Source organism: Hyalella azteca, unplaced genomic scaffold, assembly GCF_000764305.2.
Source record: "Hyalella azteca isolate HAZT.00-mixed unplaced genomic scaffold, Hazt_2.0.2 contig2590, whole genome shotgun sequence".
NCBI lineage: Eukaryota > Metazoa > Arthropoda > Malacostraca > Amphipoda > Hyalellidae > Hyalella > Hyalella azteca.
Window position 1 is genome coordinate 82 of NW_025932859.1, and position 72,089 is coordinate 72,170.

The window sequence follows — 72,089 nt, forward strand, 5'->3', positions numbered from 1 at the left end:
CGCGCATAATGATTAACTTATGTTAATGTATCGCTTCCACAAAGAGAATGCCTAATGTGAATTTTACATATTTTGCTCTCTTTTTTGTAAAAGGAATATTTATGCAAATTATAATATAATAATATAAATAAATAGAAATAGTTTGTGATGATCTTGTAAGTAGTTCGGTGAAATATGGTAGGCTATAACAAACTTGGAACACACGCTACAACACTCTCAATATGATCCTGCGTTAAGAAGCATCACAACGGCAACAAATAAGTTGAATTAGTTATGGATTAAATTTGATTTATCAGTGTGATAAATCAATCTTTCGAATCAGTTGCCCACAGCTCAAATTTCCCTTTTAAAAGTTTTTTGAGGCTTAATTACTTCCAAGGCTCTACTGAACATGTGCATTGTCTAGAGTCTTGATGTCTTATTCAATTAAATAAGATGAGAGAACAGCCATGTTTAATTCATAGGAAAATGAATTAAAGCAATAGATACAAAGTAACGTCGACATTTGATTTGACGTAACTTCCACCAAAACAGAAGAGAACCTAATGATTTCGCGCTTAAATGAATATAATCTGTTACGGTACGTGAAACGAATAGATAAAATGAATATATATATTAGGTGAAAAGAATATATATGATGAATATAATCTGGTAGGTGAAACGAATACCTATATATATACAATGAATAAATATAGATGGTAGGTGAAACGACCGTACTCGGCCACCGCTCAACGGCCGCTGCAGCGCGTCTATCAGTCAGCATTAAGTCAATTCAAGCAATTTCACCAAGTTCTTAGAAGGCGTAATTAACACACGCAATTCTGCTATTACTTCCACATTGCCTGCATCAACCCCAATAAAATCTATGCATGAAAATACAACAAAATCGAGCATTTGTTACAATGCTGAATTTTATTACGAGTAAAACTTTACTGACTTGCAACACCATCAATAAAATCTATGCATGAAAATACAGAGAATGGAGAATTTGCTTCAATACTGAATCTTATCATAAGTAAAACTTTACTGACTTGAGACATCTTTTTCAGATAAATAATTAAAAAATCAGACATCGAATCCCGATATCCAATATTTTCTTTGGTGATAAACAAAGGGCTAAATCAGAAATTAACTGTATTGACAACCGAAGCCAGAACTTTTAGAGGCCAAGGCTAGGAGACATCATTGAAAAAATATAACTCAGTACTCACTGCAGTGAGTGACAGAGAGCGCATTTTCTCGTCGACGAAAACGTGTTAAGTCACAGACGGACGGACAGACAGACAGACATGGCGAGCACAATAGTGCATTTTTCCATAAATGAGAAAATGCGCTAAAAAGAGACCTGGTTTTCTGAAGATTCCAACACATAACATTGAAACATTCAGCATGCAACGGAACGAACTCATCGCAGCTGAAACCCAGCGAACCGCAACACAAACCGAACCCCAAACCCCGAAGTATCAAGAGGTCACTGGGCCAAAGCATATTAGGTCGTTCTTATTTAGTTTATTAGAATGATAGAATGGGAATGATAACTTGGATAACTTTGCTTCTCCAAGATAATCTAGTCGATTTAAAGAGTAAAAATTAGCAGTAAAATAACAGAGCAACGATGCGGAGATACGAAGATTTGAATGTTTGTTCAAAAGACATTACAAGTCTCAAAATTTCTCGATCCAAAGTGTCGTATTTTTTTGCACCAGTAAATCACGAAATGTTTGTTTAATTCATAATTCCTACTGTTTTTAAAATGCTCGTCGAAACTGAACAACAAAATTAAAATACAAGAACATTAGTAAATATTGTGCTACACTCGGCATACTAACCCGAGAATGCCAAAAAATAATTAAGAATAGGCTCAACCACAAAAGCAAAATGCACGCAACATTCAAGTTTTGGATGAAACGGCAATCGTGGACCCGGGACTTACGCTCCTCGCAGTTCAATGACGTACGAGTATGTAACCGAATTCTAGAATCTGGCCTGAGAATGTGGTCGTCCGCTAAGATGTGCAAATCAGTCTGTGCCCTCGGTAGGACTGTAGCAGTGGTTCCCCAAGTGGGCAATATCGCTCCCCCTCGGGGCGGTAGAAAGATCTTTGGGGGCCTCTGGAAAGATCTGTGTTTAACCTTTCTCTTTCAAAATTTTAGCATACTAAATATCAAGAAAGAGGCGTTTGTTTTTATATGTGTGTGTTTGCAGGGGGGCGCTAGAGATTCACTGGGGAGCCAAGGGGGGCGCCAGCCTGTAAAAGTTTGGGAACCACTGGACTATAGAAACCATGCATCGGCACTTCTTACAGAGGCTTAGGTCTATAAAAAAAACTTCTGCACCGTAACAGAGAGCCCGCTACTCGTGCCACAACAAGTTCTCGGGCAAAATTTTCATCCATTAATTTTTTAATCGAACAGTCTTAGGGATACAGGAAGGTTCTTTTTCTTCCAAGAAGCTGTTACATAATTTTCTTGTCCATATATTTTCGATAATTTCAAGGAACGAAAACTTGAGACATGAAACATGTCCTGAAGACTTGGTCAGGTGAGACAAGTCCCAGGCGGCGCACCGACAAAATTGCCCAAGAGTTTGTTTACATTCGTCAGCCAATCTCTGACGGCGTTTAAAGATAAACCCACCAATCACAGACGAGAAATCGGCTGTTCCGTGCACTTTGGCAGTTATGTGAACTTAAGCGAGTTTTGATTGTACGGCCTCAGATCTCGAAGTCAATTATACCCGAGATACTGGTGACACGACAAACATGCGCTCGCTTTTAACATACGTTGTCCGTACACTGGGTATCAACATTGAACATCCGTTCCTTCCAACCGATTTTATTTATGAACGTTTTTCCAACGCATGGCACTATACTAACATTGAACACCAATCACAAGATTCACTGACGGTTATTATTTAGGAAGAACGGACACATGTTCTCCAACGCTCGGAAGTTTAAGAACATTGAACGCTTATGAACATTGAACATCAAACACGTTCAGCCACACTCGGGTCTTATTTATGAACAATGAACGGCCTTTTCCGTAACTTTGAGAAGCTGGCATGCCCGTCCGTGCCGGCAGACTAAAAGTTCCACATGCAAGTTCCACATTGCATGTGGAACTTGCCCATGTGGGCCGTGATAAGTTGCTAGAATTGATAGGACGTCTTGTCTGGCACCCTTCTCGTTATCAAATTGTTCAAGATGTCTGTAGCACTTGTCATAGTTGCCAAATTTTAGTTGCCAACTTAGTTGGCAACTATTTCATAGTTGCCAACTTAGTCGTGGAAAACATTAGAACAATTGTTTTCCACGACTTCCAGAAAATTGTGTTGCGTGTTCCTATGTATTCATTATGTGATTTAACTGAAATCAGAGAAATGATCTTGATAGAAGATTGCATGCATCGTGACAACGTTGATTGAATCGCTCATCAACGCTGGTGCATTTTTAGTTCCCGGAACTCAAATCCAACGCATGAACAAACGTGTTAAACAACCTGCGTCGATAGGTTTCAGAGCAGCTAAAAGGAAAGACGTGAACTTTTCATTAATAATTTCAAATATAAGTTTTAAAACTCGTCGGGTGAACAAAAGAACAATTTATCTGTCTCCATACGATAATTGTCGCTAGTTTCTGATGCTGTTTTGAAACTTGACTACCGGTACGGTTGTCGTTACTCTACGTCACTATGATAACTTGAGCGAAAATGAATGTTTTGCGAGCACGGACGGGCAATGAGACACAGATAACGATACAGAGGCAGCGATACGAGACAAATGCCCACACAGAGACAGCGATAGGACTCATGTTTACATCTGGCCAGCGGAGCCAAAGAGATCGTGTTGCGCGGCGGCTGTTGCAGAGCTCGCAGAGACGCTCGAGTCGTGATGCTGTGCGAGATGATTGTGGTGATGGTGGTGGTGGTGCTGCAGTGCTGCTGATGCTAAAGTACCGTGCGAAGAACAGGGTGAAGGTGATGTCCTTCCACCACCACCACCACCGTCACCACTACTATTAGTATCAACACCAGCACATTGTAGCGACGTATGAAGTGAGTGGTGGTGGTGGTGATGGTGGTGGGGAGGAGTAGTAGAGATGCGAGGGGAAGAGAGGGAAGGAAGAGGATGAAGGAGATGAGGGGACTGTGGGGGCGGGAGATGCAGGGCGTGGACGTACTCATCATAAGAGTGAGGGACGGTGGTGGCCGTGATGATGGTGGACGGCACGCCAGCGCCGTCCAGCTCGCTGCCCGCGTCAGCCTCCGACACTGGAAAATAGTACAGAGTTACCACTCATGGAAATACCGAGACTTGGTCCAAGAAATGATGCACATTTTACCCGAGGGGGGAAGGTTATTAGTGTATTAACCACAACTAGCAAAACTTTGTCCAAAGAACGATGCACATTTCGCCCGTGTGGGCAAGGTTATTAGTGTATTACCCACAACGAGCAAAACTTTGTCCAAAGAACGATGCACATTTTGCCCGTGTGGGGAAGATTATTAATGCATTACCCACAACGAGCAGAACTTCGTCCAAAGAACGAAGTATATTTTTTACCATGTGTGGGTACCAGCTATTTTTTTACCAGCTTGGCTCGGCAAAACGGTTTATCAAGTTCGCTCTCCGCTCGTGCTGTGGGTAAAGCAAAGTTACTATCTAAATGAATTGACAATTTGTTTTCCTAAGTATATAACTAAACATTTCATGAAAAGACGGAAGAAAGTTTTCAAGAAGATAAAAAATACATTTTCCATAAAAACATAGTAAAAAGATTAAGTAGAGAGATTTTATTTTTTACTAAAAAAATTGTACATTACATAAAATCCAGCAATAACATTGAAGATTGAAGTGACCGTGGCAATGTTTTACTTACAGGTCAACGATTTCACATGTAAAATAAAACTTACTTCAGAGATCCTTGTACCTAACACTCAAGAGGAGGAGAGTTGACTGGCATCACAAGAACTACATTCAACACCAAAATATTTGGAATACCTATAATATTTACTTACCATCACGCAAGCATAACGTTGGAAAAATTCATGCGAAATTGAATTAGCAGTCAATGCGAGAGAAAAATCCTTGAAAAACAAGAGAGTCGTCGTGGTAGATTTCTAAGAATTTTTTTCTAATTGGTTGATAAGGCATTATGCATATTGAAGGGTTTCATCAGATGTGCACGAAGCATGAATCAACACGAGGGCGCAAATAAATGTGATAGTAAGACAAAATGCGGAAGTAATAAGCTGGCGATGGACCAGGGATAGAGGAAGGAACAGGTATGGGAAGCAGTGCAATACAGCACGAAGTATTGAGGGAGGGAGAGAAGGAAGGGAGAGAAAGAAGGGAGAGAAGGAAGGGAGAGAAGGAAGGGAGAGAAAGAAGGGAGAGAAGGAAGGGAGAGAAGGAAGGGAGAGAAGGAAGGGAGAGAAGGAAGGGAGAGAAGGAAGGGAGAGAAGGAAGGGAGAGAANCACAACAAGGAGGGAGCAACACAACAAGGAGGGAGCAATAGAGCGGAGTATGCAATAACAGAATTAGGGAGGCCAATGCGAAAGGAAAGAGGCCAAAGTGAAAGGGAAGAGGTCAAAGCGAAGGAGGGAGGCCAAGGGAAGGGAAGGAGGCCAAAGCGAAGAGAAGAAGCCAAAATGAAGGGAAAGAGGCCAGCGCGAAGGGAAAGAGGCCAAAGCGAAGGGAGAGAGGCCAAAGCGAAGGGAAAGAGGCCAAAATGAAGGGAAAGAGGCCTAGGCCTGAACGAAGGGAAAGAGGCCAGCGCGAAGAAAAGAAGCCAAAATGAAGGGAAAGAGGCCAAAGCGAAGGGAAAGAGGCCAAAGCGAAAGGAAAGAGGCCAAAGCGAAAGGAAAGAGGCTAAAGCGAAGTGATTGAGGCCAAAGGAAGAGAGGGAGGCCACAGCACAGGGGCAGATATTCAGGGTTGACCCGGCAACGCAGGGGGCAAAGAAGCTTTTCAATAGCGCCAATTGAGTGAGCATCGACAAACAGGCTCTTATGTTAAACAACAAACACCCATGCAAGGGAATAAAAAATCTACGGCGTAATGATTCATGATCGCCTCAGCAGCTGCACCAAACACATGCACGTCTCACGCTCCTAAACTAACGCGCTATATCAAAGAGATCCCAAGGAGAGATCTGCAGAATGCACGAGTATATAAATAAGCTCACGACGTGGGACTCAGAACTGTGTAATATCATNAAAGTGTGCAGCTGAGCACGCAAGCTTACAGTTTAAAAGGTTATTCATTTAATTGCAGGAAAATGAATTGTAACATAAAATGTGTAATTGTAACACAGGAATACAAACAAAAATCAAATTCTATAATAAAATAGTACGAAATTACTTATTAATTCAAAAATAAAAATGTAAAAAGTATATAAAAATAAAAAATCTCAATTGTAAAATTTTCATGTCGAGAATTCCAAGTCCCATATCCAAGTAACCTTCTATTTCGATTCGAATCTTTCAGTTCACTGGCATTGCAATAAGTAATGCAACAAGTAAATATGTATAATATATCTCACTGCTTATATAACATATATAACAGGATTAATACAGCTCGAATCAGGCATCCCGTAATAGACTTCTTACATGCCGTAGATGAATACTATAGTAACTTAAATATTTGGATGTTATTCCGTAGACTTAGCGTACTTCAATTTGCGATTTTACCGTATTTAGTCCTCAACAAATAAAAGCACGCAATACCTGCATAAAATGTTTCAGATAAGTATACTTTAGAAAAAAAATTCTGGCGGAGAGCTTGGCGCAGTATAAGTAAGAAGGCGTATAGTCGTATACGAATAGACTATTTACCGGGCCACTTGTCGAGCCACTCGTCCATGTTACCGACGTCAGAACGCGGCTCAAGAGGAGGGATGATGCCCATACTGAGGTACGGGAAGGAGCTCAGTTGCGGCGACTGATCACAACTCTCGAGGTGTTCGCGCGCAGGATTTGAGGGCGGCGAGATGGTGGCAGAGTTCGTGGGGCTTTGGAAGGGAGATGCCGAGTAGTGCGATGACTGCGGGGACAAGTGAGGTTGGTAATCCATGGTACTAGAGGGGGAAGGCTGGAGGGGATGCAGACACGCAGGTGAGTTGTGTTGGACGAGGCAAGGTATTGAGGGGAGTTGTTCTCCCTGGCGGGGATAGGCGCCGAAGTCGTTGGGGCTGACATAAGCTGTAACGCAGTGATGCGTGTTATGAGGGTTAGCCATGGAACAACAGTAAGGGTCATACGAGATGCAGCTGGGCGCCTGAACAACGTCCAAGGAACCAGCACTAATATCTGAGGTGAACCCAAAAGACAAGTTCTCTCGTGGTGAATGTTTCGCAAGTTTTACAAGAGTGGGAGAGTTTTCGTCGGTCAAAGGAAAAGGCTCGTGTTTCTCCACAGAAAGATCTGCGTTGATGATCTCACAGGTAATTTCACTCATGGCGACCTGTTTTGACCCGAGAGCAACGACGTCGCTACAAGAGTTTAGGCTTGCGCAGTCACGTCTGGGACACGAGTTGCTTCTGGCAACCTCGTCCTTTGGACGCACTGAAGGCAACTGGAACAACGTGGCTCGTACACCGCATGTTTTCGACATCACGTGAGCGGAACCGTAATGCGCCACAGTTATCTACTGGCACTCAACTTCAATAAACATATCCGAGATCATTAGTAATATAAAAGAACTTGCGTCTCGTTTGTTACACTCAACAAGTATAATATTTCGCTTCTTTATTGCAGTATACCTGCCGCAAATTCTATCATTATTTCACAAATTGAATATTTTTTACATACATTTCTCATTTGTCACAAATATATGGTTGTAAATTTTATCTCACAAGAAGCGTTTGAGCACGGCTGGAATGCATGTCTACTATCACTTGTTCATCTCTCACTAAAATCGTTAGTACAATTCATTGGAATATTTCAAATATCTGTAAAGAGAAATAATTGAGAGCCGAGATCTGCAAGGAAGTAACACTAATGGCTCAATCAACACTGTGTCAAATTTGATTCAATGAAGCCAAACTAAAGGCACATCATTATCGAGGATAGAAAATAGGTTCAAAAATATCAGCCGGAATCCACTTTTGATATATGTAAACAAAATAGTGAGATGACTACTTATGGTATCTAAAACAGGAATTGGGGACATAGTCGTAGAAATAGAATGACAGCAAAAAGAAAAAATCATGGCTCAATTTTTAGAATTATGCTTCAAAATAAATGCAAATTGAATGCGACCGACAAGTAACCGCATTGCTGGTAGGACCTGTTGCGCCTCTAAGCCTAAACTCTCTCTCTCGAGGGATGTGCGCAGGAACAAATGTCAAGAGGGTGTTTTGACGAGGCATCCTCTACTCTAGCGAACTATGGATCAAATAAAAGACGCCCTGGCACCACAACACTTGACACCGGGTGCTGCTCTAGAGGCCCTTGATCCTCCCCCTCCGAAAGACTCTCGGTGGTAACCTAAAACGCCGCGTGGCCGAACGAGACCGTAAGTGCGGCACAGATACTGTCATATCATCGCCACTTGCGTTCAACCTTAAAATTTACGTCAAAAATTAGGCTAGCACGTGACAAGATGACTATACGCAATGAATTTAGCAGGAGAATTATGATAACTAATAAAACAGATTAAATGAGACCTTTGACAGGATGTTATTTCCTACATTGCTCTGAACACGCACTTGTGTGCAATAGAATAAAGCGAACTGCATGCTTCGAGACTCGTCAAGAGTTGCTTTCAGCCTACAAAATAAGTATATGTTCTTAATGGAACGTCAGAGTGTGACTATGACAGGTGAACGCAACACATCTTTTTCAGTAAAAGTGTGAACAAAGGAGGTCACAGGTATTTTTATTGGAGGGACTTCATACTATAATGTGGTCCTGCTTTAAAACATGAGCAAGTGGCAACGTAGAGAATTCTACGGATTGTTATCATTATATCCACAAAGACGCCGCTGATCACTTGTTCTAATTTGACAAGGATTTTTTAACTATCGACCATGCGCCACAAGTCTTGCGTTGTTGGTTATGGCAGTGCAAATGAATGATAATGTATGATGCACCATAACCACGGCATGATACTATTAAATTACGCAATAGAAGTGTGATGTCCGTGCCGCTCACAAGGTATACGGAGCTTACGCTGTAGAGCCTTCATGTCACAGCAAGTTGGCACAACGTATTAGGTCAAATAAGTACGTTGGACTTCGTCCATTCTGATGGGATACACAATTATGCCATTGAAGTCCTCGTATTAGTACATTATGCCATCGAAGTCTTTGATAATATTACCAACGAAGTATTAGTACATTATGCTATTGAAGGCTCTCATAATAAAGACATGGAAGTATTAGTACAAAATGCTATGGAAGGTTTAGAGCATTCGTGACACGTAAGACCAATTCGAGTTACTCTGTTGCTGGGTGTCGAGGTCGACAGTCGCTACTGACCTTGAGGAGTTCTAACGAATCATGGCCAATAGCAGAGCACAAACCTAGCATATTATAGGCTTAATTGGACTGTGGCGCCATCACGCATTCAGTATCAACAGACACTCACGCGCTTATTAATTCCGGATGAAAGGAGAGCTTCAGGGGCGAACAAGCAGCGGGTCCAAAAGTGGCCGGTCAAAAATGTCGCGATTTAATTAGAAACAAAACACAAAAGGAGCAACCTCATAGAGAAATCGACGTCGCCGGTGGCGGGGGGGGGGGAAATATAGGAAAAGCTTTTCTTTAATATCTTGTAGAGAGTTAAGTCTATAACTATAAAATAATAATTAAAATGGAGGTTGGAATATAAAGATAGAAGCCAGAAATAGTCGATACATATCTCAATCTTTTTGACAACGAGTTACAGCAGAAGCATAATGTAGATAAGCACTAATCAGAGAACTTCAAAACCATGTTAGTGAATAGATTCTACTACCTATGTCTGGCAGGTTAATTCAAAGTTTGGACTAGGCATTTACTAACCAACGTAGGCACCAAAATACTATATAGAAATTTCGAAAAGAATGAAATATTTTTATACATATCCATACCGTCTTGGCTAAAATAGAAAAACTTTCACAAGTATAGAAGAATAGATCGAGGAATGGCGGAGAAGACCCTATACATCTAACTTGGTTTCGATGAACAATATTCAAGTTTCGATGAACAATGAACAATATTACGAGAATACTACATGAATGAGAGTTAGGAAAATATGCACTGAAGAAAATTTCCAGGGGCCATACTTTCAAAACTCGTTAAGTGAACGTAAGTACTTACGCTCTATTTTCTTGTCTATGATTGGTGGATTTTGCTTGAAAGGCCGTCAATGATCGGCGGATGAACTTACGATCTCTTAACTTTTTTTGAAAGTATAGGCCCTGGTAAAGTGTGTCGATGAGTAGCGCTGTTGACCGCTTTAAGAGCCACCTTCCCTCTTCCTCCCCACGACGCAGGCGTGGGGAGGGAGGGGTCCTCGAGAGGGGTCCTATGTCCTCGACACCTCCCCTTCCTCCCCACGACGCAGGCGTGGGTGAGGACACAGGAAACAGATCAGCCTGGATTTGGGGAGGCTCGCGTGAAGAATTTGTGGCCCTCCTTTCGCGCAACCCCAAAAATCGAAAGAGAAATGACACGTAATCTTTTTCAAGAACCTGCATATTCGAGGAAGCCATGCACATGTCGGTGGAATTACCGGTTTTAGGTGCGTTGCGCGCTCGCCAAACTAAAAGTTTTTCTCAAATTTGAGAATTTGGCTAATTTCAGGCAAATAAAAAGCAAAAGAGTAAAACATATAACTCAGTACTCATTGCAGTGAGTGACAGAGAGCGCATTTTCTCGTCGACGAAAACGTAAAGTCACGAGCGGACAGACGGACAGACGGACATAGCGAGCACAATAGTGCATTTTTTCCATAAATGAGAAAATGCGCTAAAAATACTGAAAAAGTGTGGAAACGATAGCTTTCGTTTATTAAAGGCTTAATTAATTCCACATAGCAACCAATTGACAACATTTGAATCTCCGAAAAGTTGGCAGCACAAACCAAACACCGGAATCGACTTTTCTCAAGAACTTTTATCCTTTCTTTCTTTCAGCGATCGTTCCTAACCCGGTTTATTCAGTGGCCTGGAATTTCAGAACGAATCCGATGTGTGAACGACTGAACGATAAGTGTAAGTTGATTGCGCGAGTTCAATTAGAATGCAGTCAATGCACCCCATCGAATTGGTAGCCAGATTGCTGCTCACCGCAAATGCGGAAGCCAAGAAGGATGCAACATCAACTGGAAGAAAAACTATATTAGAGGTAATTTTAGAGCGAAACCTTCGTTTCATTTATCTCGATGGGTTTGCTAATTTACAATGAATGTATATTCACATCCGGTAAGAACCGTCGGCATAGAAAAATGGGAGGAGGGAGAAGGGAAATAAACTAGAGAAAAGATTAGATCAGTACTCACTGCAGTGAGTGACAGAGAGCGCAATTTCTCGTCCGTCCGTAACGTTAAGTCACGGACGGACGGACGGACAGACATAACGAGTTCTATAGCGTCTTTTTTCCATGAATGAGAAAATGCGCTAAAAATGGAGATTGCTGGTTCATGTTGAGATAACTAGTGATGACAAATAAGAATATGAGTGCAGGGTGGCAACAAAAAGAAGGCGAAGACAGGTTCGACGGCAGGAAGGGTCAGAGCAAGGCAGGTTTAGCGAAGGTTTATCGGCTCTGTGGGCTGTGATTTGGAGGTCGCTCAGGGGATCACACGAGCGTCACTGAGTGTTGTTGTCACCAACACCTCCACCCCTGGGTATCTTAGAATACGTAACTAGACTGAAAAAAACATGATCGACCACAAACAGAAAAAATTTAGGCGAGCGCAAAATCTTAACGACGAGTCTATTAGCACTTATTAATAATGAATGCGAATACGAGATTTACGAGCCATGGTAAGACAATTAGCGGTGGATTGATTTCAGTTCATGGTGAAAATTTTTTTCCTGGTGGATGGGTGCACGTGTACCTACAATGACACACGACTTGATTATACAGTTTTCATTTCACACATTAAGCAAAATATAAAACAATCATGCGGGCCACATATAAATCTGTGATGGCCGATTAAACGTTGCTTGCGGAAACAAAAATCAAAATCCAAGAAATCGCATATGCACGAGTGCATTTTACTAATTTTTAAACGATTTTTGATCGTTTTTCAGAATTTCTCTTGAAAAAAAAAAAACTTTTGTGTGACCAGAGTTGATTTCGTAATAAAATTCATAGACGACTTCTTTTCTTTCATATTTCAAACTTTCTGAGCATTCATCAACGCTCCAATTCATCCCTTCCACTCACATTTCGCGTTGCATGCAGACGGCTAAAACTGCAAGTCAAAATTTCCAAGAATGAAATAACTTAAGGAAAAATTATGGCTCTTAAACATTTCTTACGAGTTGCAATGACAACGACGATTGCAAATGACGGCGCATAGCGCGCTGTAAATAAAATACTTCACACAACACACTAAGAATAACACCGAAAAATTAACGATTTTTAAAGCTGTACCATAAATCGTCATTGTCCAAACATGTTTTTATCTGATGATGCAGATTAGAAGTGAACAAGGTCACGAGTAAAGCACCTCAGGTAAATGCAAATCCCATAGCTATAACCTGGTTGTAATTTCACGCTCGTTTTACAGTTGAATTCGAAATTGTCCACAACGTTGCAACGTGTAATAAAATAAAAAAAACAAGCATGCAAACTTATTACCTATTCCTGAAAAGCTACCATTTCATCTTGTGAACGAGCCTCGCTACTATACACGATAATGACAACCTCCAAATGCATATCATGTTTATCCCTCTACTGCAACACATTATGTAGCAACGGTCATTTCTTATGCAAATGCGCACTCGAAATACTCGTCACCGCACAGACAACGAAGTCAGAAGACAATCCCGTAATGCAGCAAAACTGTCCAGCCAAGAAGCACAGCTTTTGTCGCCCGCGACCCTTTTACGCTAGACTGCCTCGATGATCACAGCCGCCTGTTCTTCGCACCTGCAGCCCGGTAATGCAAAATTCGCATTGCGTTCAGCCCATGTATTCGTAGAGAAATTATAACGTCGGTATCAATTTTCTGATGATATGTACCAGATGTAAGGAAATTGACTTGACGTACCAGATGCAACGACGAAATTGCTTATCGCACCTGGTTCGGTAAAGCTGAGTACGCACTGCGTTCACCCGATGTTATATTAAGTGAAATTCTCTAATTCTTTAGATGATCTGAACCGATGAAACTAAATTGACGTCGCTAATAATAGCGAATTATTGAAGCTTAATATCCTTCCTAATGGCATTTGGACCACGTCATCTTCAGAAAGGTAGGAAGAGCTCTTCGTATTCATTTCGTCTACTGAAATTTCGACAAGATTTGAATTCGCTCTATAGTTTTGCACCTCTTAAATGTCTCTTACATTCACCAAGATCATGCGAAAATGTTCCATCCTTCAACATGGTTAGTAAATGAATTTACTTGCTTCGCTGCTCCGTTTCAAGAGAGTTGGCACTCCAGTTAACAATTTTTCATCAAAAAGTATTTATTTAATGGCAGAATAACAGTTTAGTTTGAACTATAGGAGTATTGTACAGTTAAACGCGTGAAATGAATATAAGATTCAGAGCATTTAGTAAGACTACGAGCGAGGCAAAAATCCAAGTAAGGTGAAGCTGAGGCCTCAAAAAATATAAATCAACATAGCAGAGCTTGTTAATCTGATCCGAAAAATGAAACTTTCATTTCACGTGGCAAGAGGGAACAAAAAATGGCCATATGACATCTTAAAATAAGTGAGAACCTGGGGCCATACTTTCAAAACTGGCTAAGTGAACGTAAGTACTTACGCTCTGTTTTCTTGTCTATGATTGTTGGAATTTACTTCAAAGGCCGTCAATGATTAGCTAATGAATTTACGATCTCTTAACTTTTTTGAAAGTATGGCCCCTGGGCCACAAAATAAATAAGGTGGTCCACTGTTATATCAATTCCTCGCAGACTTAACCCCACGCTGAAAACTTTACTACCGTCACCATACTGCTACTAATAACTCAAGCTATAGCTGCTGATGCTAAAACGTTTACAAGCCGCATTAATAGTCAAGCCTTAACAATGCAGGACTGATATTTTGGACTAGCAAGGAACTGCGACATTTACAAGGGTCGTTATATATATCTGTGTGTCAAACGAACACGGTTTAAATGATACATATAAATTTTCTACTAATGTTCCCTCCATGCATGGAGGGAACGAACTTTTAAGGAACATGTTTAAGCAACGAACTTGGTTACTTTTACTGTTGAGTTCGAAATGTGTTTTGTTGTGTCATGCAACAATAATAAATTGTCACTAAAATGCAAATCTTTCTTTAATTTCTTCCCAAGCGAAAAATCGTGACGTCATATGAAGTAAAGTGTGGAAAGTGAGACATTCTCACGAGTGCCCATTTTCGTTTGATTAGAAACATTTAATCATTATTTAGATTATTAGAATATATTATTCGATTACAAACATTTAGTACAAAGTAACTAAAATTGATTGGTAGACATCTTGCCACTTATTTCTCGGTTGACTAAGTACGAAATCTCGAGAACAGTTCATTTGGGCATTATTTTGTTCATGGTACCAAAATTATTAATTATTATTAGTCTCCCTTTTCTGCTGCGTTGTTGCTGAATTACGTTGCTGGCAAGGCACGTAAACTGTTGAAGTAAACCTAACCTAACCTTTATTAATACAAACAGTGAATGTTGCGGCTCCATTGCAGAATACGAACATGACCGCGGGAGAAATACTGTGCGAAAAAACATCACGGGCACTGATATTCAATTCTATCCCTTGTTAAGCATATAAGCCATTATAATGTTGAAAATTGTTATTTCATAATTACTCAATTAAGAGTTAAGTGGAAAAAAAGAATGCTATCGCTTTAATCATGACATGATTGATAGAAGAGACCATAGACGCGCTACAGACTTGATCACATGCCTGTTAGTGACCATAAATCTCAAGATACTTGGCTAATAAAGTCACATTAATCGCAGCAAGGAGAGCATAATAACAGGTACACTTATAATTATACATTTAATTAATTAAAATTCAATCATGTAAGTAAGTTAAGCACATAATTAAGTACATAATTATGAGCTGCTATACTGTTTGTAAATTTAATTCAATAATTTCAGAACAACCGGCAGTTGTCACAAGACAAAGTCAGCCATCATACGCGTCGCCCTGGGGTCAGGAACGCGTGTCTGGTATCCTGGATACTAATGCATCATAACACGAGCTTGTATTCATTCGTTTTATATCTATTGTGATGAAGATTGAGGCACGCCATACAAGCTTTTAGCGCATTTTCTCATTTGTGGAAAAAATGCACTATTGTGCTCGTCATGTCCGTCCGTCTGTCCGTCCGTGACCTCATGTTTTCGTCGACGAGAAAATGCGCTCTCTGTCACTCACTGCAGTGAGTACTGAGTTACATTTCTTTTGAATAAGATCAATATATTATTTGCATTAGTTCTCAATGGTAGCTTGAGAGCTATTGGTGTAGTCGTCGCCGCTGAATGTTAATATGGAGAACATTACATAGGTTATATAGGTGCAATGACAATTACTTCACTGCAAGTCAAATAGTCTAAAAGAAATTACACATTTCTAGCGATCAAATGTTTTATTTACAATGCAAGGAAATCACAGATTAAGATTTTAAAAATATAATAGCAGATAAAATACTATATACAATACAGCTGCATTGGTAATTTTTTTTCAAAGTAATAATCACTGTTTTCGGGAATGCAGATGATTCTGCTCCTGAATATGCTAGTCATGCGCCTGGCACATATATAAGTTCGTCGTAGCGACCCGTCGGTGAGAGTGACTCAGGAGAATAGCGACATGAAAATGTCTCATTGCTCAAACATGACTTCCGACACCGCGACAGTTGTCATCAAAGACGNTAGGCCGTAGGCCTGTCGCCGATTCTTAACATCGCAGAACATTCACAGTTTGTTGCGGGCTTGAACTCGCAACTCACTGCTTCGATTTTGCTGTGCTTAACCGCCCGGCCTCCTTGCCGATTCTGACCAGAAACTGGCGCACAGAGCTGGAATCGAACCCGCACCTCTCTGCGCCAATCCTGGTACTCTGAACTGTAACCACTGGGCCACCCTGCGAGCTACCAGTGAAAATTTACAGGCGCGTCAGCTTCTGATTTGGAGTACCAGAAGCTGGGGCGACTCTAAATTTTGTTAGGGAATTCAAATGCAGCCAAGAGTGCTCCAGACACCCTGCATGTTGTCATGCTGTTTCATGACTCATCTCGCATGTTGTCATGCAGTTTCATGACTCATCTCGCATGTTGTCATGCAGTTTCATGACTCATCTCGCATGTTGTCATGCAGTTTCGTCTCACATGTTGTCATAACATATCTCGGCGGTCTTCGATCTTCCTACACTTCAGATCTTTGATATTTTTATAACAAAACTAATATTCTACGTTGGGAAAAGTTAGAGTTGCACAAATTAGGAAACGATTTGAAACTGAACAGTGTGAACCCGAGGCTAAGTACGTATAGAGTACAGTATGCACTAGTCTAACGGCGATGTGGTGCATAACATACAAAATTGTGTCAGTTCTATACTTGGGAACTACCTACTACATATGATCAAACCATCATGTAGCACGCAGCTGCATGATCAAACCATCATGTAGCACGCAGTTAAGTAAGTAATAATGATAAGGACAGTTGCATGATCAAACCATCATGTAGCACGCAGCTGCATGATCAAACCATCATGTAGCACGCAGTTGCATGATCAAACCATCATGTAGCACGCAGCTGCATGATCAAACCATCATGTAAGTCACCACTATCATGTATGTTATCTGGCGCTCAAATGAGCCGCTACAGAAGACGTGTTGTTGAGCAACGCTTTGTCCAGCCTCGCATTATTCTCTTTTGGCCTGACATAATTATCCGGCATCACAGCGATGGTCCTCTGTAATAATGAACCAATAAGTGTGGTCCATCATAAAGCTGATAATTACCTTTAATTAATTAATTAATTATTAACTCGTGAGTCGGAGAATAGTCATCCACGGGGTAGGAGAGAGAATGCACTCGGAGAAATAAGTGAGTCATTGTCTAAACAGCGATGCACTTTTTGCTCCTATATGGGTCATCCTGACACAGTTTGGTCTGGCAAAAAGCGTAATCCGATGTGAGGACGTGCTTTTGGGCCATACTTTCAAAATTCGCTAAGTGAACGTAAGTACTTACGCTCTATTTTCTTGTCTATGATTGGTGGATTTTGCTTGAAAGGCCGTCCATGATTGGCTGATGAACTTACGATCTCTTAACTTTTTTTGAAAGTATAGGCCCTGGTTAAGAAATTGTGTAATTATTTGGACAATATGAGCCATACATTTCCCTGCCTTCCCAATGATTTGCTAATTAATAGTTAACAGATATAGATTATTATTTTGTCAACAATATTAATAGTTAACAAATACACATTATTATTTTGTTTCCTATATTAATACTTAACAGATATAGATTATTATTCTGTCAACTATAATAATAGATAAAATACATAGATTGTTCTCGTTACTTATGAGGTGGTAAATTCTCAGTAAGAAATGATATGCTTGAGATTTAATCAACAGAAATTGCTATTATATTCATCAACAGTATGAGTTGGAGACAATAACGAGAACGAGGAAGAAGTTAAGTGACATGTGAATGAAATCGAATGGCAGATAATTAGTATCGAGATAAAATTCAGGGAAGAGAGGAAAACTTATAAGAAAATAATAACTACAAAATTCTAAAGAACATTGTTCGCTTCATATTTCACAAGTGACTACGACTGCAACGATGATGAATTATCTTGTGAATTGAATACGCAACAGAGATTATAAGCTCATCAGGAGATTTATCCATACTGAACCACCGGCACCACGATCGGTACCACCACCACCACCACCACCGGTACCAGCACCACCATCACCACTGGTACCAGCACCGGTACCACCACCATCACCACTGGTACCAGCACCGGCACCACCACCACCACCTCCGGTACCAGCACAGGCATCACCATCACCTCCGGTACCAGCAACGGCACCACCACCACCGGTACTACCACCACCACCGGTACCAGCACCACCAGCACCACCACCACGACCACCACCACCATCACCACCACCACCACCACCGCCATCAGCACCACCACCACCACCACAAATCATAAAAGGCCATAGCAGAAGGGACAAGGAGCGAGACACAGCGCTCCGTGCTGGATTAGCTGCTAATGCAAACATCGCCCCAGAGAACAAAGCCACTGCACGAGGAAGCCTAACACCATCACCACCAAGAGAGCTGGAGGCCTGTTTTGCTCGCACCGCCATATATTGCACGGCCTAAGAACAAAACCAATAAATTAATATTGCATTCCTGGCCTTGGAAAACAATCTTAGGTGTTTTGGTGGCGTCGATGTCTGCATCCTTATGAGCATAACAGAACTTCTAGGACTTGTATATGAAACCAGCAGGCTGTAACTGCTGGTTTCATATACATATTTCAATACTGCTCAGTAACGGGCTTCTTCTGCACCCGCTGCTTGCTGAAGTGTGAGCCGCAACTAACAATTATTATAATTAAATACTAGACAAAATAAGTTGAGGTTGGTACGCTTCATTTGAAGATGTGAGTAAATCGTACCTCATGCGCAGTACGATGTTTCATGAGGCTAAGAGTACAGAAAAAAGTAAGAGGAATTGTCAGGTTGTTCAATTAAAAACTGATTCCTGTTGGATTCAGCAGTAAATATAATTACGGTTTTGGATTTTAGATTGTATAAATTATTTTATCGTTATGATCGAATAAGTATTCTTCACTTTGGAATTGGAGAGAAAGATTTCACACAGAATTGTGTTTTCTGCATATTTATGAGTTGAGTGACACACTCAGCATGTGCTGCAGAATAAGAAGCGGCTGTATAATGTACAGCATAAAAGTAAGCAATTCTACAAAAACAGCCACGTCAGCAAACAACGGATCAACAATTGCAGCAACATAATGAGCAGCATCATGACTGCCAGCAGAGAAAGCATGAGTAGCAGTAACATCAGCCGTACGAGCACGACAGTTTCCACGTAAGCGCGCCCGTATAAAATGTCGCGAGAAAATAGGACGGAGCTCGGCACAGAAATAATGTTTGTGGCGCGAGCGCGGATTATGAGCGTACGCATGAAAGCCCGCGTCAATCACGGCCTGGCGACGCGCGGGGATGGCGGGAGACAATGGTGTCGGGTGACATGGGTAGACTATACCTGATGGTGGGAGTGAGTGGTGGTGGTGGTGATGGGAGACAATGGTGTCGGGTGACATAGGTAGACAACACCTGATGGTGGGAGTGAGTGGTGGTGGTGGTGGTGGTGGCGGGAGACAATGGCTGTCTCTTATACACATCTAGATGTGTATAAGAGACAGGGTGGTGGTGATGAGGGTGGTGGTGGTGGTGGTGGAGAGGGTGGTGTTAGGTGGTGGTGGTGGTGTTGTGGTGGTGGTGGTGATGGTGAGGTGGTGGTGTGTGAAACTGCAGGAGGATGAGGAACAAAATAAATTTATTGTGGGACGAGACAAAATTTGTGGGGAGATGCTTCTAACCCTGGAGAGACTTATTAATGTGACAGAAATGTACGGTTGAATTGGTGAACAATTTTATCAAAAAGAAAAATTCAGAATAAGTACAGGAACTATATACAGATGTAGAATAACTCAAAATCACCGTAAACAAGACATGCGGTGTTTTAGTCACCTTATGCAGAATTATATTTATATATTTGCATTAATTATATTTGTTACAGCTTCTGCATGAAATAACAAAGAAATTAACGAGTCTCATAATCTTGAAGCAGGCATCATTTTATAATCATGAAAACTGAACGAAGCTCAAGCAGAAAAGCAAAACAATAATGAACAAAATAATACGTTATACTGTCTCGACGCATGTCGCATACGAGCTGCGAATAACCGACGTGGCAATTGAACTTCAATACAAAATTGTTCAGTTCATACTTATAGCTACACTGTAAGCTAATGTGAAGGTACGAGCATAATTGATCGTGATGAAGACTTGAACATTATCACCATCATAAACAGCAATGTTATAACCTCGTCTTGTGCCGTGGTGTTAAATTAATCTCTTAGTTAATGAGATTATTTGTTTATTTCGTATAGTTATTGTCCAGTCGTCTTATAGATAAATATGTGGCGCACTGCAATAGGTGAGCAGAAGCAGTTTAACTCAGTCGTTTCAAAAACTTCTGGCGAATCTGGATATTTTGTTCGTATATATGCGTGAAGTTTGATCAGAGTTTCATGCATGCATATTGAGTTGTTCTGTTGAGCCGAAGCCTTCGGAATTTCATGCTAATTTTTGCCATCAGACTCCTGGCTCACTTATTAGCATAGAAAAATTCGTCGAGATTCATTTAAATTGATTGGTAGTCAATGACAACACATCAACCAATATTCAATAAATTTTGGACTGTGTCTTTTTCACAAATTTCGCTTATATTTTAGCAAGATTTCCCTATTAAGATGATTGAGAACTATTCTTTTAATTCTTTTTCTTTTTATTTTATTCTATTCTATTTTATTATATCTCTATTTTATTCTTTTTCTTTTTATTTTATTCTATTATTCTTTTATGAAGGTTACATCAGCTTAGCTGCATGATTCGTGCGAATATTATACATGGAAGGAAGTTTATCGCAACGACGCCTGCAACAGTTGTGTTGGGGAAACTACGTTACAACTACGTCATCGTGGCCATAACATCGATTAATATCATTAACACGGTGCCTGCTATAATTAATCTTTGATAGTTAATCACATATAATTGTATCATGGTTACCTTCCCGTTACTATCTTGACCTACAATTTTTTTAATACGGATCGTAATTAATATGATCATAAAAACATCTTGATGCTACGAAAAATTCATCAAACAATCATCTCGATCGAACGAAAAATATGACCAAAACATCAAATTAACAACTTGATCGAGGGAAAAAATATGACAGAAGAAAAGAGAACGAAACGTTGCCTAATATGAGGGTTGTCAGGGCGGCATTAGAAGCAGACACGGAGCGCACAATAGACGGGGGGGAGAGCTGGAAAAACTCAGCTAAATTGAACAAAACCCAGGGTTTCACCTGAAAACATGAATGAAAAGGACGCGCTTCACAAAGAGACTTTGAAGTTAGTTATAAGGGGNCTGTCTCTTATACACATCTAGATGTGTATAAGAGACAGGAAAACGGCAGTGCAATAAAATAAAACCAAAAATAAAACTGCAGTTTAGCAGTTAAGGTTACAAGTAAAAAACTTCTACCTTAACTGCTAAACTACAGTTGTATTTTATTGTACTGCCGTTTTTCGATCACCAGATCAACAAAATCCGTTGTGAAGCACAGTATCTCTGGTACCGTGGAGAGTTAAAAAATATAACTCAGTACTCATGCACTGCAGTGAGTGACAGAGGGCGCATTTTCTCGTCGACGAAAACGTGCAGTCACGGACGGACGGACGGACATGGCGAGCACAATAGTGCATTTTTTCCATAAATGAGAAAATGCGCTAAAAATGGCAGTTCCAGAACAACTCTAGTAACAAAAATAAACAGAAAAAGCAACGAACGTGACCGAAATTATTGGCTGTGGCGTTGGTCTCGAGGGCCGCCACATAAGCGGGAGGGTCGGAGTATCAGATGAAGAAAGAGAGCAATAAGTGGAGGACTCGAGTGTGTTATGGTGCGTCCTTTGTTGGCAACACAAAAGACGATGTGTCACTGTAGTCATGTGAGCTTACAGCTCTGAGATGTTGCTGCAAAGTCAGATAACAACTCTGAAATGTTGCTGTAAAGTGAGCAAACAGCTCTGAAATGTTGCAGAAAAGTGATGTTACAGCGCGGATGTTGCTGCAAAGTGAGATAACAGCTCTGAAATGTTGCTGCAAAGTGAGCAAACAGCTCTGAAATGTTGCAGAAAAATGATGTTACAGCGCTGAGATGTTGCTGCAAAGTGAGATAACAGCTCTGAAATGTCGCAGAAAAGTGATGTTACAGCGCTAAGATGTTGCTGCAAAGTGATGTTACAGCGCTGAGATGTTGCTGTAAAGTGAGCTAATAGCTCTGAAATGTTTCAGAAAAGTGATGTTACAGCGCTGAGATGTTGCTGCAAAGGGTGACCTGCCTAGCGACGACTCGGAGACGGAGGACGACGAAGGCGGCGCATCAGCTTGACCGTGGACTACGAAGTCCTAAACTCATCATAAGGTCATAAGGTGATGTTACAGCCTCAGTGTTGATATCATGGATGGAATTATATCCAGGATGGAACAATAGAATGAATTTATAATAAATATTAATAAATGATATATAAATAAAAATTTTCATGGATAGAGTAATATCAAAGGCAGAACAATATGAAGATTAGGTGCAAGATCAAGATGAACGTTCATCGAGAAAAAAAAAAACAGAAAAAATTGGAAGACAGAGCAATTTCACGAATAGAGCAATATTCTGCATGGCAAGTGTGGTACCGGTATCAGGAACACTCGGTGACATTGTAGATTTAGAGAATTAGAAAACAATTCAACCGTGTTTGGGGACATTAAATAAGGTGCATATGAGCTGAAAAAATTCCCTTCATTTACAAACAAAGCTTCGTCAAATCAAAGTCAAAATCTTTTCTCCTGCAAGTAGATTTAATCATCCTATTGCTAACAAACACAACAAACACATAATGCATAAAACAGGATTATGCGCTGTTAGAAAAAAACGGTGAAAAAACGGTCCCACTGGCGTTCTAATGGCCGGTCGCCCCGTGAAAATAAACAGTTTCGCCGTTTTTATCAGATGTTTTACCGATTTCTAATGTTAAATTAGAATAAAAACGGCGACACGGTGTTTCTTTTCACGTGCCGACCGGCCACTGAAACGCCGGTAATACCGTTAACGGTAATTTTTCTAACAGTGTACATGTGCGCGCGGCGAAGTCTCGATACGGCCATGAAACGTACTTCGTTTACGAAGAGCAAGACTTACCGTAGAACACTGAGCCTGTCCGCACATTCGCCGACTTAGAAACAAAACAAAAAACACGAACAACTTAACATACAGACACACTCTTGCAACACTCAACAGTGACTGAGGAGGAAGCGGGGAAAAATTGCGTTTGGTAATACAAGATTCGTTAACGCTTTAATAAATAAACGAAGAAAGAATTAAGGCGCACTTATTTGGCGGTACGTGTTTTTAATTCTAGTTTTGCATGGCCCACGGAAGCCGGCAATAAATATACTTTAGAAATCAATTTTAAATGTCTATTGTTTCTCAATTCAACGATTCTCAGTTCGAAAAGAAAAATAATAATGATTGGAGAATTTCAATTTCATTTCAGTATTACGAAAACTGACACATATTTCTACGAGACTAGTGTTAGACAATATATTGAATTGACAGAAGAGAATATTTTATTTGAAATCATTCGAGCTATCATTACGTTATAGTTGCTGGAAACAGACGGAGAATCCTAAATTGAATACATCGGTAATATGTAGAGATCTTTCAGCGGCTGGGAGCTTGTATGAGCTAAGTTTGGTGTGGTTCCTGCCTTCACTTCTTTATAGGATGTGGCCCGTATTGAGGAAGCGAAGCAAGCTTTGAGACAAATGTTCAGAAGTTGACCGATTTTTTCACGGTACAATATAGAAATGAGAATTACTGAATTGATGAATAATGTTTTTTTTAGTATTGATATAATTCAAATTAGAGATTTCAGGTCAGACAGTGCAACGACAAACATTTAACGGGAAGTAAAGAGGATCTTGTAGCAAGGTAAGTTGTTTCACACTGATGCTGATATTTGGGACTCATGAACTGCGATAATCTGAACTGAGATATGAGCCTAACCGACACACAAAAAAATATAAAAAATGTAACTCAGTACTCACTGCAGTGAGTGACAGCAGAGCGCATTTTTTCGTCGACGAAAACTTGAGGTCGCGGACAGACGGACGGACAGACGGACAGACAGACAGACAGACATGGCGAGCACAATAGTGCATTTTTCCATAAATGAGAAAATGCGCTAAAAATGGTAGTTTTCATTTGCGACCCACGAGGGCAGGACGTACAGCAATAAAGGCACACAAAAGAAACACCAATAAAGAAGGTAAGAGAACAGCAAAAGGAGTAGAAGAACACCGAAAAAAAACACACAGCATCACTCACTCTTACCAAAAGACGAGGGGTTCACTGGCGTCAAGGAAATATAGGAGGTCTGGCCTCCTTCCCCTGTTACGTGAGCGTGTAAAGTAAGGCAGGTCACAGGGAGTACAGGGAGAGCATTTTATTCATGTATTCATTTGGACAACATTAAGTTCCTTTTACATGAAATATTAACTAGGGAAGACAAGCACGAAGGAAGCTCGCATTCGCACAAATTCAGATCACTGACTTCAACATGGAGAAAAATCCACGAGAAACCAAAATGATACTAAAGCCTTGAGTAAAACATCGGCAATTTGCATCGTTATTGAAATGGCACTGAATTTGCGTAATGAGTTGGACGTCACCGCATTAATAAGTATTAATTATTGCGATCGCCCAAACAACTATTGCAAAACTATCAGCGTACTGACGCCTGTAGCCTGTATAACCAGCGGTCCGCGCGAGGTACGCCGGTAATTTTTTTCAGTATAGGTCTTTGAAATGTGCAGTACAAAAAATACCCTTGAATATGATGAAGTAAAATCCAATCCTTGAAGCTATAATTGGAATAAAAATCGCCCACCATCGCTGGGTTCTTTCGTGTGCACGCATTCATGCACAGGAACAGCGAATAAAAGAGTAGCCGAGAGCTTATAATGGATTCTTGAGGCACGTGTGATAAAGAGGTGGCAGCTTTTGCGACAAGTCTTCAGAGTCGTCATGACACCTTCCTTCACTTGATGAGAGTTAATGAGGTACGGCGATCATCTCAAGCTAATGAGGCGATCACAGCAACTTATTAGGAGCGGCTAATCTCGAATTAGTACAGCTTCATTGCAGGAAACAACAGCGAACAAGATCGGTGCAATAACAAACCCTGATAAAGTTCCGAATTCCGTGCAAAATAGACGTACATTGTACGAGATCAAACGAAATATGACAGTTCAAGTCTGATATTCTTTTGACTGGAATCAAGTAAGTCGGCCGTTGTTGTGCAGCTTGAGAAGAATAACGTATACTGACGGTAAAAACAAAATTTTATCGAAGCATCGGAGGAGACGCATCAGAAGCAAACGGAAAGCTGATATATCTGCAGCAAAAACCTGATATATCTTAGACAAAATAAAGGTAACACCTGAGAAATCCACAATATATATTATAGTATGGTGTAGGTCCACATTTTGCGGCAATTACAGTCGCAATTCCCCGAGTTATTGATTCATACAAATTATAAATTGTTTCCAAAGGAATTTTAGCCCATACCTCAGTTAAAACTCCCTCAAGCTCTTTTTAAGACGACGGCGGCATGAATCGACTTCTGACTCTAAAATCAACCAAAAATGCTCGATAATATTCAGGTCTGGTGATTGTCGTGGCCAAACGAGCTGCTCAACGTCATTAGAATGTTCCTCGTGCCATGTCTCAACAATTCCACCTGTATGGATTGAGGGATTATCATCTTGAAATATGGCGTTCCTCTCCGGATACAGAGCTTGAACCATTGGATGAACTTGGAACTCCAAAATTCCTTAATAGTCGCGGCTGTTGATTCTTCCATGAAGAGAAATCATTGGCCCGCTGGATATCGAAGAAATAGCACCCAAGATCATCACAGATATCCCGCCTTGTTTTACGGTTGGGAGGAGGCAGTACGTCGGGATTAGGTCACTCTTTTGGCGTAAACTCGGCATCCAAACGAAAACTCGGCCAGAGGTTGAACATAAGGTAAACGATGATTCGTCAGAGAAAATCTCATTTTTCCACTGCTCGAGGGACCAATTCTTGAGGTTTTTATACCACTCTAAACGCTTTGAAACATTTGTATTTGAAAACCGAGGTTTTCTAATTGCAGCTCTTCCATAGAATCCAGATCAGTGCAGCTTTCGGCGGACCAAAAATCCTGATCAGGAAACTGAGTTCTGTATATGTCCAATCTAAATTGAGGTCTGCAGTAATTTTAACAGCCGTGGTCTTTCTATTGTCCCTCGCAATTCTATTTTGGTACCGCCGGTATCTCTCGGACAACTTCGACTTTCGGCCAGAACTGTGCTTTGCAGAGGACGTTTTTCCATCTCTTTCATAAGCAGTCATTACTTTTGAGACAGTACCTCTAGAAACTTATAGAGCATTCGATCGGGAAGTTTCTGTCACACTAGCGCCTGCCATGCGGGCACCATTTGGCCTCTTTGAAAGTCAGAGAGGTTTGGAATTTATAGATTATATGTTAATATAAAAATATGTTATAGATAAAAAAATTTACTAAAAATATCTCTACTGAAGATGGAACATAGCGGCATTTTTTTTAGCGAGAGTAGAAGCAGAAGTGTGAAAATTAACAGAACAATTAAATACAGTGGGAAAACCTCGTCAAAGGAAGAATTGTTCTGATAAATCAAATAGATCATGCATCCACCGTCACATCTGATGGACAATAATGGTTTTGGTCAAATAATTAGAAAAAATCGCTGCGTTAGCATTTATCAATGAGCGTAAATGGCATTCAGGGCTTACAGGTCAAATTCTACGTCTATCAGATGTTCAAAACCAAAAATTACTTTAAAAGGGAGATTGAGCAAAAACTTGAGCAGTAAAGGCCTAGAATCTACATAAGGCACAAAGTCAGTCAAGCTTTGCTGAAGTGGACAAATAATTTTACGAAAGGGTATTATTATAATGGTAGAAAAAATACATGCAGGAAAGCGTATGCAAGCTTTGCCAAATTTCAACTTCAACAAGACGAAAGAAATCCCATGATTTTGTGTGAAAGTAGAACTAGTGAAAGTTAGTGAAATAATCAAAGTAAACTAGATAGTTTTAATTTTTAATAGTTTGCATTTTATTTAGTTAAACCAAGATCTTATTGGCATATGGAACTAAGTGATCAATCAAATTCGTCAATCGCCGGAGGTTGCGTGTAAAGGCACACTACCCTCGCGACTATACAATGTACGGGGTGCTTCACGGAAACTTCTTGATTTGAAAGCTCAATAAAAAAATAGATAGTTAAGGTATCATTACAATTTGAATTTTATTGAAAAAGACATTGCCTGAATTTTTGGACAACTTAGTTTTAAAGATGACATGGAACAAATGACGACCCCCATTGTCAAAGCATTTAGTTGATTTTTTTTTCAAGTTCTGTTCAACTCGCTGGAGCATTTTGACGGGTATGTTGGCGATGGCTTGGCTTATGTTGTTCTTCAAATGACAATCCATTTCCGATCAGGAACGAACATCCAGTCCAAACAATCCATTTCTGATCGGGAACCCCAACCCGAAGGACGAATATAAAACCGAGTATGAAATGCTCGTTGACTATCGATAATGAAACGGCTATTAGAAAAGTACGCCTCGACAGCAAACGCACTCTGCTCACTTGTCCAATGCGTAGTTAGTGATAACTGACTAGGCGGGACACAAAACTTCATGACCTCTCCTTTCATATGAAATACTCCCCGCTCTTTCCCTACAACCCTTCCCTTCCCCGCTCTTTCCCTGCTCAGTGCGAAATACAAAACAGGAAGTTTCCGTGAATCACCCTGTACATGGAGGCACCACCGGCCCAGGAACTTGTCACAGGTCGTGCGCTTGTCAAGTTCTATACGGGACAAACCTGCCAAGTTTGAGGGACAAACTTGCTAAGTTCGAAGGGCGAACTTGCTAAGTTCTGGTCGTGCGCTTGTCAAGTTCTATAAAGGGACAAACCTGCCAAGTTTGAGGGACAAACTTGCTAAGTTCGAAGGGCGAACTTGCTAAGTTCAAGAGACGAACTCGTAAGTTTTTATTAGTGAAGAAATTCGATCAAGTCTCACCAGTGACGGTGATGACGTGAGGCTCACTGCTGAAGGGAGAAGTCTTGAGGAAGCTGGCAGGTGAGGCGTGCCCCACGCCACTGCTGGCTATCACCTGAGTGGGAAGAACCAAACCCTTAGTATATAGTGAGCAGTACTATCAAAGCTTATTATTTACCAAAGCTTATTAATAGTACATAGTGAGTAAATATTGTAGTCATACTGTACTAATATTGTACTCAGTACATAGTATATAGTGAGTAGTACTATCAAAGCTTAGTGGTTACCAAGCTTAGTAGTAGTTATCAAAGCTTATTAGTAGTAGTTACCAAGCTTATCAGTAGTAGTTACAAAAGCTTATTAGTAGTTACCAAAGCATAGTACACTAATAAGAAAGTAATCTTAACATTGCTACTGACTAATAATTATTGTTAAAACACATGGTGATAACATCTTCGATAGCGTGACAATGCATAAATTAACGACAAATAACGCTTCAGAAAATCAATCACAGTGTAGCATAGGTTAGATAGATCAAAAATTATACACACCAGGCAATTGAATATTTCAGTTTTTGATATCGGTCCTTTGTCTTTGAGTGTCTTAGTCTGCGTCCCATATTAAATTCAATTACAATGTGGCTTCTGAAACCATAGCCCGGCAGCTAGAGTAAGCCATTAATCATTAATCACAGTCAAAATGTTAACCTTAAGTTCAAAATCATTCGAATATTCAGTTCACAGCGCATCGAGTAAATTACTCGTCTGGTTTCAATTGGGCCGATAAGGCGGCTTGACATACTCTTACCCAGCAGGCCCTGACAGCTCGCTATCACCCGTAACAACAAAACCCAGTGAGAAATATTGCAACGATGACACACACACACATATACAATTAATCGACAATAATTGTTTAGCTTCTTTCGGTGCAGTGGAGACAAGAAAACTTGGAAGCGGACCGCAGAGTTTGGGGAGTTTTGGGCTCAGCTGCATGTGACAGCTGCGCTATCACAAGCGTTCCTTACAGACGTGCATGTATTGAGCTGCAGCTTCGTTGCTTCATAACAGCTGTTTGGACCTTTAATGTTATAACTGCTTTTAAAAAAGCCACCATTTGAGTTTGTTGTGTAATGAAACAAGATGCTTTGACTGTGAAGAGTTTCAACAGTTTAAACTGAAGACAATGGCTTGGAAAGTCGGCAGGCTACAGTAACTGTGATAATTAAACATTCTGATGAATGATTGAACAATAGTATAGTATCTTCGGCATTAAAGAATAGGCCTGTCGCCGATTCTTGTACTTTTCTTGACTAGACTGGCCTTTTGATCAGATCTTTTCAACGGACGGTAGATTAAAAATCGCTATTAGATATCAGTTGTTCCGTAGGAGACGAGGCATTTTAAGACTAAACATATGCTCTTGCATGGCCTTGTCTAGTCTGTTCTTGAACGCGTTCATACTCGGAAGGGAAAGTAACAAGGACACTTGCATCATCCGTCGAGCTGAAATGCACCTCCGTGATCATTATAATGGCTTCCAACTATAAAAAATGTTTCCCTTATTAATGCCGATATTACTTTCAAAATCTCGACAAAATTAGAAAATATAAAAATATATTAATTAGCCTCTTGATGAGATGAGAGATGAAATGTTTCTTGTGGTAGCCAATACGACCAGGCAGCCAGAGATGCAGTGGAGGAGAGATGCTTGGTATCGTCAGCTCGGCTTTGAGCTCATCACTGTCTCGGGCTGCTGCTGTGTTGCTTTCATAGCTCGAGCTGCTGTGTTGCTTTCGTATAGCTCGGGCTGCTGTGTTACTTGTGTTGCTTTCATAGCTCGGGCTGCTGCTGTGTTGCTTTCATAGCTCAGGAGGCTGTTGTGTTACTCGTATTCCTGTTGTAGCTCGGGCTGCTGTGTTGCTTGTGTTGCTTTCGTAGCTCGGGCTGCTGCTGTGTTGCTTGTGTTGCTTTCGTAGCTCGCGCTGCTGTGTTACTTTGTTCTTTTCATATCTCGGGCTGTTGCTGTGTTGCTTGTGTTGCTTTCGAGGCTCGGGCTGTTGCTGTGTTGCTTGTGTTGCTTTCGATGTAATTGGGAGTCTTTCATAAATAAATGTTTATAAAATATCAATATGCTTATAGTAGACTTTTTGCTGGTTAACGCAATAGCTTTCGAACCTTGACTTTTACAACCTGAAACTTCCTCCAGCACGAAGCCGTTGCAAACGAAACCAAAATTTGTAGTCCCAAAAAAATTATTCGTGGCGAAATTAATAACATTCGCTTTTAATTCACCTCGAAACTGGTAAATGAATACAAACGCAATCATATATGGGCTGCGAAGGTTCATACAACAGAATTCATGGTTTTACGTATTTTTATTTCTTTCAGTACAATGATTCAATCCTTCAACTAGCGAAGGCCCAGTAATTTCGTAGTATGTATAGTGGCTTCGATAACGTGAGGTCTGCACACACCACACTGTTAGAAAAAACGGCGAGAAAGCGGTCCCACTGGCGTTCTAGTGGTCGGTCGCCCCGTGAAAATAAACTATTTCGCCGTTTTTATCAGATGTTTTACGGATTTCTAGTGTAAAATTAGAATAAAAACGGCGACACGGTGTTTCTTTTCACGTGCCGACCGGCCACTGAAACGCCGGTAATACCGTTAACGGTAATTTTTCTAACAGTGCACCATGAACTGCATTAGCAACTTGTTCCAGTCTTCTATAAGATATGACAAACGGAACAACGTAACCTGACACAATAAAATATGGAAATCCGAGATTTGTCAGCATAGAACAATGTTTGAGGTAACACCGAGTATCCCTATATAGCATTGATACTCTGTAACAAAGTATCTTAGCTAACGCAGGTAAGATTCTTTGTTACAGAGTATTAATGCTAAGGAGGTGGCAAAGGTAAGCAAGGTGGCTGTTGCATGTAATTTAATGTTCGAGGTTCGGTAGCTGCATAAAAATGATACAGGATGAAGCACGGGCTATACAAGTCGCGTTGTCTTCAGTCATGTGACCCTTCATTTTTAAACTTGTTTTTCAAATATATTACATGCAAATAACCTGTTAATAACCTATTTTTAAGACCTAACGGCACTTAATCCAGCTTCAAACACTTTTGTTCCATCAGTTTCCTTAAAGTTTGTCAACAGTTAACAGTTTTCAAAGTTAAAGTTTGTAAAGTTTTGTTCCTTAACAGTTTCCTTAAAGTTTGTCTCCAGAGTTCATTCATAATTAAGCGTTGCAATTTCTCAAGAAAGTCCATACTGCAGAAGCACACTTTTGTTAATATTACATTGATTTGATACACTTTCTGTCCGAATAGAGAATAAATCTGCTGAGACCGAGACGCGCACGGAAGAGCCTGACAATTACGTGGGTTGGGTGAGTGAGATTAGAGGGAGAAGAGGGAACGAGGGAGGATGCNCTAGACTTGATCGTTCAGATGTCTTTTACACTAGACTTGATCGTTCAGATGTCTTTTTACCCTAGACTTGATCGTTCAGAGGTCTGTTTTACCCTAGACTTGATCGTTCAGAGGTCTCTTTCACCCTAGACTTGATCGTTCAGAGGTCTCTTTCACCCTAGACTTGATCGTTCAGATGTCTTTTTACCCTAGACTTGATCGTTCAGAGGTCTGTTTTACCCTAGACTTGATCGTTCCGAGGTCTCTTTTACCCTAGACTTGATCGTTCAGAGGTCTCTTTCACCCTAGACTTGATCGTTATGAGGTCTGCTTTACCCTCGACTTGATCGTTCAGAGGTCTCTTTTACGCTAGACTTGATCGTTCTGAGGTCTGCTTTACCCTATATACTTGATCGTTCTGAGGTCTGTTTTACCCTAGACTTGATCGCACAGAGGTCTGTTTTGCCCTAGACTTGATCGTTCAGAGGTCTGTTTTGCCCTAGACTTGATCGTTCAGAGGTCTGTTTTGCCCTAGACTTGATCGTTCAGAGGTCTGTTTTGCCCTAAACTTGATCGTTCTGAGGTCTCTTTTATCCTAGACTTGATCGTTCTGAGGTCTCCTTCACCCTAGACTTGATCGTTCAGAGGTCTGTTTTACCCTAGATGGGAGAGGGAGATCATGTGAGGGAGGTACAAAAGGGGGGCCAGGGAGAGGGAGATCATGTGAGGGAGGTACAAAAGGGGGCCAGGGAGAGGGAGACCATGTGAGGGAGGCACAAAAGGGGGCCAGGGAGAGGGAGATCATGTGAGGGAGGCACAAAAGAGCCGCTGTGAGGCAGGTACAAGTGAGGGTAAGGTAGAGGGCAAGGCTCATCCTACTCACGAGGGGATTATAGCTTGTTAGCGACGCTCCAAGTCGCTGTATTTTCAAGGAAGGTGAAAGCAAACCTTGGTTTGGAGTTACGAGGTCAGAAGTAAGAGCTTGAACAGAGTAAAGACGTGGACCAACGTCAGCTGTAATGAAGAGAGGAACCTAGGCGATAATTGGCAAGACTAAGAAGGAATTATCGTGCTATTTAGACCAGAAATAGATGAGAAGCAGACAAAACGAAACCCCACAGCTCATAAGTTTAAAATATGTTTGCTGTACTTCCGAGTTACTACGAGGAATTCAGTTTTTAGGTATTAAATCTAACAAAAAAATACAAGTTCGGCGAATGCAGCTACACAATGTGAATTACATTGAGCTGCAAATAAAAGGATCGTAAGGAAGGGAAGACTATAGCAGCGAAGAGCAATGCCATCTTTTAAATATGAGCAAATGAGTGATATTAGCGTGCACGAATAGAATGAATTGATGTGCACGAGTTGAATGTTATCGACAGGCATCTTGCACAAGGTAATTCGATATCTTGTAGATTCGGTTTTGATCATTGAACTGATCACTTATCGCAAATTGATTGAAGTCAATTGCACTGTAAATGTCGAAGATATCAGAGTTTTATAAAGCCATTGCGCGAGTCGGTTTCATGGGTTGGTGAACATTAGCAATCAAGAGACGAAAATATAATGAGATTCCCTTAGAAACGATAGTTTATTTATGGTGAAATAAAATCTAAGGATCAAGACAAAAAAAAAAAAATGCTGGCCGATATTTTGGATAAAGAGGAAGGAATTTTTATTAGGTTTTAGGTACTGGCACTTAGCAGTCATTTTCATGTTTTTAATGAAAGCTCAGATCTCCTGTCTAATATATGATGGATATAAACAAGGAAGCTTAAGGCAAACGAATTATGTACCGCAATACCCCCAATGCTTGAAGTTTTTGTTTGATACGTGAAAGCAAAAAAAAATAATAATAATAAAAAAACGAGCGTAACTGCACGTAACTGCACTAAAGTTTGTACAGAATCTCTATTTTTTATTTGAAATATTTGCAGCTAACTCACGCGAGTCGTGAGTCCCTGAGCAGTGAGAGCTCTGCAGGGCAGCACAAGAGGCGCGATTATAGCAGCAGAGGACCGGCCATTGAGCCCAGGCTTGTTACCCGCAGAATGGCGGTGGCTCTTGAAGTGGCTACTCAATTGGCTGCACGCGCCCTCCAAAACCGCGGTCGTCGTGAACCCAAGTACCGAAACTCTTATTTGAAACTATCGACACTTATTTGAAAGTACCGAAACTCTTATTTGAAACTATCGACACTTATTTGAAAGTACCGAAATCTTATACACATCTAGATGTGTATAAGAGACAGGTAGGATACTGCTGCCGTCCACTGCTGTACACATCGCAGGATACATGGTGCAGTGTTCCGTAGGATACTACCACATCCCACAACACGTTAGATGTGTTGCAGCAACCCGCATCATGATAGTTAAGATTACTAATCAAACCAAAGGCTGAATTGAAATAGTTAAACAACGATAACGTGTACGCTATACGTAGCGTTGACGATGCAGTTAACTGATGTAGTACCTACCTTAGCACCGCCTTGGGGAGACTCTGGATGCATGATGGTGATGAGGGGAGGACCTGGGGAGGACGTGATGGAGGCCCCAGCTTTTCCTCCAGCCAAGATGATGGTGGAGTCACCGGTGGGGGAGGGACATGGCATTTTTGAAGCTTGCAGTCGCAGCTGAGAGAGAGATCGCGTGTTGTTGTTGCTGTTGTTTGCACTGCACGCACCGTTCATAACGCCTGCACACGGGAAGAAAAATACCTTGAATTACACGCAGAAAAATTAATGATCATACTGTCAATATAGCGACACAACCTTCTTACCCTCGCTACTAGCAGGGAGCGGACGTAGCACTGATACGGTCTTCTGCCTGGTTAAACAAGGACTTAATAGTCAACAAAAGGAAAAAAAGGGTATCGTTATTTAGACACCGACTCGTTTTCCTGAAACGGAAGAAAACTAAATGATTTTAGGCTAAAGTAACCAAAGTAAACCAACAGCTGCTATCAGAGAACGAAATCACGTCAATAGAAAGCAACTCACAAAGCGACTTGGGACTAGAAATTCGGTGAGAATAAATGATTGGCGAAGAAAAAAAGATCGCAGTTCTTTAGAAATAAGATGATTCACAAAACATTAAGCGCAAGGAAGTACTTTCACTCCTAACAGATACTGACTTACTTCATTCAAAAGCATTGCATTTGTAAATCATAAACAAATTTGAACAATGAGTGTTAAATTTTTACACCTCCTTATTGCATCAACACCGCACACAACAACGGAGCAAGATACACAAAACGGAATTAAGAAATATTAAACAATTTTTGTGCGCATCGACACGGCATAAATTCGGTCTTAGTGTCACCTGAAAGCACATGGCCTTTGAAGCAGCCGAGAAAAATCACACCAAAAAAAGTACGTCGCAGAAAGATCGAGCACGACTACAATAAGTCGCTGAAGAAAGAGACTCTCCTGCCGAGCAACGTCGGTGTGACTGTAAACAAGGTGTCTCCGAGCAGCAGTTGCGTATAGAGTGGCACAGCCCCCTTAGCAAGGTGTACATGAATGCGAGGTTCAGCTAACTGGAGGCAGTCACAAAAATCCCACACGCGCCATTTGTTACGAGGCAAAAGAAGCCATATAATTGGACCGGTTCCAGAAACCAGCACCTGCTCAAAACACGTCCGCGGCCCCGACTTTCCCAGAGACTCGATAGCCAAATAAAACCTGCCCCACACAACCTCTTCAATTCATTTTCTGCTTTCGATGTAAATGATTTGCTGCAAAAAATATTATGGGACAATGATATTTAAGTATATAGAAAATATCCATTAAGGAGCGCAACCAAATGAAATTTTAGGAGAAGGATTGTTCCGCATCGAATTTGCTTTTTTGCGTCTGAATTCAGATTTGGAATCGATATCGAGTCGTGCCATTCCAAAAGCGGAGGCAGGGTTCGTCTCATGAGAGTAGTATAATTTCAATCAATATTCAACACTGAGACTCGTGCCATTCAACTTATACACAAGTGAATTTCACTCGATTGAAATTCTTGCTCATGTTAATTAAGCTATATAAAAAAACAACCAAAGTGCCGCAAAAAATTATCGGGGAATAAAAACGAAACGATGGAACTGAACAATGAATGGGCACTCAAATTCTTACGATGTGCAGAAATACGATCACGTTCAATTACTCCGTCCAAAATGGTTCTCAAGTCACAGGAAAACCGCAAGAAGCCAGCATATCGCAGCAATGGAAGGCTTCACGTAACAGTTTAACTAGCCGCAAACTGATGCTAACTAATCGCAGTACGCAACTGTACGAACCTCCAGGATTGTTATGAAAGTCTCATGCATTACATCAACTGCAGCGAGTGTCTCTCAGGATTCATACGGTATCAAAGTAACTACGAGTATGTGAAATATTCAAGACAATATGGATCAGGCTACAAATTGTTGCATCCGGGCTTAAAACCTTGCAAAAAAATACTTGCATGCTTTTCAGTGTCCTAATGCCTTTTTTGCAGTAACTCTACATCAGGAGCTAAGTCGACTGGAAAAAGTCTTCGATTCGGTTTGGTTAGATTGAGTTCAAGTGTTAAACAAACCATGGAAGTGAGATGTGTCGTGCACCTTCAAATCGCGACCTTTTCTGTCCGACTACTCTATAGGTTAGTTTAGAAAATGGGAAAAAATTGAATGTTGCCGGCTTGACGTCGCGCTACAGTTCTTCTGTACAAAACTTCAGCTGAAAAACCCAACTAACATTTTTACAGGAAAATAATTCGTAAACAATAACACAAAATATCAGTATAATGAACATTTCTCAGCAAAGGTAAGCGCAACAGAAATTATTCTAATTGATAAATGAAAAGCAACTGAGCTACTATATTATAGTTATAGAAAAGCGTCGTCTCAGAGTTGAGATAATCATATGAAGTTCGCTGTAAGAGAAGCAGAAAAATAGTGCCTAATTTAATTTAATCGGTCGAAAAAGTATCACTATTGGACCGATTTATTTTCTTGCAAAAATAATAGTTCGGTTTTTCAGCTGAAGTTTTGTACAGAAGAGCTTTAGCGTGAAGCCATGCCGGCAACATTAAATTTTTTTTACTATTTTCTAAAATGGAATCGGTCCAAAAATAGTAGTCGCTCCAAAAAATATCACGATTAAGAGTCATGCTAGTCGACAATTCAGAGAAATCTACACGCAAAGCTTGTTCATCTCATTACTCGTAACGCAGCCAAGTATCTTGACTACACTTGAGTGGCCATTAAATACGTATTGAAAATTACAACAAAAATCAGCCAACGACTTCACTTCAAAGTTCAAGGCACGACTATTGAACCAAAGCTATCTGATTTTTCGCATGTGCATTGAATACTGCCCATGCAAGCGCGGAAAACCCAAAATGAGCCGAAACACATGCAAAGCGCACCTACATTATATTAAACAAAAATTCCCATAATTAAACATTTTTGAAACGTGGCAAAAATTAAATTCTACAAATAAAAGTGGCAGAGGTTCCAGGTTAGCTCAAGAACCTGCTTCCAACTCGAGGCACCAAACGTTAACATAAAAAGGAAACGTTAACCTGAAGTTATCTTCGATTTCGATCATAATAAATTCGGTTTGATCGCAATTTGCTGGCTTTGACGTTAAGCATGCTTGCTTATAGTTAAAAAAACTATCATCTACGTCATCAAAGAAACTCAATCAATAATCTAATTTGAAAATTCATTTTCACGCGTGCCCATCTTTCAAATTAATAACAAGTGTCTACCAGTTTTGTCTGCATGCAGGATACTAAGGTAATTTCAAGTGTCTAGTGTGGGCACTCGAAGTGTCCCCATCACTTCTTGTGGGGAAGTGTCTCCCCCACTCGCCTTATTAGCACCGCTAAGCCACTTAAATGTCCATGGAAAAAGCCCGCCCGTAAAGATGACTTTAAGACGCGACACTTCTGACACCGCCATTGAAGGCGGTCTAAAATGTTACGATAAATTCCTGTGGGTCTTCCTAAGAACATTCGTTAGAAGCATCAAAAAGAAGCTTTAATTGGCACGCACTCAGAAGCGAGCTTGTGTCACTTCAATGATACCTCCTTCATAATTAGATAATTAGAACGATTTAAAATGTCTATCTTCCTAAACTTCCAGTTCATTTTCGTGAATAATCTGAAGGCTGTTATTTTTATAAAGTTTTCATTGGGTCATATTTTTAATTTCAATCATATTTGTACAGAGAAAACTTCTCTCAGAAACAGTGTGTAGGATGGAAGACAGTTTGCATATGATAAAATTTCATTTAATTGTACCGCAAAAATGATATACCAGTGAAATCGAGTCGTAAGAACTTTAATTTCGTACATTGAATATCAATATTTTTTAATTCGATTTTTGCTCAATTCTAAAAAAGTAAATTGTANACGTCGTAAGAACTTTAATTTCGTACATTGAATATCAATCTTTTTTAATTTCGATTTTTGCTCAATTCTAAAAAAAGCAAATTGTAAGTAAGTATCCCAGAAACAGAAGAAAGAAACCGCGGCAAAGGAAATATAAGACCGTGATTTTTAGCTGATTATGAACGTTTAAAATTGCTAAAAAAAATACTAACTATAGTGCTTGCAATCATCGGAAACTAGTCTGTAAATTTAAAGTTGGATTTCAACGTAATGTCGAGCGAGGTACCGTCATAACTTTCAAGAAACTTTTTCACGTTTTTTCTTGAAAAGTTAATGATGTAAAATATCTAATGAACAACGTAAAACAATTTAATATAAGACATAGACACCATTGAACACACATTTTATTTATTTATTTGTGAAATTTTCAATAGCTTCAGACAATTAAATCTTGATGTCAAAATCCATCCACTGCCAAGCGTTTTTGGAATATGTGTAAACGATTCTGAAATTTAACGGAGCTTTCCTATACGCGACGAAAATCCACATGCAAATTCAATTTTCAGCCCAAACAATATGCAGCTCTTTGTATATTGATACAAAACTTCTAAACTATACAATATGACTATTAATTTAAATAAGGTACAAGCCAATGACAGATCCAAGCCAACATCGCAGAGTGCCAGTAACAGAAGACAGCAGCAGCATCAAGCCAGCATCGCAGAGTGCCAGCGTCAGAGCTGCGTCACTGCATGTCACTGCGTGCCAGCATCGCAGAGTGCCAGCGTCAGAGCTGCATCACTGCATGCCAGCANCAGACGGCAGCTCGGGGGGCGCGTGCCAGCCGCTGCTATTGGCCGGCACAGGAGGGGGCGGCGCGCCAGGTTTGGGCCACTAAAGGCCACACGTAACGTCCGTCGCCACCCAAACTACCCAACTTCTGCGCCATTTTGTGGCGTGCCGGGCTAACTTATGGCTCCACTGCCAAAATGTCGAAAATCGGCGTCAACGTTTTGTGGTCAGATTAAAAGGGAGTTCCATTTCCAGCGAAAAACGGCTCAGATTGGTACCAGACAGCAGCTTCGTAGCAGCGACAAAACCAAAGAGTGGCCGAAATAACAGGACACATGCCACCGAATTAATTCACATGTATCCTGTTCGAAAAAAAAAATCGAGTCAGTTTTGTTGCCGCAATTGTCGACCATTTCCCCCCATAAATTCTTATACCTTTAGAATAGCGCACAGTCTTAGGAATAAAATAATTAAAAATTTCTAGCCTAAAACAAGGCTATTGCAATACTAAAATGATATGTATATAATATCCTGAACTGATCTCGATCCTGAAGTTTTCCGTTCCTCAAGTCAAGGCGCCGACTAAAGATGAATCCCTATACAGACGGTTTAACCCGCACCCAAATCCTGGAAGAGGAAGTTCAGCGCAAGACAAGTTATCCTTCTATATGATGTGCATCGGTAGTTCAGGTAGGAATAACATTATTATTGCGAATGCAACTCAATGCGAGGCGGAGGGCGCGTATATATAGTTTGGCTGTTGAGCGTTCACGGGCTTCATCGGTCTCTTGAACATTGATGATAACCAGCATNTGTTGCTTTCGTAGCTCGGGCTGCAGCCGTGTTGCTTGTGTTGCTTTCGTAGCTCGAGCTGCTGCTGTGTTGCTTGTGTTGCTTTCGTAGCTCGAGCTGCTGCTGTGTTGCTTGTGTTGCTTTCGTAGCTCGAGCTGCTGCAGTTGTACACATGTTGCACAAAAGAATGCATAGACCACATCCCACGCACATGTCTAGAGTACAATTGGTGGTTGGCTACATGCAACCGTCAGATGTTGTCAGTGTCAGGTTACAGCGTCCCCGTAAAATAGCCAAGGTGTGGGTCGTGATATATGTTCGTGTGAAGTATTTTTAGTATTAGTACGAGCCTCGCGAGGGATGCTAGCAAATAAGCGAAGAATAACCTTGTTCCGGTAAGTTGTTTGTGATGTGTGATAGGATTCGCGTTTATCGGAGCTTCAGGGCCAGGTGATGCAACCTTGCCAGTGCAGCAGATCGCTCATGACTGGCCATTTCATAATTAATTACACGCGGAAATGTTTCAAATATATTTTAGGGCTTGAATGAATTTCGAACCTGCACTTATAATAGACTAAATAAATTCGAGCACTGAAGTGTTCAATTGACCCGTTTGAATTCATGATACAGAATTACATTAAAAATGTTTTCTTTTTCCCCGAGGCAGACTGAAAAATACAAATTCGCATATCAAAAAAGCATCGAAACAAACAATATTCAAGCCATAGAACGACGGACAGCAGCGAATTACTTGCGGGCTAGCGGGGCCGAAGAGCAAGCGAGGGAAGTGAGGGGAAGGGGAAGAGTGGGAGAGGGGAAGTGAGGGGAAGGGGAAGTGAGGGTAGGAGAAGTGAGGGGAAGGGGAAGTGAGGGGAGAAGAAATGGAGAAAGGGTAGTCAGGGGAAAGAGAAGTGAGGGTAGGAGAAGTGAGGGGAAGGGGAAGTGAGGGAAAAAAGTGAGCGAATTGTATGTGAGGACAGGGAAGAGAGGAGTGTGAGGGTAAGAGAGAGAGGGAAGTGAGGNCGAAACTCTTATTTGAAAGTACCGAAACTCTTATTTGAAAGTACGGAAACTCTTATTTGAAAGTACGGAAACTCTTATTTGAAACTATCGAAACTCTTATTTGAAAGTACCGAAACTCTTATTTGAAACTATCGACACTCTTATTTGAAACTATAGACACTCTTATTTGAAACTATCGACACTCTTATTTGAAAGTACCGTAAGTCTTATTTGAAAGTACCGACACTCTTATTTGAAAGTACCGAAACTCTTATTTGAAAGTATCGAAACTCTTATTTGAAAGTACCGAAACTCTTATTTGAAAGTACGGAAACTCTTATTTGAAAGTACGGAAACTCTTATTTGAAACTATCGAAACTCTTATTTGAAAGTACCGAAAGTCTTATTTGAAATTAGCAGTTCTTTACGAATTATCGGGAAAAGACAGGCCAATTATTAAATTGTTTCATAATACATATTTTCGCCAAGTCAGTGGGTATTTTGTTTTCTGTAAATGACATGCAATCACGCTGATAATATTAAAATAAAGCCCACAGAGGTCGAAACAAGTCACGCGTATAGTGAGCGATTCAAGTCAAGTTATTTTAGTTTAGTGGCCAAATGTTTACTAGCGCTTCAGCTATTAAGCTATCTCGCACCGAAAGTCAAGATGAACATCACCATTGAGGTGGAAGGTCTCATATGCATAAAAGACTATCACGTATTCCATAAAATTCTCAATAGAATTATAATGTACGGTAGTTCCCAGCGATAAGATATAAAACAGAAATGAACATTCGAACATTCGCTATTTCTTCATCGCAACAAATTCTAGCACTGAAATAAGCAGCATGAATGGCGTCAAGGCAGGCAATCTCAATAGCAACTTGAGGACTTGACAAATGTCCGCAAGTTTTCGTAACAACTCGGCGACATCAAATGACCTCAAATCTCAAATCGTCTAAAACTTGGAAAATTTGGCAGGAGAAGATTATGATAGCGACGTACGGCGGCATTGAAAGCAACGAAAGTCTAGTGATTTCTAATACTCGGGGGGTACGGCGCTAACAACCATTCTCAGAGTTTGCAAATGACAACTTTGTTGTGTCTGGATACACAACCGAGGTCCTTAACTCCAGCAGCGAAAGTTACTAATTTGAGGTAAAAGAATCTGGCCAATAAAGCAAGGTTGAATGACAAGAAAGTCGTGCCCGTCAACAGATCTCTAACTGCCGAATTATGATATCAGTCCACGGAACAAAATAATTTAGCCGATATCTGCTTCCATTATTGCTGCTGGAACCTTCAAAATAAGTCGGCTTTTATAATCTAAATATAGTTATATAAATTATATACTTATGATAAATTGATAGTGCTTATCTGACACTAAATAATAAATAAGTGTAAATTATTTGAGAACATAATCTTGTAATATCTAACTTTCAAAAAAACATCTTAACAGAGACTTTGTTCGATGTTTCCAAAGTATTATGACGGGAAATTTATGCAGCAATTCAAGGATAAACCTTTTTGGAAATAAGAAGTGAGTGATGTTTCTTAGGATAGCTTCGAGGATGTCAAACTATTGAAGATCTCGCATTTAGCAATGCTAATAATGTTACCATTTAATTAAAAGTGTTACAACTACTCACTGCAAGCTGCACCACAGTTGCTGCCTTGTGGACAACAACAGTGATGTCAGGAATTGACTTGTTTTCTCAGAAAGTTTGAAATGACGATTGTTTTTACTCTCAGGCGGAGTGCTTCAAAATTTGATGTCACCATAGGGCTTAAAATTTTCTCAAGGACCCGTGAACGCAATTTTCATAAATTTGCACATCAAATGAAAATTTCAAAATAAGCATCTTTCCTAAACATTGTCCAAGCCAAGCCTGAATTATTCTGTCCGGTACATTTGCAATTTTTGGTAAAATAACGTCAATTACAAAATTACAACTCATGCATTCATTTATATGTGATATAGTTATTAACATAGACAATATTTCCATTCTTTAAATTGGGATCACTCCTGAAAATAATTTATTTGGCGTTGACATATAAACAAACAGTAAGATCAGAAACAGACAGAAAATAAATGCACCTACCATCTTATAAAGGTAAATTACTATAGCAATCGACACTCGATTTATCCCATCATTGCAGCTACCCGCGACCTCAAGAGACAGTATATAAGCACCTCTCAGTTGAACCATACACCACATCATGCCGTCACCCGCGACCTCAAGTGACAGTCTATAAGCACCTCTCAGTTGAACCATACACCACATCATGCCGTCACCCGCGACCTCAAGTGACAGTATATAAGCACCTCTCAGTTGAACCATACACCACATCATGCCGTCACCCGCGACCTCAAGTGACAGTATATAAGCACCTCTCAGTTGAACCATACACCACATCATGCCGTCACCCGCGACCTCAAGTGACAGTATATAAGCACCTCTCAGTTGAACCATACACCACATCATGCCGTCACCCGCGACCTCAAGTGCCGGTAGCGCAGTAAGAGGCACTCTAGTGGCGTTTCAAGAGAGCAACGAACAGGCAAGCAAAGGAGCAGTTCCGCAGTGGGTCGAAATGAGAGGGATAAGGCAGCTGTTTCATAGCAAGGTAGCACTCACCAGCAAACAGCTCAAATTATCCTCTATAGAGATGAGTCTCTTCAGAAGTCTGATTGCTGGAGCCACGCTACTCTCCCCATTCTCCCTAGCCCTCCTTCTTGTACGGACACAATTCTAATCCACTTTCATAAGGCTGATCTAGGCTGGCTACACGCGACACAGTCATTTGGGGTATAACAGATTCATCAATTTCAGCCAATTGGTAATTCCCGTTTTCGTGCCAGAGATCAACGGCGACAAGCGATTGCTGGCCCCTGCATAAACACGTCCGTTCCGATCCCGAAACGTCAAATCCCCATTTGGGTATCCTTTGACAGTGCTCGAGTTAAACCCATCAGTAATTTGGTTGCCGCAACACAACTATTGCTGTAACTGCTACACAACACAATTACAGTAACTGCCACACAACACAACTATTACGGTAACTGCTACACAACACAATTACGGTAACTGCTACACAACACAATTACAGTAACTGCTACACAACACAATTACGGTAACCGCTACACAACACAATTGCTGTACCTGCTACACAACACAATTACGGTAACTGCTACAACACAATTACGGTAACTGTTACACAACACAATTACGGTAAATGCTACACAAGCAGTAAGGCAGCAATTTCAGAAGCGGCAGCTCGCTCGCGCCAAACGCTCAACTCCCCCTCGGCTGAAGCCTTTCATGTCAATGCTCTTAATCAAGTAGAGGCAGAGCAGAAAAATAAAGCTAAACAGAAGAGCAGAAAATAACCAAGCAAGCCCCAATTGAGTCGAGCATCAAGAGTATTAGAGATTAATTTGAAGCATCAAAGACAAGCGATGAACTTGCCGCAAACTATTGCATTAGAACGAGCCATCCAGTTTGTTTTTGTTGCCCATGCCGTGTAATGGAAAAGCTGGCTACTGTGCCAAGCATGCGATACGTTGGGTCACTACAGGAATTCAAATGTTTACCTCGAGATCAAAGTAAGTTGCTTTAACAATCAAGTATTTCAACATAAATATGGGAATTAATTTAAATGACAATAAAATAATCGAGGCACGTTCTCTATAATGCCCTCAAATTGATGAAAGGTACATTGATTGCAATAGGACGAAGACCTCCAAAAGGCTCAATCCTATGGCTCTTAGAATTACTCTGGCACCGAAGAATCAAAGTACTCGCACTGAACTAATGTAACCAAATTCTCCATTGAATAAAGTGATCATGAAATTCCAGCTCTTGCACCCCGAAGACTTTTCACTTTCAGAAACGGTTGATAATCACGATGCTATTGATTTAGCCAGGCTCTTTGCAGTGATGTTGGTCAACTATTTAAGATCATGAATACATTGGCGACGCCTCATCTATGTAAGTAAGAACTCAAAGAAAAATTGCGGCGGCAACAACAGGCCTGTATCTTGTAATGTCCTTATGGGCAAAAGATATTTAATTACACACACCAAATAATCGTCATACTGTAACATGTTCCACATCAGTTAGGAACAACTGCATTTATTATACTGAAATATTTTCGGAGCTGTGACCACTTGAATTGTATTATTATTTAATTACTTGAATTATTATTGAATTGAATTATAAACCACTTGAATTATTATTGTAATCACTTGAATTGATAATAAATGCAGTGCGCTGATGGCAACTACTTACCAAAGTGCAATTATACGTTAAAAACGAATCAATTAGAATCACTCATGACTTCAAGCTGAATGTCGTAATCTACCAAATAAAGTAACTCAACGAAGGAGACGGAACAAGGATAAGGAAGATAGGGCCACTGAAAGACTTCAGACGAAAGTTCAAAGTGAACGGTACCAAATACAGAGTTCGTAGACGCCTCTCAAGACTGGCGCAGTGAATAGCGCCGTGATTGTGCCGACAAGACACGAGAGATCGCTGCACCCTATTTGCTTTCTATTTTCCTACCTCGGTCTGTGAGCGCTGGAAGTCTACAATTCGTTAAACAGTTATACAAGTCTTGGCAATAATGCTATAGATTGTTGCAGAAGTGTTATGCTAAGAACCTCATAGTGAAGAAATTCAGCATCCTCTCAAATCCAGAAGCGGTCTAGCTCAATTCCCTGTGGGATAGATTGTAGATTCTGCAGTGGCATAGCAGCGGAATTCGAGACAAAAAGTCTCTAAACATTCGCAAGATGCAAGGCTCTAGCCCCAAAGCCTTAATGGAAACGGCGAGTTCTCTTCCCTATTTTGAATTTTTGTAGTAAGCATCACAGGATAAATTTAACTTGGTTATTACTTTGCTTCTGCAAACAAATAAATGTGAAATAATATTGAATTCTAATCGTTTCAACAGTTTATTTACAAGGCACGATTGGGATCCAAACCAAACGGCCCAGTTTGCCAGTAAAATTAGTAGTGTATTAGCATACATACTTCTTGGCAGAGAAAGTTCCGAGAACTGCCGAGACTTCATAACGCGCTCAGCCCATGAGAGGAGGTCGCCCATGAGTAGAAAGATACGAGGGGAGTTGAAGGATGATGTAATCACGGAGATACTGAGTTGCGTGAGGTAGGGAGAAACGTAACAGCGCAAGTGAAAGAAAAATCAACGCGTTTCCAGAGTTTTTGTTCACAGAGAATCATCTATACTAAGAAATTGCGTGGTTATTTGTACCTAGCTACTGGTTCAATTCTGGTGAACGAAAAAAATTACGATATATCGATATAAAGACACAAAGATTTGGCAATGAAGTTTACGAACATCTTCAAGTATTCACGGTAGTGAATTAATGAGACGGCAACGAGCGAGTATAACTAGAAGGCCAATGGCTCAATATGCAAGTATATATACGGGAGACTGCATGCACTGAGAACAAGCAGGTGTCTTGTACAGAGGGTAGATGAGATGAGCGATAGCTTTCTCGGATCTGGCGAGATCTTCATCCTCCCTTTGCATCTGATCCTTGCACGACCCTCTTGAAGATAGGTGACCTCGAGTCTCCATATATACGAGCTCCCATACAAGACCTGTTATACGAGTGCAGCAGCAGACAGCACCTGCCTGCAGACAACACCTGCCTGCTGCAGACAGCACCTGCCTGCAGACAGCACCTGCCTGCAGACAGCACCAGCAGGATATCTGCGCATAGATCAGCTCGCGACAAAAAGCAGCGCTGAGGCTGCAGGGGCAACGCTCGATACTCCAAAGAAGACTCGTCAAAAGGGAGCAGATTTTTGATCGCAGATCAGCCTAGATAATTTCATCCGCAGAAAAGAACAGGGATAATTCTACATTTTGATCGATCCGTGACGAGTGTAACTGCCTGAGGACACACATGCAGATCGCGCGTCCCGCCCATCCTCCCCAGCGAGGTGAAAAAAAAGTCCTGCGAACGGCACGATTTATGAAGGTGCCCAAAAATGGTCGGCGCTGATCTACGAGATAGCAGATTATTTTATTCATTTGCCGAGCGCTCGGAAAGCATCGTTCTTAAAAATGGAGAGAATCTCTCCCAACCCCGCGCCCAACGGGGAGAAAAGTTACCCGCCCAATGACGCTCTCATAGACACAAAAATGATCAAGTTATAATGGGCAGCTTGAAGCAAATATCGTTGAAAAACACGCGTTAGACGAGATCGAGCTTCCCATTGATGATTAGGCATTACACAGATTCGTTTTAATGTGATTATATTCATAGATAAAAACATAGATATTCATTTAATTGAGTTAGCTGCTGTTTACACACATATTACACGAGGCCCGTTTGGCAGGAGCTTCAAATGAGTTCAATGCTTAGAAGTCTTGATAAATAGTCGATTGCTGGCTTAACTTGCCAGCTTCCTAGCTGACATGTCAGCAGATACAGTAATTAAAATCAGTCTAAATTATTATTCGCAACATCTCCTGTTTATTAAGATTGTACTCTCCAGTGATCCGAGGGACAGCGATCCGAAATTTACTGAATTAACATTTTACAGCGATAAAGACAAGATATAATGTGCGAATAATTACAGAGTAGGCGTAGGTGAACAAAAAATTACGAGAAATACACATCATATAACAAGGCAAGACATCCTCCCGGGCTTACACAAGGAAACCGTCGCCGAATGCCTTGCAAAAGCAACTATTTGCCGCTGAGACCGGAACAACAGCATTCACAGTCCATAATTAAAAACAATCGCGACTAAGAAGAAGTAGAAACTTACGACCCAGCTATACCTAAACTTTTCCATGATCTTCATCACAACTCCCCATTGCGCAGCTCGCGACGTGAGCTCCAGTGAGAAAAATAAAACGGAAACCTCGCTGCCGCAAAATAAAGCGCGGGCAACAAAACAACTGCACTCACAATGACGATAAAAAACTAAAGACTCGGGGGCTGAGCGGGCGTAATTAATGAAGTTCAGCGAACGCGGTAATAAATATTGCTGCCGCTACACAACAACAACGTCTGTGCTGCATTACAATTCTGTAGCTGGAGTACTAATGATCATACAATACATTCCTACCAGAGTCACGCTCAATGATGACGGAAGAGTCACGTCAAACGACATGTCATGTTCAAGTTACAGTTTTATAGTAGCCGGTGGTTTGAGTTACATTACATTTTAATTACATTTTAATCAACCTAATGTATACAATTTCTAAGAATATCCCAAACGAGGTTCTGGCTAAGCGTGTTCGATCACAATGTCATTCATTAATTCCCCTAAGCATCATATAAAGGTTCTAGATGCATTGAAATACAAGTTACGGTGCGTAGCACATACTTGATCACATTTAGAACTAAATTAGAGATGCTACCCGAACCATTATATTTATATATCAATCGTCTCCTAGAGAAGGAATATTAAGCTTCTCTAATAACAGGACATGGCGGCGCTTAAGGAGCAAGTTTTGTGAGGGGGACGTTGGTACTGGAAGTCGTTCATAACAGACTATTACGAGGCAAGCCTAAATTTTATGAACTGGAGCGCTGCTGACATAAATAAAACTGACGTGCAGCTGCCTGCCAGATCACGGACAAACAACGCCGGTGTCATGGAACAAAATTTGAGGCGCGGAGAGACAAGCGAGTGACGGGACTTGGTGAAATTTAGCTGTGGGATTGTGCTGCGCGAGAACTCGCTGAGTCCGCGTATATATAGGATAAAACTTTATCCGGCAGGTTAATACCCTGTGAAGTTCAATATAACTACGGATCATGCGACAATAATTGCAGGTGAATGCATGGTAAAGCAACACCTGCTGGCAATATATATTGTTCATATTAGTGTAAATATGCTCATAGCAATGCACGATATCAGATAATTGTAATGCATGTACGAAAACCCATCGTGTATCCCGGATACCAATCCCCACCCTATAAGCGTTCGATATGTTGTGACCACAGCACAAAAACAACAACACTAATTACGTCCGTCAAATGTAATGAGCCTTCTTGATTAGTGTTGAATACCAAAGAATGTGTGTTTTGATCATAGATGCGTTATGTTACAATTGCCCCGTGATGTTAACAATCTAGGAGTGAAGAAAGACATATTGCCGAAAAATTTTTTATTGCGAATATTTCCACAGAATATATTAAAAATTTATTGCAGACATAGTATAACTTTACCATTTGATAAGAATGATAAGATTACCAGGAATTTAAAAGCAAAGAAAACAGCCAGAATATTAACCATTTCTTAAGAATGAAAACGTTTCGGAGTCCAGCTCCATCGCCAGTTCAAAAGTTCAAAAACTATAAGAAAAGCAGAATCAATTAGAGAACTAAATTCACATCGAAGATAAATACATAAATTGACAACTGACTGTTTTTATCTGTTTTATATAAACTGACCGTTTTTATCTGTTTTATATAAATTGAAAACTGACTGTTTTTATCTTCGATGTGAATTTAGTTTTCTAATTGATTCTGCTTTTCTTATAGTTTTTGAACTTTTGAACTGGCGATGGAGCTGGACTCCGAAACGTTTTCATTCTTAAGAAATGGTTAATATTCTGGCTGTTTTCTTTGCTTGTAAATTCTTGGTAAACTTGCGACTTAAGCAATCTAGTAATTTTTATGAATGATAAGATGTATTATGTACTATACCATTTGATAAAAATTCTAAGATGTATTTTGTGCACGTTCGATGTATTGAAATAAAAGAAAATAATAGTTTTTAACGTCACGGGAGAAAGTTAAGATACTTGAATGGACATAGATGAGAGTTCAGAAAATCCTACCATAATACCAAATATTTATAACAGATGTGAACATGAACGAAGATGTACTACAAATGGGAGCATGTTCCGGCGAACGTGGCATAAAATGGCTGCATCTATTTAACGTGACGGAAAATGTGAGATGTAAAATCGAGAGTTAAAATATAACTTAAGGTAGCAAAATTTGGACCTGTAAAAAAAGTTGTAAACTTTTCATCATTTTAAGTGATGATAGATTTCTCGGTACCGTGTTGTTTTTTCCGTGATTCCACAGGCCCAACACGGTATCTAACAACGTCCGTAAATAACCATTCATATCATTTAATGAATCGTAAATAAATGCATTTATTAATGATGAAAATCTATTTTACTGCTCAATATCATCTGTGCATGAAAATTTGTCATAAACATAACAAGATTAGGCAATTCACAACGGCAGACTCTACACATAGAGATAAATGATAGATCACAAGTTGATATTAAAGGGTAGTTTAGGAGTGGCTTTATTGCTGCGGCCAGAACTGGCAATGAGATTGATCAATTAATGATTGAAAATGCGCTAAAATAAAATGAACTAATTTTGAAAAATTCATTCTTCCCTCTATCCAAATAAAACAGGTAAATTCCTTTCTACCAAATAGAAAGGAAATTAAATCGCTCATTATATGATTTTTTTATCTGCAAATTGTTTGGTTATATTCAAACATAATAGCAACCCTCCGAAACTGTGAACAGAAGATGCACAGAAAACGGAAGCTAAGAAGAATGAACAACAAACGATTGAATAAATTATTGCGGGTACCATAGGAAAGTTAGAGGCGAAGAATCTGTAGAAAATCTGCGTATTTCTGCGACCATTTGGCGGTCATTGGAGCGATGGCTGGCAACACTGCGAACAAATCTATGAGGTTTAACACGCCAGAGTTCAAAGTGTTACAGAGCTGCAAGACATTGTAGGGTTATGAGACATTTTGTATAGAAAATCATTAGTTTTCACTTGTTTCCGTATGAGTTGAGGTAGCATTGCGTTTTTGGAATGACTTACCGTTATAGAATTGGACGCTCATTGGTATAGAATTTGAAGCGTCTGCAAGAGTGAAGGTCGAGCTGTGCTGTTGTTGCTGCTGCTGCTGTGATGTCGAGGCTACAGACGCCCTGAAAATTTCCGACGGTGCGACTGACACTGCAGAAATTTCGAGTCCTGCGACGGACACGTTAGGTACGGGCAAGAAGCTCGTGCCAAAGCTGGGCAGTAATGAAGCATCGCATTCAAGGACCTGGCTGCAGTTACGTGCCTCTCGCCACGTCACTCCTGTCAAGTTCTGCAGCTGTTGAGGAACAGAGGAGTGATCCTGTTGACGACCTTGTTGTTGCTGTTGCCTGTTCACCTGCTGATGTATTTGTTGCTGTTGCTGCAGTTGGAGTTGCTGATGTTCTTGTGCCTGATGAATCAGTTGCTGACGCTGCTGAAGATGTTGAGTTTGTGGTATATGTGCCTGCTGTTGTTGACGTTGCACTAGTTGTAGCGTTTGTTGCTGCTGTTGCGTTTGCTGTTGTTGGCGCTGTTGATGCTGAGATCGATTTAGAGACGAACGTTGCATGGGTACGTTTTTAATACGACTCCTGGCAGGGGCGCTTGCTAGCGCATTACGGAGGATCCCTGAAGAGGCAGCCATTGGTGATACGTTGGCTTTAGAACCGACATGATAGTCTGTGGGTGAGGACGGCGATGGTAGGGGGTCAATAAGGCACTCAACATTCGAGGTGCAATGTCCCAAGTTGATGGAGAGATCCTCATCGAAGGAAGACCGAGACGACCACAAGGATCGCGAGTGTTCTTCTTCTTCGATGGCCACCGAAGATTCGCCGAAAACTCCATCCAAGGCCTCGCGCTTGACGATGATGCCCTCACACGACAGCTCATCCCCATCGCCCTCCAACAATTTCTCTGCCCTGTAGTCCACGGTTGCGATTGTTCGATCTCGTCAACCAGAAATAAGTGTTACGCAAAATTGTTCATAAACTGCGAATGTCGAAAAATGTTTTAGAAAGATCTCGACTGAGCAAAATTGTTCATAGACTGTGAATGTCGAGAAAATGTTTTAGAAAGATCTCGACTGAGCAAAATTATTCATAAACTGCGAATGTCGAGAAATGTTTTAGAAAGATCTCGACTGAGCAAAATTATTTATAAACTGCGAATGTCGAGAAATGTTTTAGAAAGATCTCGACTGAACATACCTATAAGACTAACTTGTGATCACATCAGACTCAAAATACGTTGAGCAGTAACCAAAGTGTTTTGAGGCACAGATGACCCTGAAGACCATAAAATATTCGATAGATCCGAAAATAGCTATAACTCCGAAATATCGAGGTTTAACACAAATTAACCACTCGAAGATTATGAAAGTTTAATAACCACAATTCCGCTAGGTTGAATAATTTTGCGGTACAAATGTGAACATATCTGCCGATTCTTTCATGGACACGCGAACGTCATCGATACTGAGCAATATCTGAAGCAGTCAAGTAAGAATTATTTATATAGATACTGACGGCACAAAATGGTAATTATATACAAGTATATTTATTCATAAATGTCTCATCAGAACGCAAAAAAATGCTGCATCAATCGGGTATAAGAGGATTGCTTCTGAATTATATTTCATGATCGCACGAGGTCTGTAGCGAGTAGGGAAAATGAACTGTATTTTTAAGACCTAAGAGTTTCTTCGTCCGACATCGCTTGCCATTGAACCACTCAATACATTTAAGAACGATCGCTTCCGAGTAAAAGTATCGTACAAGACTTTATACAAGAATCGCCAAAAACGGAAATTTACTCAACATTTACTTTAATTATCAGAAGTAAGCAATAAGTAACACCAAATGTAAACCATAGAATATTGTATGTCTTGAATAATACCGCTTGGGAAGAGTAAAACCATTGAAAACTATCGTAAACGGCAATAACAATAAGTGAATAAAGTTCTCGTTTCCACACAAACTTGCAATGGGCTTTAATAATTATGTAATCAAATAACTTAATTTAGTTAAAGGAAAGACCGTTTAGCTTTCCAGCGCGGGCGCACATGAAGAGTGTCAGGGAGTGCAGCGATCACGCTTCAGGCTACAGGGTAACTGGCCAGCAGTGACCGGGCAGCGGCACTGGCACCCTCTGCAACTGCCACGCAGGTCACGGCACAGAGTGCCACCAGTGCCGCGATGCCAGCATGGCACGGGGGTGAAATGGCACGGCGGCAGCATGGCACGAGGGCAAAATGGCTCGGTGGCTGCTTGGCACGGGGGCAGGTTGGCACGGGGGCAAAATGGCTTTGGGGGCAGCATGGCACGAGGGCAAAATGGCTCGGTGGCAAAATGGCTCGGTGTCAAAATGGCACGGAACAAGGCAGTGAACAAGAGCGAAAAAGATGAGAGAAGACCTGAAAATCAAAGGCAGGGAACTACAGAAGGTAAAACGCCGAGTACAAGGAAGGGAGTAACAGAGAGTACAAGCCAGAGAACCACGGATGGAACAAATGAGGGAACAACAGAGGATAGAGGGCAAGCAACCATTGAGCATACAACGTTGGGTACAAACAGGGCACAAAGGAGGTAACAGGAAGTACAAGGGTTGGTACGTGGATGCAATCTTGAACGTAGACCTCGCTCTGATGTTTCCTCGACTGAACAACTTCGTCTTTCGTTTGTCCGGTAAACAGGAAAGTTTCCTCGACTCGAATATATGGAAAATGTGTAGGGTGCGTCCAATCCACCACTTACACCACAAAGACCTTGAAAGATCCGTCAACGCGAGGCACGTCAGACATAATATAATGATCATAGGGATCATTATATGATGTACTACTTTAAAAAAATTCGCTCTTTTTGCGAGATCGGCACGAAAGACATGCACTGAGAACATAATACTACGAAGTCATGAAATATTTGAGAAAACTAAAAAAAATCGGCACGTAGTAATGGCCAAAATCGAGGCAGGTAAAAACGCGCACAGATTGGGCTCATAGCCCAGCACTCTTGAGTTGAACACGATCAGTGGGTCGGAGGTTAGACGTATCATGAGTACCAACTTCCGTAGCTTTATTGATCCGCACTTTTCATGGAGCAACACACACACACACACACACGCACACCCCAACATCCATCCTCTACTCCCCCTCCCCCACTAAGGCCCCTCTAACCCCCCAACCTGCACCACACGTGATCAGTGATTAACTGTATGCGGTTACTCACCCCTTACCCCTCCGCAAGCCCCTCTCATTTATCGGTGATACAGGTATCCACCCAACTCAGTTTTTCGTAACGCTTTTTGCTACTTCAACACTAAAAACTTGCATCAATTCTTGCAGTTTCTACCACTTCGTAGCGTTCGCATGTCCTGCGCATGGTCATTTTATACTCATGGAAAATATCAGTTCCACCAATATAATAAATGTGCCGAGACCGGTAACATTACGCGAAATTTTTCGGCCTAAATTGTTCTCTTACAATACACGGGGATACCATTCACATTTGTCATACGCTAATCGGCACTCCAGGCGAATGACGTTGAAACAACGTTGATTATGAGTAAATTAAATTGAAAGAACGTGACAAGTATTTAAACGTGAGATGCCAGGTATGACGGGATCTCTATCTCCACATTCCCCCTCGTTCCCTCGCGGCACGTTGACCTGATACATGCGCTAGAGCTGTTCCGCCCCTCATGCATACTTTAACCCTCAACGGGGTCAGGCTGTCTGATGTAGGTACGTTCAGAACTTATTCGTCTTCAAGTGAGCAAAGAAAAAACTTATTCGTCTTCAAGTGTGCAATGAAAGAGAAGGAGATGAAAACTTCACGTTCTGAGTATATGTAGTGGTTCTAATTTTTCAGGTCGAAATGGATAGTTTCATTCTAGTTTAAACACTATATTAAAGTGTTTTAACAAGATCAATCCACAATATAGTGGCATCTGATCGCTGCTCCATGGTGTCAGTTAGCGTATTTTAATTTTTTCGCTTTTGTTCCATTGATCGCAAGTGAAAAAAGATTTCATTCATTTCTTCTACGCAAAAAAAAAAATGATATTGAATTAATCAAATATCTAAAGCAGTCTTAATAACACCGCTAGCTCAAAAAAAGAATAATTATGACACAAAATTATAAAACTTTGACTGAATCGACATTCGACTTCACCGTAATTCTAAATAGTTGAGTACATCATTTAAACGATTGGGAGGTTCTATGCAGCGAAATGGTGTGCACATATGATGTCCTATGCGATTGATTGTAAATTTGAGGTTGGGCAGCAATGCTTCAGTCTCTGTCAGGGAGCGCGCAGGAAAGACGAAGCAACCAGTGCTGACTGAGCTAGTCGAATTGGTCACTCTGGCTTTATTGTGGATAGTAAAGCCATTTTATTAAAGATTAATAAATCTCCTGAATAAAGTATTCAATGTATGGGAGTAGCTCCGCTGCGATGAACCACCTATAAAAAAATTATATGAAGTTACGAGGCACGCTGCTTGTACCTTGTCACTGAAGGTCTAGGACAAGCTCGTTCAGGTCTCCACGCAACAAGTGTTACGTCACACCTGTTGCGTGCGCTTCCTCCACCCACCACGCTGTAATTATTGATCCTGCTTACGCCTCCTGCACCGCCCCCTACAGCACGTGCTTCACATATGTGGGCACGTGCACGTGCTTCACTATATGTGGGCACGTGCACGTGCTTCACCATATGTGGGCACGTGCACGTGCACGTGCTTCACCATATGTGGGCACGTGCACGTGCTTTACAAATGTGGGCACCGCATGCGCACCTACGACGTGAACAGTTATACGCACGCTCTTCCAAGCAACGTAAAATACGTAGAAGTTGTAGGACAGATCGACGTGAACAGTTATACGCACGCTCTTCCAAGCAACGTAAAATACGTAGAAGTTGTAGGACAGATCGACGTGAACAGTTATACGCGCGCTCTTCCAAGCAACGTAAAATACGCAGAAGTTGTAGGTCAGGTCGACGTGACGTGAAAGGTTAAACGCATGCTCTTCCGATCAACACAAAATACGTAGAAGTTGTAGGGCAGATGGTGACTTCGCATTGCAAGAGAACAACTGCAGGTAAACAGTAGTTTGCCTGAAGTTTGCAAGAGAAAAGAATGAGGTGAAGAGTAGCATACGCCTGGGGTTTACTCACCAACAATAGCTCATTAAAATAGTAAACTAGACGGCCGCAAGACAACAATAACAGGTAATGAGTGATATGCCTGGTGTTTTCAAGCCAATAGGCAGTATGTCAGTTAGTTGTGAACGAGCAGCAACCAAAAGATTAAAAACTTAAATTAACGATTTAACTAATAATCTAACTAACTCGCCAAAGATTACGTTGCAGAATAAGAACGACGTCATCAGTCAGACTAAAAAGCTGGCCCAGCGCAAGCAACTCAAGTCAAGAAAATTTGACAGCGAATACGACATGTAGAGGCTACCCGAGCCATTGCTGGAATTATTCTACGAAGCAGTTATCGTGGAGTCTGGTTCAAACGAACTTCGAGGGCACGTTACACTCAAGTTTAACCAAAAATAACAAAACGAACAAAAAATAAAAAGACACGAGAAAGGATGAGAACGGATAGAAGTGACTAAGCACTTGATTCAGAGGCTCTATAAAATAGTTCCGTCTTTAGGCGATGAAGAAACACCGGCAACGAAGGAACCGATGTTATGGAAGCCGGCAGACCGTTCCAGGAATTCCGGCAGACCGGAATTGTTGCAGATACGCACATCAAGTAAACGATGAAACCGAATGACCATAAATTGGACCAAAAAATCATCTTTCATGGAATAAAAATAATATAAATAAAAACCATTCAAAATAATAAAGATAATTATTAATTTTACGCAAAATTCGAGACTGTTTGTTACGGATTCATGAGCGAATAAATAATCTTGGTGAGCAGGCAGGTTCCGGGAAACGATGATGCGTGTAGCTATAGGGACAGCGAGCTAAGCACCATGACGCTGTGAGGACGACAAAGAGACGAAGGTGTGGTAGTTAAGTCAACGCTGTTGTCCCTATAACTACGAGCTTATCAGTGCCATGATACAGAGACGCTTCACCACTTCGGGGCGCCTGCACTTCAGTGTTGCACAACTCCGACCTTACGATGCATACAACTCTCCTCCTAGCTGAGTTAGCCCTGACGTGTTAATTTCTTGCAGCTCTCCGCGCATGATCCTTCACCTGAGTGGTAGCCTCGTGCAGTGGTAACAGTGATGTAAATTTCTTGCGACCTTCATTGTACTCAACCACCTACTCGGATGTATATTCGTGCGATGGTTAAAACAGAACATGGAACTTCAACGAGAAAGCTAACAATCCTCCTTCTACGGGAATGAGTAAATTGATGAGCAACATGCTGATAACAACTTGACAATGACCACGTATATATAAACGTGAAACATTAATTAGGAGCAGCATTTGGCACATTATCGACCTCTTCTTGGACTATCAGTTATGACTACCAAGCCACTTTGAAAAAAAATAAGATGATTGCATGGATCGAGTGCAGAAAATGGACTGTAACCATTGATACTTACACCGTAACCATTACGGCCACTTATGAGTGAAATTCAAAGTGCTGAATTTATCGGACTCCATTGCAGAGGCATTTCGCTACAACGCTGCTCAAGCGGCGGCACGAGTCTCAGTCGAGCGAGTCACTCAGGATTTCAGGTAACTTAAGAAATTATAAATTTGGAAATGCCTTTTATACTCGAAAAATATCTCTCAACTGCTTGTACGTATTGCATATTAACCAACCAAAGCCCGAAATAAATTCAAAATACAAATTTTTCCCTGCTTCAGCGAATGCGAGCAAATACCGACTTGATTTCCTCGCACACCGCAATCGTGGTTATCATTTGATCGTGGCTATAATTTGATCACGATCATTTATTTGATCATTGAAGCTCAGAGGTCGTGCGTCGGGCATGCAGTCGTAAGTTAAACCAGTCGCCGTCCGGTAAGTCATTACGCCACTAGCACGAACTAGAACCTGATTTATATGTAACGTCACTAACAACCTAACAAGTTGGTAAGAGACTAGGGTCACGAGCCGTCAGTGAGGAAAACTAATTAGATCGGTGGAGCGGTTTCAATAATTGGTTCGTTAGTGGGATCATAGCGCTACACGCTAGAGTAAACTCATGAAACTCATGTAACGTTCAACATGAGTTGCGTGGCAGGGATACCACAATAATTTACTTCATACGGACAAGACAAAAGCACGTCCTGCCCTTTAAAATTACAGCACATATCAACAAATCTACGGATTTTGCTCCAAACATTTAAGTAACTCGAGGATCAATTAATAAAGCACATTCAGAGGAGCTAAGTAACATGTGCTGTTGAAATGACTTCTGACCAAACTATGATAAAAATATTCGTAAGATGAAGTGACGGCGATGCTTCTGTTTCCCAGATCTATATTCATCATGCCGTATAAATTAATACGTTCTTTGTAAATTAGACTTGTTAAGTATCAAATAAAACGAACGGTTTTCACCAGGCACCCGGAAGATCCCAACGATGATTAACCTTAGTAAAAGTTCAGAACACGAAGCAATATAACAGTCAATTGTAACACAAGTACTACAAACCATCCACTCGCTCATTCAAAACCCGGTCGCTTCAGCCAGACCTCAAACATATAATTCAATTTCAAGTAAACTTGATACTGTCCCGATTTGTTTTACATCTGCTCGTTTTTTTCACAGATTAAGGCCGAGTAAATAATACATTAAGTTACCCCATAGTGTTTGTTTGCGGTTGGTGATCTTTTAAATAAATCACGACGTTTAAAAGACTATTCGCGAGCATAGCAGAAGCAGCATATCGTCTTTCTGTCGATATGCTATTATTGTCTATGTACATCATGAGCATTTATTTTGAACATTTCTGCCTTCCTACCAACGCTAACAAAATTACTATAATCAGCGCCACTCAAGGAAGTTTCCAAACCACCGGCAAAATTGTTATCAGTACGACGCGGTATAGTTCTATAGTGAAGAAAAAATAATTAAAGATGTTGCGGATATCGTCTTGCTCTCACTAACCATAATTACTGGTCCATTGACTTAGAGAATCGTGAATGACTCTCACTACCCATAATTACGTAGAGAATTATGAATGACTAGACATTTCTAATCACTAAATAAACAATATCCTCTAAATTCATAATGATTTTGAATCGTAAAAATACATTCGACTACACCGTAAAAATAATTTAAGTAAGCTTACCAAGGAAATATAACATACATACGTCGTCCATCAATGAACTTTGCGTTAGAATTCTAGAAATTAACCAGAAATTTTATATTTTTATAATCTAATTAAATACCTTCATTCCGTTTGCGCACCGAATTTCTAGGCAAATACATGCACTCAAACAATACGTGGACACATTCAAACTATAAAAAGTCAATTATAATTATAGTTATAATAAAAAAAAATTAAGTCGTCCCGATCACGCACCAAAAAGCAGGTCATGTGTACGTAGGTTGTCATGGTTCTTGAGGTCATCACTATGGTGCCCACACCACCATCATCACTATACGTCATCATCACCACCATGAACTTACCCGCAGCTCACAACTATAGCCTTCTCAGCAATTCATGCCGGGCAGTTTTTAGAAGTCAAGCAGTAATTATATACGTCGCAACATATCAACATGAAATTCATTATTCCTTCATTGCAGTAAAACGAAATAATTTTTAACCAACAGACATTAATTAATGGAGATATTTTAAAAATATAGGTACTCGAAACATATCAACATGAAATTCATTATTCCTTCATTGCAGTAAAACGAATAATTTTTAACCAACAGACATTAATTAATGGAGATATTTTAAAAATATACATATTCGCGAGGTAAAATGCAGTACAGGCTCGCCGTTCGAGTTTGGCAGCAGAAAGGTATGATTAATAATTAAATAACTACACATCAAATAATAATTAATATATAACAACCTATAAATCACTTCTACAAATGCGCATAATTAGAGCCCGTAACTGGAATGTGAATTATCATACTTGACGAAAGCTAATAAATAATAAATAAATTTTTGTGAAACGGCATAGATTTATCCCTTCCCTACTTTAGTTGCACAGGATTTGGTTCCTGCCTATGATTCTTCAATTGATATTCAAGAACAATTCAATATTTTGTTATCAGTAGTGACCCATCACGGCATTGATAATGTTGTTGTTCTACGTCATGTGTCAGTCACGCTGGTCTTTACCAAGATTTCACTTCAAAAAACTATTTCTTCCTATATTATTTATTTATCGTATTTATGGTTTAGTTTTTACCCACACATAATGAATCCATGTTTCTTCAATGGCACCAACAATTGAAGAATAATTAATTAACATAACTTTACCTCGTGCAGTGGCGGAGACACGGCGACGAGGGCCGCCCCGTGGCTGCACCGCCTGAAACAAACGGGGATACATCATCCACGCACCACCAGACTACCACTCATCCACGCACCACCAGACTCTACCACTCATCCACGCACCACCAGACTACCACTCATCCACAGCAATGATGAACGCGTGTAGCAAATATTGTAAATGTATAAAATATTGGTATCTATTGATGCCAATCTACTTGTTGAAGTTGATACAGTAACGGATTACTGTTAAATGATCATTCATTCGCGTGGCCTTAAGCTGGTAGGAATACTTCAGGTGTCAAGAAGGTAAACTCGTACATATTATCATTAATAAATTAATTAATTAATTTCTCTTCGAAATAAAGAATAGGTACATGCTCGAAATAAAACGAGAAACATGAACAAATATTTATCAATCAAGCCTGATACCGCACTGCAATATCGATGAATTATTGAAAGAAATGTTAAAAAAAACTCTAAGTAAACAATTACATTGCATTCAAAGTCAGTCAAAATGCTTGTACAAGAAAAATATTCGCAGAAACGTAAAATATTCTTTATAGAATATCCCGCGTTATAATTAGACTGAGACGACACAGCAATATCACGTAAGCGCGCCAAAAACAGACCTTTCTGAACGTTCCGAGCGTCTCCATGGTCCTTCACGAAAAAATAGCACTTCTTGAGAGCTGTCATTATTTTTCAACTATATTTTACTCTAGAATATTCAGGCCGATGTTAACAAGGAATAAAGATACTCAATAGCGAAAGGACTGGGAAATTGTGAATCAACTGAAAGCACCGTAGCTTCCAAGAGTGCAACAAATTAAAATTTTATTATTTTATAAGGAAATATTTTATGCTGGAACTACATTAGAATTGATCTAGTGTTAGCAATTTTGTATGTTAATATTTTTAGCATTATTAGGTATTAAATATGAGCATTAGTTTTCTTCTTATTGTTGTGGCGATAACGTTGAAATAAACATATAAATAATAATTAATATAATTATTTAACAGATGAATCAAACCACAAGAACAATGATTGCCAAACATTAATTAAGCAGTTCATTTTAGGTCGCCCTTTAGCCCATAAAAGCCCGAGTGTTCCGCGATATGAAACCGACAAGTTCTCGAGCTCTTGTTACTACGTAAAGCATATTTAGTAATAAAGTATTCATGACAGCAAACTAATTTTATTCCTTCAGTTTTGAGAACGAAACAATCTTATTCCGAAGGATAAACTAGACGAAGCAACGTTTCAAACTTAATATCAAGTATTTGAAAACTTTTTATTACTACACAGTGACTCGTGAGTTACGATATTTATCAATCAGCCTTTAAGAGGTATTATCTTAAATCAAAAATTCTTATCCGAGACAAAGTGGTTTACTTTTCCGGTCATACTTATCTGTACAATCAAGAGCTTTTCAACGGTAGCGTTCGAATGTGTTAAGTAAACGCGCTACCCACACAAATTAGCTTACATTCGTTAACAAAATTAACGCACGAGACTTGGACCACTATTACGTCAACAATAAAGTGATAAATGTAAGGTGGAGGCGCGGGTAAATGATTCAATTGGACCTGGGTAATTACACTGGGTGGGCGGTTGGTGGTTACTGACCTGGATCTATACTTTCAAAAAAAGTTAAGAGATCGTAACTTCATCAGCCAATCATTGACTGCCTTTCAAGCAAAATCCACCAATTATAGACAAGAAAATAGAGCGTAAGTACTTACGTTCACTTAGCGAGTTTTGAAAGTATGGCCCCTGGGTTATTTACGTCACTCAGGTGAGATACGAGTGCCACCTCGTGTGTGTACGAGCGATAACGCTAACACGAGCGTAAACAAGGGGTCTTTCCAACACAAACATACAAACACGCAACCTCTTCAAATCACCAACACCGAGCGTGGTCAATATCAATAAATTTTACTCTAATTATAATTTATTCTTGATTGTGTTTGAACAATTTATCTGTTCTAAGTGTTGATTTGTTAGCTACGGATTGTTTATAACATACAATAAAAAATGCATAGAATTTCGCTCCTAGTTGTAAGTTTTGTTCGAAGGTTCTACATTTACAGATGCAAAAACGTATCTTTAGACATCAACACTTCTCAGCCTATAGAAGTAAACATATTTGATTTTGATTAAAATGCTACGAAAAAGCTTTAACGTCATAAATGAAAATTGGCGCTAGAACAAGAATTTACTTACTCAAATTATCAAGTAATCATTAGTTAGAACTTTTATTTTCTTTTTTGAATAGGCTAACCTTTATTCCAGCACGAAGAAAAGGATCATAATTTCATCTAATGATGAATATCAAGTGATGGTGGATGGTGATGTGTAAATTTCCACGTCATGCCAGCAACACAACAAATGATTATGACTCAAATCCCACATGGAAGAGGTTAAGTTCGAGTTTTAATATGGATGTAAATAATGCATTACTGCGGAGTTGACGCATTGCATGAAGGTTCGTGTATGTGAATCATGAATGTAGACGAGCGGCGACACTGACGACTTTATCGGCATGCGCCTCATTTTTGGCGCTTCATGCGAGGTCCGCGCAAGTTTTAGGCCATAGAGCATTCTTTGATCGCAGAAAATGTTGGGGCGGTTGGCACCAATAGGCCGACAACTTCAATGAACTTCAACCAAAGCCTCCGAAATGAGGGGCACTGAAAAACGTTAATCACCAAACTGCGAACCAACGCACCGCGGGAACATTTTTTAAACAAGTTTTATAACTAGAAATTTATCTGGGAATAACTCAAGTTTGTGGATATTGTAGTATTGGAAATATTTTTTGAGGCAGATACATTTAGTGAGAACAACTATATGAATATGACTTGCCAGCAGCATCAAAAGTAGAACGCCCAGAAAAAACCCTAATATAATTATGAACATGAGAAATAATTGAAAATTCTTCACTATAGTGTTGCTTGCAAGGTTATTGCGAGAGTAAGTTGGAAGTTCCTAAAAAACTTTCACATGTTTTGCATTGTAAACAAATCTATGACATCATCATGGTTCTCAGTTCCTGGAAAGACTACTTACCGGTATTTCAAAGCAATCACAATAATATAGGGTTCACATTTAAAGAATGATTTCTGTGTAAACAGTTTATTATGAATAACGGTGAAAGCTGTGAACAATTCTACAATATAAATAAATAACATTTAGTTAATTTTGTGCATATATGTTTACATAACAATGTAAATAAAATCAAAGAATCTGAACACGGCACAGAGTAGGTAAATTTGATATTATTTAAACTATCAAGAAAATTCAATCTCATTCTACCATTCTTAGACAGGTTTTCAAAATAAAATGCATTGCAATTATATAATAAAAAAGCTCACTAACTAAAGATATTTGATCACTCAATTTTGTTCTAAACACATCAAACAATTGACTTACAAGTGATTTAACTGACAGCTTCATCTCAGAAAATAAAGTTAGCAGACATAACAGAACATTTAATAGGTTCCTGCAGAGTCCCACAGGTTTGTATCAATATGAAACAAACTCCGATTGATATAAAATATTCCAAATTTAATTTATATCCCATTGATATAAAATGTGTAAATACTTTTTAAAGTATTTGACTGTAAGCACAAGGATATTGTTAATATTTACAAATATCTTCTCCACCTTGCAAAACTAACAATCATAAGGTTTTGCAATGTTTAGATACACACTTGTAAGCTTGAGCATATTTATAATTATGTTCCATATATATATGAGAGTCCCAGAGTATATATATAAAGCATACGTATATATAATTGAGTCCCATGTTACTCTCATATAAATGAGAGCCTTTCACAATTATAATTATGAGAATATAAATTCATTAATGCAGTTCTCTTTTCGGAAGAATTTATTGTGTTCCTCATATATTTTGATGTGATTTTCTGATTTACAGGCTTAAGGTTTTCTAATTTATAAAGGTATAATACCTTGTGAAATATTATTGTGAATGTATGCTTGAAATTGAGTCTGAAAAATTGAAATCAAATTGAAAGTCTGAAAAATCTTTGATTAGTCATCATGTTGTCATGACAGTATCCTTGCATTTTTTGTATAGAAAACTACAAAGATTTGAAGAGACATTAATATACTTGAATACATCTTTATCCAAAGCTCATTTAAAGGTTTTCCTTATTTTTGATGCATGTTCTCACCAGTTCATACAAGTTTATAACACTGTTATAAGAGAAGATAGTTCCTAAAATAAGCTAAATATGACCAAGCCATTGGATAGATTCATTAGAGCCAAGAAGATCATAACAGTGATTTTGAAATTGAAGAGGTTTTGATTGCCGAAAATTCACGTCTCCAAAAGAAAAGGGCATTCAAATTGATAGACTTGCTTTTCTAAGTTGAAAATGAAAATTGTAGTGTATAATGAACAAGAAAGTATTGTTTCGCAGAGGTTCCAGCAAAATATATATCTTTTATAAAATTGTAAACTACTATCTAAGTCACTTGCAAGATCTAAGATCACCAAAAGCTTTAGTCCAGCAGACTAAAGTTTGACTCAATCATAGTTTAGGTTAATAACTTTTCATTCTATGTTGCCCGATGCACAATTCTATCTATGAAATTCTATGCACATTTTTGTGATGACCAATGATGCATCAATTTTTTGTTAAGTGAAATTTGTATCACTCAGCAAGGTAAATGTAATCAAAATTTTTTGTTCTTAATTGATTTTTTGGTTAACTGGAGCCTTTGCTGAGGTTCTACTGTAAGTACATTTTTAGGAGTGTCCCTTATTACCCCAGGGAGGGAGGTGTCCCTTATAACCCATCGTGCAGAAATGGCCGCCATTTTTTTTTGGAATGAGATAAACAAATTCCGCCAATCACGTTTGTAAGCCAACACCTGTGTGCAACTTTTATGTTCAATTTGTTTCCCGCAAAACACTAGGTTTGGCGGGAAAATGTTAAGATCCTCAGAGCAAAAGTCCACGTCACCCAGTGAGAAATTGGAAAAAGGTGTCAAAGTTGATAGTTGACCTTGCTCTACCAAATATAGTGATAAACTGCTAATGTAGGAAGAATATTATGGTTTGAGACTTTTAAATAAGTCTGTGGATATATTAGGAATCCTATGAGTATACTTGTATTTGCTGATTTTAAGTGGTAAATAAATTAATAGATGATTAAGTTAAGAGATGGTTTTAGACACATAAAAACTAATTCCGATACAGCTTGGAATTAGACACACGCAGCTTGTTTCAAGCTTTGTCATATTCCAATACAGCTCACACAGGGCATCGGAATTACGAATTACAGTTTTGAAGCGCTCTGTCCGCAAGTCTACAGACATCACACCGGCATCTCAGTGATGTCAGAATTAGTCTCACAATATGCCAAATTTAGTCACACACAGCGTCGGAATTCAGCGATTTTGTAAATTTTCAATTCTAAAGGCTTTTAAATAAATACGGCAACAGTTTGTGACGTTTCATCATTGCTGGCACGTAGTGTGGTGTTTTGAGATTGACTTAAACCAATCAGAACTCAAGTTGCACATATGGTGATCTTTTTATAGCCATTCGTTTCTTACTACGTCCTCAAAGTGTCAGAATATGGTGTTTTACTTATCTTTTTGTTATGTACAGTTTTCATTTTATTGTTAGAGCTATTACCAATTTGTTCCATGCCAAAGTGGAAAAATAGGCAGAAGTCACCAATGAAGGAGATAAAGGTGCTTGTGCACATAGATAATTTAATATATTTTGAAGTAATGGCCTTGCCCATTTTATACTGTACAAGTTAACAAAACTGGGTATTTTTGGCAAATTATTTCTGAAAATCTCTTGTGAAACAATCACTTTAGCTTGCTATTATTGGAAAGATTCTGTCTGACAATCCTCATTAGGTTCAATGGTGAATGAAATTATTTAGCTATATATAAATGATATTTTCATACTTTTGTTATGAACTGCTAATAAGCTTGTATAATTATTATCTGCCAAAATTATACATTTCAGACATTAAATTGTTAATTTATTGAAAAATACATTGAAATTAAATAAATATATTGTTGAGGTAAGCTAAAGACTGCAAAGAGAAAGCTCCTCTAAAATTAAAAATGAAACAGAACTTGTCATTCTCATTGTCAATAAATTAAAGTCATAAGTCATGTCATCGTCATGAGTTTGTGGAAGTGGGAGTGATAATGAATGTTTTTCTGGCCAGTAGGCAATAATTTGACAAAACTCAATCATTATTATTCATATAAGGTGAATTATGGCTTACAATTATTAAATAATTTTAAAGTGGTAGCATCATGCCATCATCATTGCCATGTTGATACGGTCGTTACCATGGCGACCGGTAAACAAACAAGCTCTGGCAGGTGCGAATTGCTGAGCATTGTTCTCGAGATATTTCGAAGAATGCGTTCCATTGAAAGCGAATATCAGGAATAACATACGAAGGCTGTATATAAATACTTCTTGGGACATTGCGACTTCGACTTAATTCCTGCATGATTAGAATTAGTATGCGGCTATGCCGATTGGTACAAATAGTTGATTCTGTACTAGTGAAGACGCAGACAGTGGACACAAATTTGAAAAACAGGATTGTTTCTATGTATAAATCAGAGAAATAAGTAAATAGGTGGGAACAACGATAAATATTAATAAATAGTTTAAAAATTGAGAGAGATGAAACGTGCGTAGCCTCATCATGACAAGCATCTTACCTCGGGTTAAATTGATGCCAGGATCACTATGGCTACCGCATCGGTTGCTACGCCAACACAGATGATCATCAAAGCACGACTTCTGACGATAAGAAATACTTTTCAAAACTGTTAAATTTCACAAAAAATAGTCGTCAAATAAACTCTTTGCATTAAACTACAAATCATGAGAGTACGACAGGCCCTCCATTAATTAACAGATAAAAAGGCTGCGCTTTTCACCGCCGTTCTTCCTAATCCGAGAAATCTCCTTAGTGACCGTGAGCCTCACTACATCGCCAATAGATGGCGCCACCACTTTTGCAGACGACGAAACCCGTAAACAATGTAGCCTGCTATTCATTTTTAATATTTTGTTTGTATCAAACCAACTCGAATACGCGCTTTAAAAAACGTAATTCCATCAATATGTAACTTCAATGGAAGTTACGCCCATTTGTGAATCCTAAAATAACTATTTGCATATACGTAAAAGAAGCCAGTGAACGAAACTTTGAATAAACATTCTATATCCTAACTTCCCAACGGTGATGTTTTCGATTTTCCTAATTTTTTCGATTTCGTCTTCGTTCGCAAATTATACGGATATACGGAGAAACGACCGGCATTTCTGAAGCCGATTTTAAAATTTGCATTGACAAAGACCCGTATACGTATAACGGTATAACTCGCAAACGAAGGTAAAATTGAAAAAAAAAATATTCACGAGCTAAACAACACAGCTGGGAGGTTAGGTTTGTATATTCAAAGTTTCGTTCAAACCTGTTCAATAGATGAGAAGAAATTTCTTGGTCACTGCAAATTTTGACCCGAATTGCCGTATAACTCGCGAATGAAGGTGAAATACAAGAAAAAAACTCGTAAACGAAGGTAAAGCCGAAAAAAGTCACGAGTTAAACATCACCATTAGATGGTTAGTTATGTATATTCAAAGTTTCGTTCAAATCTGTTCAGTAGTTTTAAGGAATTTCTTGCTCGCTGTAAATTTCGGATCGAATTGCCGTACAAGTTACGAATGAAGGTGAAACGGAAACAATTTCACGAGCTAATCATCACCGTTACGTCCTAATGTGTGCCAAAATTTGTCGAGCTGCGTTCAATAGTTTGGGAAATATTTGTTGGTCACTGAATTTGGAGTGACGAGTTTGGTTTCTACTGTTTGAGTTGATATTTTTCTTCTTCACGCCAGACTTGAAACTGTAGGACTCTTGCCTTGCACCGAACAAAAAACAGAGGTGAATAAAAGTTTGTAATTAAAATCATCCACTTTACTGAATGAATTTCATCCAGGGATAGCTGCAGATATTAAGCTACAGTGGTATAAAAAGCTACTGTGACTTAGCCTACCACGTTTGACTTCGTATAGTTCTATTGTTCGCTTCAACAAACACAAAGCACAAAATGCTGAGCAAAGAAAATTATAGTAGCTTTTTATTAAATTTATACAGTTGATCACGCCCTTTAGCAGCTCTTCGCTTGAACGCGCCGACAGTAGTAGCTGCCATTAGAACTTCCTGATGTTACTCGTCGCTGTTTTGTGCTGTTGGCTACGCTTGGGCTTAGCAGAAAATGAAGTGAGGTTTTCTCAATGGCGATAAATACATCGCCAAACATTCTGTCCATTTCATATAGTTATTAGAGATCATTTTTTGCACTTAATGTGTAACAAAGGGAGAAATTATTGCTGATTGCCTCCTCAATAGCTCAACTCTGAAGGCTTCGGTCTGGCACTCTGGCTTACTAGAAGTCCAAATCCGGGGTATTTGAAAACGTGATTAATATGAAATTCTTCTGTTTTCCTAATCTTCCAGCTTTTTGTTAGAGGGGATTAAAAAATTCCCCATTAAATACCGGTAGGCATGATCAATGATACAATGACAAGCTACGTCAACAAACTTCCGTCTCTAGGACCACTACAGGCACAAGACTGGGGGCAAACATCGAGACTTTCTTGATCCTACGCCTACAATGGGTGGAAGATTTCGGTGACAATAGTTATCTCCTTATTTAGTTATGATCAATTGAAATTAAATAATTTAATCTATCATCAATTTAATCTATCCCATGCATATCGATATACGTATACATCTTATACATTACAATAGTATCTCAATCCCTGTACGAAACTGCTGGCAAAGACGTAGATTTTCTAATAATTAAGTCACACTTATCGCTAACAAGAAAAGAATATCTCGATCCGTTGCGTTCATTCGAGCAAGTTTTTCATTAAAATTGTTCTGCCTTAACTTCAGCCTAACAAAACGCAGTGCAAAGCATCGAGGAGCAACGACAACCAAAAATTTTTGTGCTTTGCCTATCACAAGCATATTAAGCTATGAGAATACAGCTTAATTTCGCCAAATTATTAGAAAAAAATGCCTTGGCGATTGAATGGGATTTAATGCCTAGTAAAATAACTTAGTTTCTAGCTTACAAATTCCGAACAATACGCACTCTTCCAAGCGAAACATTGAATAATTAGATTGGTCCAGAGGGATTTTGGAGACAGAAATAATGGATTACAAGATTGTTGCGCGACTCCGTACCCTGATTCAAATAACTTGCTGGTCAAATTCTTATTCAGCCCTCGGACACGCAGTGCTTGTTCCTGTACTTCGGTCTAATAACTCATGTTCTTATGATGGCGTCAAAACCCGTTAACATCCTACTAATACATGCCATCATAATTAGAACATAAAACTCATACACTAATCTCCTGAAAACTTATAATTAAAATGACATTTCCGTACGCTATACAAAGGGAATTATTAACAAAGATTTTCATATTTCGGTAGACAGTCATCGAGCACATCAGAAGGTTTGTTTCAAACGCACTCACACTGAGCACCAACACACAATAATGAAGCAGTTCCGGGACCACATTATAAAAAATATGTTCGTAACTCCATCATCCAATCACCGTTGGGTTTTCAAATTGAAACCAAAAAATAAAAAATAAAACCAGACGAGAAATCAGCCGCTACGTTAAAAAAATTGCGTGTTCGTAACTCCGTTAGCCAATCACTCATAGTTTTCCAAATTACTCCTATTTATCAGATACGAGAGATCGGCCGCTGCGTGTACTTGAGTCAGTTTAGACAGTACGGCCCTTGGTCGTAAAAAGCTGCCATAATGATGAGTTTATTGCGCTTATGACAGAGGCACTAGTCCTGGTACAACTACGAGGCTTACAAGTAGGTTCGAAAGACATCGTTGAACTTAGCGATACATTAACTCAAACTTAAAACAACCAAATGCGCGCTCAGTGACGTAAAATGCACTGGGTCTTAGAGGGAGAATATCTTGGTATTTTTCAGGTAATCTATTGCATGAAATGTTATTTTTGCGGAAATTATTTCAAAGCCAAAATTTGAGGAATTACAAAGACCAAGCCCCCACCACTTTACACATACGAGGAAAATGTAATTTTGGACACTCAGCCGAATAAGTCAGGGCCGCTAACGAGACAAATCAGGAACAGTTGATAGCCTATTAGCCTTTAACAATCGTCTCAAAACCAAATTTATCGGAAAAAATGCAGAATGCTAACGATAAAAAACATCGGCATTTACAGAATAACAAACAACGGCAGCAATAATTGACCAACAAGCAGAGGCAAAAAGAGAAATAAACTAAGAAATCATTTGCTTTTTACCAAACTCCAATTACTGATGGATCACCAAAATAATATCGTCAATATCTAAACAAACAAGAACAGACAGCATCGGACTCATAGCTTGGACTTCGGCAACAACAACCGAGCAAATTAAATCGATCCCGAAGACATGATAGAATTTCGTTACACTCGCTGCAGAGGCGGGAGTGTTACTCGCATTTAATACTAAAACTTTATCAGCGTGCGGCTAAAAGTAAGCTAACTTGAGCCAAACTTGCAGCAAGAGCGAAGAAAAACACAAATTTTATCACCAACCGATCACCCCGCGCAGCTCACAGACTAGAAATAAGACAATGCCTCCGTAAGTAAGTAAGACAATCTTCCATCGTAAGGCCAGTCTAGTCAAGAAAAGTACAAGAATCGGCGACAGGCCTATCCAGGCCTATTTATTTAATGCCGAAGATACTATACTATACTAATGCCGAAGTAGCGTGGTTTATAGACGCTCAGGATGCCGCGCACGAATGTGAATCCTGAGGAACTTCCGGCCAAGGTAGCGGTAACATTATATTAAGCACACAACTAAACTAAAGTTCTTAAGTTTCATGGCTACACTTCAGCACCATTTATTAATTAGATCGTATCTGATTCACACCTATATTTGTTCCATTTTAAAACCTATGACTGGGTGTAGGGATAATAGTAAAAATAATCTACGAAATAATATAAGGAGCTTCGTTTCAGTTACATTATATTTAGTGACAAGTACAATATAACTGAAATTATAAGTACACTATATTTAGGGAAATAAGTACATTGTGTTTAGTGATGTAACGCTCCTTCGTCTCAGACGAGCGCGCATAACGTTAATATATCATTGATATCAACAGCGGACTTGACGTAGGAAATTTGTTCAATAGTGAAAACTGCGTTTGAAATTGCTAAGATTTACCCTAAAAAAATTGCTAAGATTTACCCTAAAAAATATGGGCAATTATGAAAGAAACCCACTGAACCTCCGCTATGAAATATAGTGAGCAACCATCGTTATATACTTTGACTATCATCCAAATACCGACGCTCTTAACAATTTGCTGTATCATATATAATTATTTCTTCTCACCACGGAAACGATTCGACAACCAACTCGCGGGTGTAATAATTTTTGTGGTCAACACAGAAATGGTATTTAAAACAAGAGGTTGATATTACCTATCAGAAGAAGCATTAAAACAAGGTATTTATTACCTAGTTTATTTATTATCTAACAGAAATGGTATTTATTTTTTTCTGTATTACCTATCAGAAGAAGCACTCACGGATTGATATAACCTAGCGGAAGAAATATCCACATAGGGCTATTACTATGTAGATACATAGTGATATTATCAGAAGAATATTCACAAATTTACATTACCCAGCAGAAAAAATATCTAAGTACTGATATTACACATCAGAAAAAAATGTACTCGTTGATTTTACCTATGAAAGGTACTATTTTATGTTACAAGACGCCTGCTAGACGGTAGCATCGGACGCTGTGACGTTGTTGTACTGGGTATCCTTCCTCTTGTCGTACTGGTAGATGTGCATCGTCTGGTTGATGTAGAAGAAGGTTACAAATTCAAGTTAGCTACGTTATGGCAATAGTGAATATTTGATAAAATTGTGATCATTACGTAGATATACATAGGCAGTTGAGAGCAAGATGGATAGACCTGCTTGAAGCAGACCACTGCAACGGACCTGCTTGAAGCAGACGACTGCAACAGACCTGTTTGAAGCAGACGACTGCAACGGACCTGCTTGAAGCAGACGACTGCACCAGACCTGTTTGAAGCAGACGACTGCAACAGACCTGTTTGAAGCAGACGACGGTGAGAGCGGCGCAGGTAAACATGACCACGAGG

General features: G+C 39.8%; 1 protein-coding gene across 1 annotated transcript; it reads right to left on the reverse strand.

The window, feature by feature from the left end:
• Positions 1–3,810: 3,810 nt before the first annotated feature.
• Positions 3,811–51,428, reverse strand: LOC125179551 (basic-leucine zipper transcription factor A-like). The gene is made up of 5 exons (XM_047885623.1): positions 50,402–51,428; positions 34,062–34,279; positions 28,186–28,279; positions 24,401–24,457; positions 3,811–4,268 (listed from the first exon to the last, which is right to left on the reverse strand). The coding sequence occupies exons 1-5, from the start codon at positions 51,030–51,032 to the stop codon at positions 3,811–3,813; spliced, it is 1,458 nt and encodes a 485-aa protein (XP_047741579.1). The 5' UTR covers positions 51,033–51,428.
• Between the last annotated feature and the right edge of the window lie 20,661 nt (positions 51,429–72,089).

Bases quoted from the DNA above. Each gene is read 5' to 3' on its own strand.
- LOC125179551 (XM_047885623.1), bottom strand. From the start codon at position 51,032: ATGGCTGCCTCTTCAGGGATCCTCCGTAATGCGCTAGCAAGCGCCCCT. The intron at 34,280-50,401 runs GTAAGTCATTCC...TCCCGTGTGCAG, and splicing joins GAGCGTCCAATTCTATAACG to GCGTTATGAACGGTGCGTGC. The intron at 4,269-24,400 runs GTAAGAGTGAGT...ACTATTTTCCAG, and splicing joins AGTGAACCCCTCGTCTTTTG to TGTCGGAGGCTGACGCGGGC.